General features: G+C 41.0%; 4 protein-coding genes across 6 annotated transcripts; 3 read left to right on the forward strand and 1 right to left on the reverse strand.

The window, feature by feature from the left end:
- Positions 1-1,320: 1,320 nt before the first annotated feature.
- Positions 1,321-17,856, reverse strand: LOC118776005. Of its 2 annotated transcripts, none has more exons than XM_036526020.1 (6): positions 17,129-17,856; positions 16,606-16,736; positions 15,669-15,795; positions 8,291-8,391; positions 3,148-3,319; positions 1,321-1,569 (listed from the first exon to the last, which is right to left on the reverse strand). In XM_036526020.1, exons 1-6 carry the CDS (start codon positions 17,481-17,483, stop codon positions 1,349-1,351), a joined length of 1,107 nt encoding a protein of 368 aa, XP_036381913.1. In that variant the 5' UTR covers positions 17,484-17,856; the 3' UTR covers positions 1,321-1,348. The 2 variants fall into 2 exon arrangements, with proteins under 2 accessions (XP_036381913.1, XP_036381915.1); XM_036526022.1 differs by having other exon boundaries at positions 16,606-16,728; positions 17,129-17,204.
- A 5,283-nt stretch (positions 17,857-23,139) lies between these two features.
- On the forward strand, positions 23,140-25,528 carry LOC118777187. 2 transcript variants are annotated; one of them, XM_036527951.1, is made up of 5 exons: positions 23,140-23,253; positions 23,746-23,882; positions 24,075-24,168; positions 24,311-24,640; positions 25,002-25,528. In XM_036527951.1, exons 1-5 carry the CDS (start codon positions 23,233-23,235, stop codon positions 25,287-25,289), a joined length of 870 nt encoding a protein of 289 aa, XP_036383844.1. In that variant the 5' UTR covers positions 23,140-23,232; the 3' UTR covers positions 25,290-25,528. The 2 variants fall into 2 exon arrangements, with proteins under 2 accessions (XP_036383844.1, XP_036383845.1); XM_036527952.1 differs by having other exon boundaries at positions 23,759-23,882.
- A 7,123-nt stretch (positions 25,529-32,651) lies between these two features.
- LOC118777188 (histone H1-like) lies at positions 32,652-34,133 on the forward strand. Its single transcript, XM_036527953.1, has one exon. It carries the CDS (start codon positions 32,697-32,699, stop codon positions 33,270-33,272), a length of 576 nt encoding a protein of 191 aa, XP_036383846.1. The 5' UTR covers positions 32,652-32,696; the 3' UTR covers positions 33,273-34,133.
- Positions 34,134-42,056: 7,923 nt separating this feature from the next.
- On the forward strand, positions 42,057-54,808 carry tspan36 (tetraspanin 36). The gene is made up of 7 exons (XM_036527222.1): positions 42,057-42,215; positions 49,237-49,428; positions 49,965-50,039; positions 52,443-52,538; positions 52,687-52,836; positions 53,225-53,308; positions 53,438-54,808. Exons 1-7 carry the CDS (start codon positions 42,156-42,158, stop codon positions 53,510-53,512), a joined length of 732 nt encoding a protein of 243 aa, XP_036383115.1. The 5' UTR covers positions 42,057-42,155; the 3' UTR covers positions 53,513-54,808.
- Positions 54,809-71,508: the final 16,700 nt, after the last annotated feature.

The raw sequence follows: 71,508 nt of genomic DNA on the forward strand, positions 1-71,508 counted from the left end.
GACACAGGATAGTAATTTTACTTAATTTTAGCCACACGTGTTAGTTTTTTTAATTTGACTTAATTGGGATGATAGATCATTTCTGTACATACAATGACCTCATCTGAATCCATGCCATGTTTGATGTTTTTAGTGGGAATTGGAATCTTATTGGGAATCAGTAGCAACAACAGCAGACTGAAAGAGAGCTTAAGTTTAAATCAATGGTACTTTTGCCTTTGAGCTGAGAGAGGGTGTGACCGATTTCATCATTTGTCTATCACTGTTGAATCGTTTTTAAATATATTGGATCACGTTGATTTAGGAATCCCATCTGTTGTTCAATGGTTGCGACACTAGTTTTATGACTTTTTCTGTTTGAGTGACATTGTCAGATTTTATTCTATGGGGTCTACAAATGCCACAACTAAATGCAGTTTACTAATGTAGGTTCAGGAAAAAAGAAGGGTAAGTTATGGAAAATGTCATGCCCTAAATGCTCCACTCAACTTCTTAAGTCTACGACGTTTTTCCAGAGCTGTGTGCCTGTAGCTTCACCACTGCATTCACAATACCAGCCCTTTCAGACAGTTTATGCCAAACTGTTGGTCAGGCTTCCTGGAAGTACTGCCTTCTGGGTCCAGCATGGCCCACACCCTGCCAAGTCTGCAGCGGAACTCACCAGGCCCTGGGGCTGTCACTTTAAACTACACAGAAGAATCAGTGCAAAAACAGAATTGGCTTCAAAAGCAGTGGAGGCTGGGAGTCAATCTGCGCCCCCTTGTGGCAGAAGCCTGTACATGTGATACACAGTCACACAACACCAGTGTCTAGCCACACGCAGAGGCTTTCAGTTTCAGTTATTTGAAAGAATCAGAGAGAACCTCATTGTGACAGATCACTGATTTCTCTTGATGCAAGTATAAATACTCATTACACATGTTCTCCTTCCATTACAAGCAGAAAAAATAGCAGTAGAAATTATCTGAGAAAGTCAAGCACTTCAAGTGTATGAAAAATGCCTGAAGACTAATTCCTGTTATACCTGCTCATAATGTTGTACCCCTGCAGTTTTTTTTTTTTTTTTTTAAAAGGCAGAATTTGAAAACAGCCCCCTTTTACTCTGTAGGTGGATATACAGAGCCCAAAATAAGGTCAACAGCCCTTACAAAACTTATCACCAGGCATTTCCCTAGATTTTATTTCTTATAAAGCCAAACAAGGTGGAACAGCAACAGAGGCACATTAAAAATGGTGAATTTACATAAGAAACAATGGTATAAGTATTCATTTTATTTTAGCAAGACACTATTTAAGTCCAAACTGACGGACCTTCAGGGCATGCGTCTCCTTTCATAAGAGTGCACGGTCAGACTCCACCCATTGCAGGCAGCGATGGTAGCTCGTATGAGCTTGTGGCAGGGAGTGGGCTGTCTTGGTGCAGGAGCTGGGTGAACAGGGAGCTCTTCTTCTGACAGACGATGAGGTGGTTCAGGAAGTCAACTCTGCGTAACAATGTCTTCGAGCACCAGAGGCAGTGGAAGTGGGCCCCTCTGCGGCACTCCAGATTGCAGCGGCAGATGATGTAATCTGATGAGACGAAGGAAAGGAACACACAACATAAAGATCATCCTAATGGCTGTATTTGCATTACATTACATTACTGGCATTAGCAGATGCTCTTATCCAAAGCGACTTACATCAGTTTCAGGTTTTTACAATGTTATCCATTTATACAGCTGGATATTTACTGAAGCAATTGCGGACGAAGTACCCTGCCCAAGGGTACAGCAGCAGTGCCCAGTGGGGAATCAAACTGGCAACCTTTCAGTTACAAGTTCTGCTCCTTAACCAGTGTGCTACACTGCTGCCCCACTGTAAGTATGATGGAGCCATGACTGTCCAGTTCCATTTTACTAACTAAATAATAGAGAAATGTTCTGAACAAACTATTGTATGGAAATGAATAAGCAAAAGATTTTGATTCAATGAATTATGAATGACAACCTTTGTGTAATGACACAATGCATGTTAGCATTAGGTAAAAATCAATGCAGTGGTCAAACTACTGTTCATTATTGTAGACACTCCTGTCAAAAACATTTTAATTTCACATTATGTAAGTAGCAAAGGCTAAAAAAACAAAAAATATGTTTTAGCCTTTTGAAACCAAATAAATCAGAGATGGGCATGTCCAAAGACATTCATTCTTCTATGACCTGACCACAAGATACTGTTCTAACTGTAATTTTATAACAAGCCCTCAGAAAAAGCTCCTTGCAAAACTACCATAAATACTACATTCATGCAGGTGACCTTAAACGGTGGTGTTTGAGAGTAGCGGGTTTCATTAATTTAATAATAATGGGAAAGTGGTAAATTAAACTGTGACCTAGAGCCACGTCCAAACTTGCAGAGCCCAACAACCTTTCATCTACACTCTTATCCAGAGTGACTTACATTAATTGCAGGTTTTTACAATGTTCTCTGTTTATACAGCTTAATATTTTTACTGAGGCAACTGTGGGTTAAGTACCTTGCCCAAGGGTACAGCGGCAGTACCCCAGTGAGGAATCAAACCAGCAACCTTTCAATTGCGAGTCCTGCTCCTTAACCACTATGCTACACTGCCACCTCAGCTACAGTTTTCATAGTGTTTTCACAGCGCATAAAGATAAACACCCAGTAAGTATTCGGGGGCCAATATATAGTTCCAGAAGCTTTGAATGGCTGTACAGAAGTATTGTTATAAGTACAAGTATTGATGTACATTTGTTTTTGTAGGATTTCATTTAAAAGTATTTTTTAAGATGTGAATGTGTGTGGTCCTACTGTTTTCTGTTACCAAAAAAATTCCCCTGAGCAATTATATTCGTTTTGAAGAACAACAAAACTGTTCAGTAGTTGTATTTTTCATTTTATACAATCCCTTTTGTTCATATTTTTCAAGGCTGTGAATAAAACTGGCAGGCACTGTAAAAGGCGTATTTTCATAAATTATGCACACCCGCCATATTGTATTTCTCCACCATGAAAAGCAGTAGTGAAGCCTTTTCTAATGTTAACACTAAAATAAATAAAACTATACATCAAATAAATGGAATGACTGACAGAGCTAAGGCATAATCTTAAAAGAACCTCAGTGTACCAAACAAATGTAAAACAAACCTCCATGGTGCACTCCAGACTTCAAGTGGGTCTCTATGTGTCGCCTCACATGGTACATGGTCTTGGGTTTATACACATAGTCTTTGCAGAAGGGGCAGTGGACCAGCCTGCAGCAGCTCCTGCACTGCTGAAGGGTAGGAATGACTCCCTTCCTCACTATGGTGATGTGTCTCTGAAACAGTGTTAAAGGGTTTCTGGTCACACAGTAGGTTTTTGCAACATTTTTATTTTGTTGAGGGCTCTACTCTGGCAGTATCACAGGTTCGCAGACAAAAAAAACTGTACACAAGTTGTGCCAGACTGTATGTGTACTCATACAAATTTCATGTCTATATCTTAACATGAAAAGACAAACTAAATAGCACAGTCAACTTCACTACAGCTGCATATCACACAGCTGCCACTTCTATTTGAATGCAGATTTATTAAAATGGAACCAGGTCTACAATGATCAATCAGTCCAGAACAAGCACATACACTGCACCTACTGGTGCATCTCTGCCACACACCTCTCTCTGGTTCATTACTGTTGTAAATGACATTTTGTGCTTTCTTCATACTAAAAAAAAGAGTCTTTGTGGAACTAAATACTTAAATAAAGCAATATATGTTACTAAATCTGATTTTGGGTCAATGACAAATAAAGCTTCTAAAAAGGTATTTTTCAAAATGGATGTAATGCATATTTTTGAGTCTGGAACAATGTGTTTAAACAAGTCTCATTTGTTAAATAACATTTCAGAGTGTTTAAATTCATTTTTTGACTGTATTTTTACCTTCACCACCCAAAAAATGTCAGGTGGTGCAACCAAATATTTGTGAAAATATATATATTTTCATATTATTTATATAAGTGAAATCTTTGGCAAGTATCCCTTAGGGTGTCTGCAGTGCCTAACACATTATTATTTTGTGGTTGTGTTTTACAATTATTTACAATAATTTAAGAGTATTGCATTCTAGTGGGTAGTGGCCAGGTACTTAGTACACTTTAGCATCCGATTTTACATTTAAAGACAGAAAAATAATTATACAAATATACAAATGAATGCATTCAATACAACAGCTATTCATATCATAGTTATCCACCATTTGTTCACTTTAACCTATTATTTATTGGTTTAGATGAACACTTTTCCTGGTTGCACTACCTGACGATTATCAGTTGTGCCACCTGACAACATTAGTAATGACAGGAAATATGCTGAATAATTGCATTTTTATTTCATATTACAAAAAAGTGTTTTAGTCAACAGTCTCTACTGAAGTAAAAGTAGTAAATTGATCAAAAACAGGATACATCACATGAGATCACATTCGGTACATAGCAGCTGGAATAGGCTACAGTGCAACAGATTGATTAGATACACTGTAATGGATTGTGACTGAATAACAACGAAGTTTTCATGTTTTAGTTTGATACGTTTAAAAAGAAACATCAGCTTAAGTCCATGAAAAATGTAATTTCAAATATCCAAATGCAAATCATCAAAAGTATTCCAAGATTTTAAAACATTAAATGCATAGCAACTGGAATGCAACACTATATAATAACTTCATGCTAAATAAAAATGGATTATGATTTAACAACAATGAAGTCATGTTTGACAAAACATTTCAAAACATTTTGAAATGTTTGTTCAACACCGGTAGAGGGCTAATATCCCATTTCAGGTGTGCGTACTACAGCAGTCCCAGTCTGCATGAGTTAGCTGTGTGTGCCGTGACTTAAGATCCTCTGGCTCTGAGATCACTTTGAGCACATCAGTTGTGTGGTAAAAAATGATGTCAGCAGGATGGGGCCAAATGAACTTATTTTTTCTTCCCAACTGTTGCATGCAGCTTGCCTCAGTCTCATCACCAATTACCTGAAGAACTTGTTCCATGAACGGCCGACCTTCATATTTCACTAAGATGAACTTCCCATTCAGATCATTGTCATCTTGGGCACTGGCCTGGGTACTGGCTGTTTGCGAGTTGACCATTGTGGTATTGTGGCATTGGCACATATCCGGTCTGTTGCAGTGGCAGGAGATCTCCCTGTGCATGATTTTCCCTGGCTCAGTGGAGATGACCTGGTGCATCACCAAAGTTCCCTTTACAAGGGGCACAACCTCAGGGACCGCATCATCAAATCCTCTGATGTCCTCCTCACTCACCCAGAAGAACTTGATATCAGATTTTCTCTGTTAGGAGGCTGTAAAAATCTTCTGGGGTCTGGACATCTGCACCCCTTTGGGCAGCAGAATCAACAGTGCGCTTGACTGCACCACCAACTCCATCGGGGGTGCCTTTTCTGTGGGACTTCTCAGAGAAGTTCCAGGGCACCTGCTGGAAGCCTGAGAGGAAGGGGATGATGCTGAGCAAATAGAAATTCTTTTTATTACGGTACTGAGTGACTGGACCGTCACTCATCGTATGTAAAGTTGTGGGAGACGGATTGCAATTGTCCATCACATCCCTTAGCACTGGTTCCAAATGGGCCCACACAGCTCTCTCATCATGCCGAAGGGATACAGAGATGGTGGTGTAGGACTTTGAGCCAGCTGCTGTATAAGCCACACATGTGGACTGTGGCCTGCTTCCGACTCCCTCCGAATTGAAAAGATTGCACCTCACTATTAAGTTTGCAGGAGACGTTCTCTGAAAAATCCACATGGAGGACAACTTCATCTTCTCTTAGGCTTTCTTTTAAAGCCCTGCACTCTTTGGCTTGGTGCAACCAATTGTAGTGGTGTTTGGCTAGGCTGTCGAGCTTCTGATGGAAAAGGTTCAACAGTTCAGCACATCTTCCAGTTTGTGATTCTTTGACAAAATTCATGTAGGTCTTATGCCCCTCTGACACAGGTTTTCTTATCCATTGATGCCAAGTCACAGTCTCTTCCACCTGGGGTGCTGCAACTTCTACTTCATTGTAGCAGCATTTTGCATAGACTCGATACATGCATGACTTGTTGTCTGGACTGCACGCAACTGAGGACAACAGCTGAGAAATGCTAGCAGTAGCTAGAAGACCTTTCTGCTGCAGTTTTTCAGTCAAGAATTTGACATTCTCATGGTCCAAGCATGCACAACTGTTCCTGTCTGACACTTTTGGCTGCATTACAAAGAAAAGACAATATCAAACATATTGTCTGTAAGACAGCCTGTGGGACTTTTGCATTTCAGAATTATACTGCAGATGGAGTTCAGTCAAGTGTTTAACTAACACACGCCTTTTTTTCTTTTCATTTTTTGTGACTGTATCCTTTCTCCCTGGCAGTAAGCGACTGTTCTCATCTCGACAGAGGAAGTCAACAACTCTCTCTTTTCTCTGGATGGCCAATTTTTTTTTGCAATCCTTGATCTGTTCCCTTCAGTTGTAGATTTTGCCTTTCGCTTCTCAAACTTTTTTTCCTTAATCTTTCTATGTGCTTTCGTAATTTTTCAGATTCTCTTTTGGCAGCTTCCATTTCTCTTTTCACTTTGTGCATTTTTCTGCGCAACTTTGCTTCATCTCTTTGCCATTTCATGTTACCGCTTGCTACTCTCTGTGGTGTTGAGGATGCCCTGGGTTGCTGTACATCTACACTGACAATATTCTCTCTATCAGTGTTGGGAGGGTTAGGCTGAAGCTCTGCTGGGAGTTCAGTGGGAGTCGTATCCATTGACTCAGGTGTGAAATTCAAGATTTCCTCCACAGCCAGCCCTTTTCCTTTCCCTGTGCTTTCTCTGGTCTTGCTTCCACTGCTGCCTCACTTTTTCCTTTTCTGTTCTGGAGAGCTGGCTGATGGGGGGTTTCACTATTTTTCCCTCTCTCTTCCTCCTCTGATAACTATAAAACATGAGAACAAATAAACTGGCATTTTCCCATTTAAAAATCTGAAAGGTCTGACAATACTGTATAAAAGTAATAACTGCAAAATAAACTGTTATCCAGACTTGCATTATAGTTTACCAAGATGTATTACCTCTCCTTTCTTTTTGCAAGATATGCTTCTCTTGCAGCCGGATCATTTTTAATGCGCTCCCTGTGTCGTGCTGATTTTTCTTTACTTGATAGTGGCATCTAAAATCATTAAAAATTATAATCATGAAAAAGGTTTGAAAGTGTATAACATCTTTAACTTAAAACTAATAAACGTTTTCGAAAATTTTTGTAAACGTTTTTGTAATAGACAACCTTACAGCTTTAAATAATATTATTTATTTCATCTAGTGACATTACTTGTAGTTGCGCCACCTGACTTTTAAAACTAATTTCAAATTAAACAGGCTTCTACTTGGACGGCTGTATTAGCTTTTGCCATTGCTATCAAATTCATACATATATTTTTAAATAGAATAAAGAGTTTTATGATAAAATAAAATTTTCCTAGTTTTACATTGGTTAATTGTACCATTTGACATGGAAAGTGTACCAGCCTACCTGCGAGTTGGAAGCTATTTTTATCAATATTTGAGAGAGATCTACAAACCTTTTCACTCAGCCATAAAGGGCACTTGGGGTCCTCTTGATGATGCAATATCCTGTTTACTGTTATTACCTCTTCACTTCATAATAAAAAGTCCCATGTTTACAGATGTGCCACCCTGACATCTGAGAACATACAAATTGCTGGACAAAAGTTTTTCAATTATCGCAACAGCTTTAAAATATTGGTATTTGTAAAATTTGGTTTATTTGAAATGTTTCAAACCTAAAATCATGCCATAGTATTTTATTTTGAATTTATTATCATTAATAAAATACAATTTTTAATAGTTTGCTTGGTCTGTTCATTTGCACGGACAGTTGCGCCACCTGGCATTTTGTGGGTTTGAGATGCCAAAACATAAAAGAATATATATTATTTGAATGTACTGAAAATGTATTCAAACTAAATAGAATAAACTGATACATGTCATGAATTGATTAAATTATTTCAAAAGGAAGTAATGGCCTCGGACACAAAAATATGCATGTCATGTCATTGACCCTTTTGCATACTGTTGTTTCAGTGTGTTCTACTTGGATTATATGCATCATTTTGGAATGGTTTATGAACAAAAATTGCTCAGGGAATTCTGCATTGTACTGTGCTCTGTAACAACAATTGTCTCATGCAATCATCAGCAGTCAACCACGATACATACAGACAACCTTCTTAAAATCATTTTTTACCTCAATAAGTCTGGATGACAGTGGATGGGTGCTCAAAATTCTGCTCTCCTCCACCGGGCTATAGTGGCACTTTCCCTTACGCTTCCTGAGCTCAAGGGATTCTGGAAATAAAAATTCAGATATGAAGTAAAAAATGTTGTTTTTTAAAAAATGTAAAAAAAAAAAAAATAATAATAATAAAAAACTGTAAAAACAGTTCTCCCAGTGTTTCCAACTTTACATGACCACAACAGCAGTTCAACATGTAAAAATGTTAGTCAGTAAAAATCAACCTTCACAAACAGTAAAATCCTCAGTTATATATTTGCTGTCCAAGTCCAATGGGAGGGTATACCTTTTAACACATCCAAAAATATCTTAATCAGCACGTTTTTTCACACAATGTGTCACAGTTGTTCAGAAACCTACAACTGACAGCACCTGGCAATCTGACACGAGAATTTTTTTAAAAAAGCATTCAACTACAGCAAAATGACTCTGGAAACAATTTCTTCCTTTTCCCTGTCTTTCTACTGGTGTGTTGTGACCGCCTGTGCACAAGTGACATGCAGAACTGTCAGCAGTGCACTCTCAACCTTATCAAACTTCAGTAGCTAGTGGGAATCCCATGTGAAATAATCATGAACTGCATAACCCATTCCTATTCTCCTGAAACCTGGCATGCAAGGAAGGCTGTTTGGCAAGAAATTTTACATTTGTATCTAAAATAAGATTTTTTTTATTAAAGTACAAATATTTATGATTTTTGAGTCTACCCATGCTACTGTAAAGACAGCAGAAATGCTTTGATCCAGAAATGCTACAGACACAATCACTGTGTCATTTTCAACCTTGCTGTGTGTTCTGAAACATGGGTGGCATTTTCATAATAAGATAGCAAAGAGGTAATCAAAGGTGCAGTCTGTCCTTTAAGCAGAGAAAGGGTGTGACAGATTTCATCTGCTGTCTATCACTTTTGAATCATCTTTTTTCAGTTTGACTTGGGAATCTTAAATTTTCCTGTAAAATTACAGTAAAATACTGGCAGCAGGGTTTCCAGCTGTTTACCGTAATTTTTAGTGTCTACACTGTATTTTGAATTAAAGTTTCTTACCGTTGTTTTAAAAAAACAGTAAAATACTGTGAATTTCAGTATGTTTACTGTAATTTTTAGTGTCTACGCTGTATTCTGAATTAGTTTCTTACCATTGTAATAAAATACATTTTTCCCATGACAGGTGACCACTGGATATATATAATCTATGAAATTACTTAACTGACATATAAATCAGGTTTTTAAAAATAGGCTAAATTGAATCAAAACTAGAACAGGATTCAATAATGTTCACATGGTATGTATTCAAGTACATTATTTATTAAATAAAATGACAATGCAATCACAACCTCAGAGCACTCAGAGTTGTCTGAACAATCTGGCAATCAATCTTCTTACATTCTCATTCTCAAAAGTTAACTTGCAGTTTAACAAATGTTCAGGCACATAAGTAGACTTTTTTTTGTGAGATGTCATTAAAATCCAACCAAAATGTTCCTTCAAAAACCAAAATCCAAAAGTCTTTTAAAGAACAATTTTTTAAATACAAAATCCAGTATCTGCACATATACTACCAGTGAGTGCATTAGTGCAAGTGTGTAAGAATTTGCTTGTCTAAATGAAGTCCATGAGATTCCTTAGGAGCGTGGAGACATGAGGATTGACTGTGAGAGATTTCTCGTTGACGATTCTACCCATCTTCTTTGGGACCACCTTGCCCCTGCTAGTCTCTGAACCCCTCTCCGGGTTTATTCCAACGAAGCGCCTGAAAACACATTAGTATACAACAGCAATTAGTTGGTGACTTTTAGAGTGATTCAGGAAATGAGGCATGCAAAAGAACAAAAAGAAAGATTGAAGAAACAAGGTGTCTTACCTCTGAATGAACTCCAAAGTACAAGAGGCCTCCTCCTGGTACTGTAAGTTGAACACATAGTACATTGCAAACAAAGCTGCAAGCCCAGTCAAGAATCTAGGTTGGCTGACCTCACAAATGACATGACCCTCAAGACTAATCATGAATGTCCAGCTCTGTTCCACCTGAGATTTGTACAAAAAACATTGTTTTAAGTAACAAGGAAACACCATGTCATTAATGCAAAGCATCAGCACTCCTTTTGGATTTAGCCTGCTAAACAGTGAGTGTGAGTGAGAGTGTGACAGTGAGTGAGTGAGAGTGAGTGGGTGTAAGTGAGTGTGACAGTGAGTGAGTGGGTGTAAGTGAGTGTGACAGTGAGTGAGTGGGTGTAAGTGAGAGTGTGACAGTGAGTGAGTGGGTGTAAGTGAGAGTGTGACAGTGAGTGAGTGAAATGTCCAGATACATGAGGTATTTTGCATCTAAAAAGATGAAATGTTTTCTACAATCACTTAATTTTACTGAAATATTACATTATTTAATGGATTACATTGCTTTGTTGAATAAAACAAATACAGTAATATGCAAAACTGTTAGGCAGTGATGAATATTCAATTCAAACACAGGTGTTATTGTAAACATACCAACAAGTATCAGGCAAGGACGTGCAGGGAGTGTGAGGGTCCTCTTTCCTGAAGAAAACAGTAAGATTCATATCCTTAGTATAACACTGAGACTAAAAATAAATTATAACAAAAAAAAAAAACAAAAAAAAAGTAAACTCACATCTGCGTGAAACATGAGCCCATTGGTATCCTCTCGAAAGTGTGCCATATGCAGCTGTACAACACGGAATGCTTCCTCTACATCTTCAGTTTGAGAGAGGACAGACTTTACATTTGCTTCGTTAGATTTGGTTTTGAAGTGTTCTGTAATGGCTCCTCCACATTCCTCCATGGAAAGCTCCAAAGCTCGCAACACATTAACGTCAGTTAGCAACTGAAAATGGCAGGAGATGGACTTCTGATTGGAAAGGTAACGCCTCTGGCTCCTCAAGTCTTCGACTGAAGGTGGTGGTGTTGCACTTAAATGCTGACACAGAAGACAGAATGTAGTCTTCATTAGATTTTTCACTTCAGCTCTCTCTACTGCACCCATACCCTCCTGACTACAAATCTCCAGTATTCTTCGATGTTTGGCCTCCACTGCTTCTTCTGTTTCTTCAGGTGGGAGCTGAGGCTGAAATCTCACACGACCATTAGTGTCGGTTGGTCCCATCTTGCGTCCAGTGTTTGAGGCTGAGGCTCTACGGCGTATGTAGTTACTGTCACGGTTCAGATTCTCAACACGTGTCTTGACTTGCTTAGGTAGTGATGTATAACCTCCAGCCATTAGTGAACCATCAGGAAAAATGTCTGCAAAACTATTAGGATACTGCTGAGTAATAATTCTACACACAGTGAGACACTCGTGTAGGGCACAGGTCAAACTTGCGCATCTCGTCTACAAGAATTCTGATCATCTGATGCCGTTCTGGAGGTTTACGTCTCTTCCCAGCTGAAATTGCTGTTTGGATTTCTGGTGGCATTCTCTCCCATGGGACTTGAAATCTTTTGGGCCATGTCGGTGAAATGTGTATTGGACCTCTAGTGTTTGGGCTGCTGTTGTCTGTCCCTGAAGGTAATGATGTGAAGGGTGAGCTAGACTGTTCAGATCCACTGGACAGAGAAGAATCTGAATGCAGTGATGGACTGGAACATGCTGTTGGGCTGGAGAGTGGTGAATGGCTTGAAGCTACGCTCAAATTCAAAGTGACAGTCTCTGTCTCTACAAGGCAACAGAATGAACAAATTAGTCAAAAATTTCACTAACTTTTTGCATTTTTTTGCAATTACTCCACAAACTAAAAATTGTCAAATTAGACTTTGGTCATTAATAAAGTTACAATTATAACTGGAAAACTGTAACTGGAACAATAGACCTCTTGCAGTTAGGCCAATGCCCACTGTCCAACCCAGTGGTTCTCAATCCTGGTCCTGGATTACCACTGTCCTGCCTGTCCTGTGTTTCAAAAAGATAGTTAATGTGCTAATTAGTTACATAATTTGTGGTGCAAGCAGGGGAATCTCTAAAATGTGCAAGGCAGTGCTACTCCAGAACAGAACTGAAAACCACTGATCCACCCTAATGATATACTTAAGGTCTACGTTACCCAATTTGAAAGCTTCCAGTAGTTTCCTGAGTTGAATTGCTGGCAGGATTTCACAAATGTCTTCTTGTCATACACATCGTAGGTCTTCTTTACTTTCCACTCCACAGTTCTGGACTACAGAGATAAGCTGTACACAGGTCTCTTCAGATACATTGGGCAGAGTCTTAAGAATGATGGCCTTTATGTCTTCAATCAAGATGGACATCTTTGTACAAAGACAGGAAGGAATGGTGAATAATTAGTAATGGCATGCCCCGTACCATGTACTCAGGCAAGGGGTAGTAATCGAACATATTCTCGTGGTTAACGCAATACATTTTCTCTAGTGGTTTAAGGATATAAGCACCCATGTCAGCATGATGCTTCTGTAATAAAATGCACTGCCAAACTGCTTTTTTAAGTTTTCCAACTACAAGGCCTTCTTTGTGATCACCAATCAAAATACACATGTTCTTTTTGTATTTCGTGCCCTTCACTGTAACTTCATGGGCTATCTCCGTGTTAAAAGACTCCAAGTTGAGATGTGAAACTGCCTGTCTAATCTCATCATTATAGTCCCCTAAAAAGAACTCTGTGCATTTCTCCATAACAAAATCTGCTGGAAAAATGTTTCCAGCATAAAAAAATACCTGCAACAACTGATGTCTCTCTTTGCCAGGGTTCTACAAAGATTCTTGAAGTTGTGCAATTTCCTGGCATTCTGCTTAAAATACGTATGTTTAATCTTACTGTCCACAGACGTATGAGAGGCCCAAAGTGGACAACCAAAGTAGAACAAGTTGCAGTTGGTCAATCTATGGTGTGGTACAATGTTTGCAAGAGTAGCGTGTACAGTGGATGGAAGCAGAAATTTGGCCTGCAGTTTTAAATAAAACTGCGCTAGACATCTCAAGAACAGAGTTTCATCCATAATTTCTGGGCAGACCTCTTCAGCACTTTCATCAACAGAAGGAGCACCTATCTGCATATCAGACTGCTCAGGCACAAAGGAGCAGTGAGGATTTACAATGGAGTCCACAAGATTTTGTTCACTAGAATCTTCTGCTTCCTAGACATATAAGAAGTAAAGGTAGGCACAATTGCAAACTTTTTGTCACACTGTCTAAATGGACAAGACACTTCTCTTCCCTCTCTAATGTGTGCTTTTAAATTAGCAAAAAGGCTATTAACATTTTAACACCTGATATCACATAAGTCAACATGGCATGTCAAGTCTAATATGGCAAATGGCCTAGACTTGACAGGAGACTTTCATTTATGTCGATATGTGAGAGTTTTAAATGCTGAAAATTTTTAAAGGCTCTTTTACAATCAGCAAAACCACACTTAAAAGCTGCATTGGCGACATGTCTGTGAATTTGCATGTGCCGAACATGTGCGTCAATCGTACTAGCTTAATGTCCACAAACCTCGCAGATCATTTTAAAATTGGGACATGTTATGCATTCAACCTAAAACACCAAGAAGACTTTATAAACGTAACACACCGTTTTCACACTATTATCAGTTCGTGTTACTATTCGCAGCAATAAATCGTGTGGATTAGCAATAGCAAACATTAGCTAAGTGAGGGAGCTAGTTAGCAGCGGTGTACAGAGACATCATTGTCTGTATCTGTATCTGTTCAACCAACAAAATTATCTGTCTCTGTATTTGTATTCGGACAGTAGACCGGAAGTGGACGTGGTTTAAGTCACGTTATATCGGGAAAATGTTGCATTTTTTTGTCGTTTTTTCAATATTTCGAATGGATTTTCTTTAAAGTGGAGGAAATTAACACATACAGTTAAAAACTACAGGTTCCAAGCTTCATTTTGATGTATAGGTTGCGGCGGTAATCCAGCTGCTGCACCACGCTTTTGTTTCGCTATAGCTCGCACACCTGACTCCGTGGGGGCGACTACAGAATATTGAGATCGCTTTTCAATAATGTGTAGTAAATGAAACGACTAGTTAGTGAAATCAGTGAAAGTGAAAGTCCTATGTTGCAATCAGAATGGCCATTTTTATCTTGTGGCCATCCACAATGATATGAATCGATCTGAAGAGACATAATGGCTGACGCACATGTAAATCACGGCTTTTTTTCTTCCTGAATAATAACGGGCAACTTCGGGTAGAAAAAATATGTTTCCGTCACATTATTTGTGCTTTTCCAAACAACTCATCCCTACTAGTTAGCCAGTACCTAGCTAGCTAAAAGCTCTAAGATTAACTTATTCTGCAGTTTTAAACTAGATATTTTATCTATCAATGATCAATTACTCCCACAAAAGGCAAAACAAAACCAAAAGAAAACAAAACCGACGTATCGCAGCATCCTTTTTGACTATGGTAAAATAAATGATGACCAGGGGCTTCCAAGTAGTGAGGCATGCTAGAGTGGCGCTGAAATCGCTTTGACAAAATACAGTATTATACTGTATTTTTAAATCGTGACGATTCAGTTTGTTATAAAATGAAGATTAGCATTAGCTTGCAAACTAGCCAGACAGTCAACTTACACAATCAAACATTAGCTATTAGTCTACACGTTTACTGTCTTAGCTAACGTTTTTTTCTATTTATCAATGACACTTTCGAAAGGTAAGAAAACACAACGTATTTCATTAAGGTACCTTCTTAATGGTGACTCATGGGAGAACAAATGCTGACAAGCAGCTTTCAATGACTAAGTTGACGTTATATCTGTTAGTTCGCATTACAAAACAAGGGTCAGCATTAGCAAACCACCGTGCTCTCACATTAAGATCTAGCTAAGACTAACTTAATCGTGTAGTACCAGTTTTCTTAGCTAGACATCTAATCTGTTAATCAATCCAAGCTTCCACACATAGCAAAACAACAATTTATTTTACTGATGCAGTTAACCTTGTCAATGGTGGACCATGAGAAAGTAACCGCAAAGAGGCTTTCGACGTCAGGGACGTCTGACCGGGGGCGGGGCTGAAGACGGCTTTGGAAAATACTGTTCAGTATCGTAAAATGCTTTACTGGTGCCCTACGTCGCCAACATCCCTTCCTTAAACCGTTGTTATTCACAGTATTACCGTATTTAACAAAAAAACAGTATCTTACTGTTGGAATTTGGCTGTTTTGTTACAGTAATTTTTGTGTTGCTCATCAATGGGTACCATAACATTGGTCAAGCACTGCCTTCTGACTGCAGTTTGGTCCAAGTCAAACCAAGCTTATAGTGCAATCCATTTGGGGCTGGATGTGCAGCTTTAAAGCTACACTGCAGAATCGGCAAACGGAGATCGACAATTTAACAAACCTGGCTGCAAAAGTGATGAAGGCTGGGAGTCTATCTGCGCCCTCTGGTGGCTGAAGTCTGTACATGCGGTACACAGCGCCCCCGACGACACAGGTGTCTTTCCACATGCAGAGCAGTACACATATGTCTGCCGAAAATCAGAGAGAACCTGACTGTAACAGATGACTGCTTCCTCTTACCAAAGGTTAAAATTTTAAATTCCCAGTTGGTCTCCTCACTCAACAAGCATAATGAATAACAGTAATTCGTTTCTGAGGTACTTATCAGAAACACCTCATTTGAAGAATGCCTGAAGAGACTCAAAATTAGAGCAACACACTTGACACACACACTTGACACCACAGTGTACAAAAAACCCTTTGGTTTTGCAACTGAATGCCGTTTAAAATTAAACCTTTGGCTAAATCTTAGGCTACAATTCAATTTAACTGCATAACTGCAAAGCCTTTAATTTTGAATTCTGAATTCAAGCAAGTGCTTGCACAACATACATCAGCGGGTGATGCATTTAACCAAAAATGTAAATTGTAACACTTGTTTTAGTGCATTACTCAAAAGGATACATATGGCTATTAGACTACAGATCCCTAATGTACGAATTATGCCTAAAGGCTTAAAGAAGCTATTCTATCGGGAAAAAAATCACATCGGAAACACAACTGGAAAGGTCAATTTACTATTGTGCAAACAGCTTCCCTACAATATGCTACAGCTTTTGGAGATGTTGTAGCTGATTCGCTGTAACTAGGAAACGTTTCGTTACATTCAGAGTTAATATGTTCAGTGTTTTGTGGAATATCACAGCTGTGTCCAATAAAGGGTTCAAATGCATTGGCACCACAGATCTGGGAACATGAACCCTCTTTAAGCGTTTTTCACATCAAGAATGCTCCACTAATAAATGATGATTTTTGGCAAAATGATCCTCCTCCTTTACCTCCACATCAGCCATCTCCTGTTTCACCTGGACGGCCGGATCCTCCGTTCCCTCTCTATCTCGCCACACATCACTGTTCCAACGCTGGTCCAACTCGTGCTCCATCGTGGCACTGTCATCGTCCTGCTTTTCTAAGTCCGATCAGAGCACATTGTTTAGCATACTTTTGGTAAATTTATCATTCTTAGTCACCAACTGTCAAGAGCAGAAGTACTTCTTCATCTAGTGAAAACTATAACCATTCATTTTTATTATGTTGATATGTCACTAGTACATACTGCATGTGCTACATTTACATGGCATTAGCTACTTTGGCAACACAATTAGATACCAGAGGTATAATGGTCACCAACTGACCTATACTATATTTTCGCCGGTTTATACTAATAATCTAGTTCCGTATTTTGAATAGTGATTGAATATTTGGACTGAATCTAGTCAGTCAGCTCGCTAAGCTAGCCTCCCAATGCTGCAGCAACAAGTCTTGTTTAAAGCTAGCTAGCTACAAGGCAAAGCCCATTACCTGGTAACGTTACTCCTGTCACAGTTTTCGTTTCGTTTTCATTACTGTCGGAAACAAACTGCCCAAACACATCAATGGTGCCGATGCAAAGGTGCTCATCCCAGGTCTCAGGATCTCTCTTCTTACTCCCACCGGTGACTCGGAACTCCTCATCCGCTTCTTCTGATACTGTACTTTCCTGCATTTTGACTTGCAGTGCGTTTTCTTTCTCAAGGTGCATAGACTGAAATTCGGCTAATCTGATTTCGAACAGTTTTGTTATTTCACAGACTGCATTTCTCACCAAAATTTCCATGATCGAGGCAAGTTGGCTCTGAAAAGCGGACACGGAATCCTGTGAGTGAACCGTTGACATTGCTCCTGCATAAACTAGCTAACGCAGGTAGCTATCTTATCAACTGGTTACCGTAGATAGGCAAACGAGGTAAAACTTCCGAAATGTAATTTGTTTGATTTTATAGGTTAACCACTAGCTAATCAGCAACAAATACGTGAATATGAACAGATCAAAGCTAACGTTAGTTCTGCAGTATCTTCAACGGCACTCAAACAAGCTAGCCTTGTGTCTTGAATGGAATCGACGCAGAATCACCGATCTTGTAGCTTATCCTTTTCACTCAGCCTTCGGTAATAAACTTATTATTAAGCTCCTTGTTATCATTTTATGCTCGAGAACTTGTACAGAATATGCTCAGAAGTCATCAAAAAATAAACACGCGTCTGAGGGCATCGGCAGACCAGGAAATAAATCTACTTCCGGTGCTCACCGGAAAGTAGAATTATATTTCAAAATATTTAGAGTACATATTTATATATAGAGAACATATTTCAAAATATATAGAGAACATATAAGAGAACGTATGATCTGTTTTAAGTAACCATTTGTGGTTTGAAACAATAACAGATACTAATAATATGTTTTGAAAATGTTAACTTTAACACAAAACAGCTTAAGGTGCTAAAATTAATATACTGTAATATGCAGGTATATGTGAAAATAACATTACATTACATTTCGTCATTTAGCAGACGCTCTTACCCAGAGCGACTTCCAAATAAGTGCATCACTATGCTTAAAGTAGTATTACAAGAGGTCAGTAAGAGTTAAGTGCTAAACTAGTGTAGAGTGTTTTTAATAGAAAATAGGGATAGATAGGATGGATAGAGAGGAAGGTAGACTAGATATACATCTTGAAAATATGAGTTTTCAGCTTTCTCTTCAAGGCACCCAGGGAGTCTGTTATACGAATCTCAGCAGGAAGCTCATTCCACCAGTGTGGAGCAAGTACTGAGAAGAGGCGGGTCTAAGAGATGCTGCCCTTGTATTTCGGGACACAGAGGTGACCCAGGGTAGCAGAGCGCAGCTCTCTTACTGGCTTGTAGGCCTTGATCATGTCCTGTATGTATCAGGGGGCTGATCCATTAAGTCCCTTAAAGGTTAGTAACAAGAACTGAACTTGAACATGATCCTTGCTGCAACCAGTAGCCAGTGGAGGGACTCAAAGAGAGGTGTCACATGGGCCCGCTTGGGGAGGTTGAATGTCAGTTGGGCTGCTGCGTTCTGTATAAGCTGCAGTGGTCAGATGGCATATGCGGGGAGGCCAGCAAGCACCAAGCTGTAGTAGTCCAGACATGACAGGATAAGAGCATGGATCACAACTTGAGCTGTGTATTTGGAGAGGTATGGTCTGATCTTCCTAATGTTGAATAAAAGGAATCTGCAGATCCTGGTTGTGGCTGCAATGTGCTCTTTGAAAGATAGATTGCTGTCCAAGGTTACGCCTAGGTTTTTAGAAGCTGTGGTTGCCGTTACCTTTGCATTGTCAATGCAAATTGAGAGGAGAATCCTAAATCCTTAGAGGAGACATGTATGCTGGGACATAGACCATCTCAGTCTTGTCAATGTTCAGTTTGAGCTGTTGCTTGTTCATCCAGCCCAAAATATCAGAGAGAGATGCTGATATTTGAGGAGTGATGTCCATCTCGGGAGGGAGGAAATGAACAGTCGTGTATCATCTACATATGAATGATATGACAGGCTATGTGCTGTTATGACCTCTCCAAGTGTTCTGGTGTAGAGCTCCAGCACTGATCCCTGTGGAATACCTGTCTTCAGGAACCGGGGAGAGGAGGTGGAGCCTTGCCAGGAGACCTGGTAGGAGCGATCTCTGAGGTAGGAGGAGAACCATTCCAGGGCCGTTCCAGTGATTCCCAGAGCCGACAGCTCAGACAGGAGGATCTGGTGGTTCACCACGTCAAAGGCAGCTGATAGATCTAGACAGATAAGGACAGAAGAGAGAGAGTCAACTTTTGCAACTTGAAGTAAATTAGTTACAGCAATTAGGGCATTACATAATAACTCGAGTGGACAATAGCATTAAAAAAGATGTGTAGACCACCCTAACGAGCATCAGTAAGTGTGGAGCTGATGTGCAAAACGTGACACTGAGTTTGTGCAACAGAACGGTCAATGCAGAGGTCCTGTGCTGGAGTGGTGTGCATTCACATGATTATTCAGCTAGCTAGCAAAATGCAACTGACCCCTAGACAGCCAACAGCTTCTGTTATGCTTGATAAGATATAACTGTAGGAGTAACAAAATACTGCTTTTGGAGGGTGCCAGTTCTAGGAAAAAAGGACTGATGTGTGCACCAATTTAAATTAATGGTTAATTATTTCTGTACAGAGGCAATGCAAAGGCTTGATATCCATTATTTCAGCCCTTTGTGTCAGAAGGCTAAGTATTTCTGTCTGGTCCTGAGTCCTCCTGAAGTGTCAAATGATGTGAGTGGACGTAATTGTGAAGGAAAAGGTATGTGTGATTTGACTGTGTTTTGTTTATACAGTAAGGAACATTAACCATATGATTTGCTGATACTTCTTAATTTTTCTTTTACGTTGCAGACAATGGGGCCTGGTGTCTGGGTGTCTCAGAAAGGCTCACATGTGTGTCTGCAGACCATTCAGGCTACAGGCAGCCATTTGGTCTACACATTAGCATCGCAGTCACCACTGTTTTGTGATAAAGTGCTTAGGTTTGTCGGTCTCTTTATTCTTGAACTGTAGATGGGCCATCACGGTTGTAAAATTTTACAGGACCAATCAAGATGACTTACTCTGTCAATTGTTTGTATTTCCCTGCCTTCTGGTACCCAGTATACTTGTACATCATGATGATAAATTATTTTCCTTACTACACTCGATCTTGCAAGTTGGAGTTGTGCATGCGCATGTATAGTTGTGAACTGTATGGCTGAAACAGACACATAGCATTCATTTTTCAAAGGGGAGAGGGGTCATAGAAGTGCTTGCAAAAACTAGTTTTCTCACAACACATGAAAGTCAGTGGTTGGGTGTTTTATTAGTTATTTTATTATTTGTCTTAATGCTTGTTGACACTTAAATGCACTTGTCTGGGTATTTCTGTTGTACTAAATATACTCACTTTTGACAATAACATGGGGTGCAAGATGTGGCTACAGAAAATTTCAGAAGCTGACGTTTTTGACGCTTGATGTCCCTGCGTAGACTTTCAACAGGAAAGAGAAGCATTGAGCATGAGAAAAACAAAGGAGATCAACATCCGGTGTTTCCACACGCTCCAGCACGATAGAGGGCGCTAAAATACCATAATTTACACAAATTCACTTCGCCGTTGAAAACAAGGGAAGAAGACCAACAACAAACAAGCAGCAATGTCAGGCTCTGTATTGGCGTTTCAGAACCAACTCGCTTCTATTATGGAGGTCTTGGTTCGGAACACAGTGTGCGAGATTACTCGGCTGTACGAGGACAGCTTCGTCAACTTGCAGTCCATCATAGCCCAACATGAGGAAGAAAACGCCACCTTAAAAATCAAACTGCAGCAATCAGAGACAGTACTGGCGTTACAGTCACAGGGAGAGTCCGGGATGGACGGTGCAGGTAATGACTGATTGCCTATCTTTTGTAACGTTACAGGCTGAATGACATAGATGCGCAGATATTTTGTCTGTGAGTTATGTGTATAAGAAGTGATTGGAATAAGACTGAATTTTTGGTATTACCGGGACAAACTAACGCACAGAGTTGAAATATTTCTGGACAGAGAGGCTAGAGAGAGGCTAGATTGTTTAACTCCACTAGTGTCTACCCCTGTCACAGTGTCAGGCAGCGCATGTCGTGTGTTACACAGGGTCTGCGTGTTATTTTTGCACTCTGCACAAGCATATATATATCCTAATCCCACCTTGACCAGGACTTTGAAGTTTTACATTTATTCATTTGGCAGACACTTTTATCCAAAGTGATTTACATAGGGTAAGAGTACAGCAGCAGTGTCCCAGCGGGGATTGAACCGGCAACCTTTCGGTTACAAGTCCTGCTCCTTAACCACTATGCTACCTGCCACCTCTTTTATAGAGGGTAACTCACTTTGCCATGAATGAAATGCAGAAACAGGAGACCACTCTGTCCTTTCAGAACCCCAGCAGAATGTGGCTCATTCAGATCCCCTCATCAAACAAGAGGATCCAGAGGTAGATGTGAAGGTTAGTGCCCTGCCTTACAGCTGTAGAATAAGTATGTTAGAAGTCTAATGCTCATACCTTCCCTCTAAAACACAGAGTGGCAAATAAAGCGATTTCAGTTCATTCAACTCAGCTCTGGGTGCTTATCCCTATTATTGGCTCAGTCTGTTGGTGGCTCCTCATTCTGTGTTACCGATTCTTTTTCACTTGTTCATCCTTTAGTCCCTCATTCTGTGAACACCTCTCCCCTCCAGATAGACTCGTTCTGTGCTGTTTGCCTGAAGGCCGCGGAATTGGCCCCCCCGTTTTGTGATGCGTGCAGGAACACCGTGGCGCTGCCCCCTCAGTCACCCAAAGGTAGCCCCGGCTCGGCGCAGTCGCACCAGGCCAGCTCAAGTGTGTGTCCTGCACTGTAATGTCATTGTGCATTCCACCCACATTCGTCTGTGGGAAACTGCTGTGGATACTGAGTACTGAATGCTTCTGGCTCTCTGTGTATATTTTGATTTGAGGAACACTTTTTTTCCAGACGCCATTTACATTACATCATACTATATACAATTAGCAGACACTCTCATTCTGAGAGACTTCCATCACAATCGAAAATTAGTGTAACCATTCAGTTTAAAGGAGCAAGTGTCAGACCAGGCTCACAACACTCCCAGACCAGTGAGTTTGAGCTTAACATTATTCAAGCCCGACCACAAGTTAACTTGTGCACTCTGACAAAAGCCAACAGTCCCTAGAACACACATTGTAATATGTCATAATACTGCACATAAAATTAGCAAGAAGTAAATGCAAGAAGTAGCAGGTGTCAGTGGGTGGGGATAGAAGTGGAACCGAGATGCAGTCTGAAGATGGCCAGTGATTCTGCTGTCCTAACCCCCATGGGGAGTTCATTCCGCCCCTGAGGGACAAATACAGACAGGGATCATTTACAGCAATGCCAAGGAAAATATGAATATTGCTACCTGGGTAGTGGGGAATTGCATTTGAATCTGCAAGGTTAAAACTGAATTACACTGCACACCTTTTATGTCATCTAACATCTGTTGAAAATACAGGATGTCAAGCCTGCAGAATGTCAGTTGCATTTGAAGATAATGGGTATATTTCATAACTTTTGCCTTAGAAAAGGCAAAATAATTGTTTTTATATTCTATATTGTTTTCGTGTAGTTGGGGAAAAAATGGACTTTTCCAAAGACTCAGACCTGAACCTATTTGACATGGACTCACAGGCATTCCCGGGCCAGTTTGACTGCAAGCCTGATTTATGCTACAGTGTAAAAGATGCCGCTGCTGGTAAGTTTTATTTTTACTGTGGTCCAACTACTACAGCTTTTTTACTCCTGAGTGATTGCCTATGATTTGTTTTACAGTGGGGATTAAAGAAAGTCATATTCACATGTCATATCTTCACTGATTTCATTTTGAATTCTCAACATAATATCTGCCTTCTTCAGAGCACCCTTCGATAGTCAGCTCTTGCCCAGAGGCACCAGCAGCGCCCTTGGTCAGTCAGAATGGGTCCTCCTGGACAGAGAAACGGTCCTCAGCCAAAAGACCCCGGCCTTATCCCGAAGTGGACAACATGGCCTCTGAGGCCAAAGAGGTGAATTTTATTTACCTCACTGCAAAGTGAGTGACTTTCATAGTCCCCTTTGAAAGGAGGAACCAGGTCTATTGACAAAGCTGGATATCCACAGTGTCCCATTACACCATGTGTGTCGCTGCCTGCAACCAGTAACACCCTAATCTCAATTGTGTCACGTCGTGCATTGCTACACGGTGACTAGTCAGCGGTTTCTCTAACTCTCACTTTCTAACAGGTGTTTTAGATTCTGTGATTTAGTTATTGTGATGTATGGTAGACTGTGTACATGACTTTCCTTAGTTTCTAGGCTGTCTAGTCAGGTTAGTACAAGTTAAGTTGTGGTAGGCCTTGAATGGTGGTATGCTCACACTCACAGGTTTGGGAGTGTTGTTAGCCTGGTCTGACACTGTTGCTCATTTACCATGGATGGATACACTTCTGTTCTTTTATACTGGAAGTCACTCTGAATAAGAGCATCTACTAAATGAATGTAATTAAATGTAACTCCAGCTGGTTCGCGCAGTTCTGTCCAGGAGGCCCGATGGGGATCGGGTTGTAGAGGAGTACCAGGCCAAGGGAACGTTGACTGACCCCACCAGGAGACACCTGATCAACATGCTTGTGGCCCACATGACTGAGACACAGGGGTAATCATAGGGTTCGCCTTATCTCTCTGACACATGTACTGCTACTCATCTAAACAGGCAACATACAAAACACCCTGTTAGGCTTTTATATAAGCTTATTTCACTTGCTTCAGGAAGCATTCATGGATATATATTAATGAAATGATTTGCGTAAACTGTTTGGTCTTTGGGTTGCGTCGATTTGTTTTTTAGGAGAATTCCGCCCAAAAATGTGCGAGAACTCTATGCTTTGGGGATAATCACGCTCTTCCCCTCCCTGAAGGACCCCTTCTCGAAGAAAGGCTATGTAAGTCAGGCGTGTGAGCGAGTCGCTCTCGTGTTCACCTCTGCTTTTACAGTAACTGTGACCGACAGACTTTCAGGTTCGGTCAAAATCGGAAGCCGTCCTTCGGGGGAAAGCCTCTTAAATGCGATGCCTGTGTTTGCAGGAGCACTTCTACGATGGCAAAAACGGGACGGGGTACCTGGCCTGGCGCCTGAAGACGGTGCAGCGCAAGACCTTCCACAGGAGCGGCGGGGAGCAGAAGGCGGCAGTGAGCAGGGGCCCGAACTTCGAGAGGCAGACCCACTCCGGGGAGCAGCTGCAGGAGGACCTGTGCGAGGCAGCCATCTTGTATCTGGCCCAGTGCACTGACCAGGAGCAGGTGTTCCTGAAGATGAGGGAGACCTTTCAGTACCGGCAGCAGCTCGTCCACGACCCGCAGAAGGCCGGCACTGTCCTCTCCACCTTCCCCAGGTTGCTGGACACCAAGGGGCTGGTGAGTTTGTCTGAGACTTAACCCAAGCCAGTGTGACATTCCATATTTACCGTGCCTGGGTCCTTCAGTGTAGCTGATGTTCCTCAGCGCATCTCCTCCTATGTCTGTAGCATGCATGGACATCTTAATTCTGTACATGTTAGTTTATGAATACTGCTCTTACAGTGTGTTACGGAGTGTGTTGTCTGTCAGTTGTAAGAAGGGTTTCACCAAACTGTACTATTACACCAGGGAATTGAGTGAACCATGGATATTTTATTGTAATTACGTGTCTGAAACAGTAGGTGGCAGCAATGTGCAGTATCATGCATTAGATTCATTTATGCTTTAAGTCCAAAGAGACATTCTGTTCCTGGTACAGGTGAATCAGGACTTCACGCTACTGTTTGGACTGGAGACCTCCTGTAAACTGCTGGAGAACTGGGACAGCAGCTTCAAGGCCAAGGTCATTAAAGAGGCCAAGTCCCTCACGCAGTCAGCGGACCTGTGCAACCTGCTGAGGTGTGCTGAGCGCGAGCCCAGCAGTGACCAGGATTTACCCGAAGTGCTGGGTACGTTTATGCCCCGTGACAACCACATGGTTTTTAACAGGCGCTTTGAGAGAAGTATCTATGGTTTTATAAGTAATATAATTGGAGCTAATAGTTAGTTCTAAGATGTGTCTCTCTCAGCAGGTTGGGATAGTGATATGGCCTCCATTCTGCTGTTGGTTCATCTTTTGCCTCCACCTCCCGGAGGCAGGAAATGTGCCAAGATCAGTGCTCGTGAAGCGGTCGACCGTGTTGTGCAGTTTCAGAGGGTGGTATGGAACAGAGCTTGCCACTGACATTGAGATTTGTAGTCGCAATGAGAATATTGTGCAGTAGCATTAGCCTACATTTGCCAGGCTTCCTTTGCTGGTAATCACTGTTGAATTGAAGGTTAAGGGTGATGGTTAATGTTGCCCGTTGCCCTTCCCCAGTCCAGCTCCAGACCAGAGTGGCGTCCGGGCGGACCTGAGGGCCAGCGGCAGCCGTATCTGGTGGCGGCGGGCTGCAGGCGGGACCGGATCCAGAGCTTCTACATTGCCCTGGACGGCCACCTGCTCCCCTGCCAGGCGGGCTGCTCCCTCGGGGCCTTCGATGAGCTGTTCAAGGCGCACTTCGTGTTCGGCCTGTCCTACGACGAAGCCCTGAGCAGCGTCTACACCTTCCTTCAGACCACCGTCTACAACATCGACGTGGGCAGCGTCAAGGAGAGCCCGAGAGTCAAGGAGCTGAGGGCCAGGCTGCTCAACAACTGCTGATGCTTGCCAGGCCCGGCCCTCCCTTCCTTCCCATAGGCCAAGGCTCCCTTCTGTCTGATCGCACCATACGGCGGCCTCAGTCGTGGCACACGTGAGCAGGCCACGTCACAGCACAGCGATAAGGAGTGCAGCTCATGACCCAGAGGTTGCCGGTTTGATCCTCATGTGGGGCACTGCCCTTTGAGCAAAGCTCCCAACCCAAAACGGCTGCAATATCAATATCAGCCCGCAGGGATGGATGATGATTTGTAAGCTGTGCAAGTTGCTCTGGTTAAATTTGTCAGCTAAGCAAATACTGTAAGTAACATCACAAGCACAGACAAAGGTCCACAGCTCGCCCTCGGCAATGATGCCTTTGCCCCCCCATTGGAGGGGTCTCCCTCTTTCTTGGGCTCCAGTTACACATTCCTAACGGTGATGGGGACAGTGGTGTGACTGAACGTAAGGATGGAGTTTTGATTCCTCGGCACAGCCACCCCAGCGAGAAAAGAATGTAAATAAAAAAGGCACATGGACACAGCACAAAGTCACAAGTCTCAGGTGAAATTTTTGAAAACACAAGCAGTTCCCTATTTTCATCTTTTCCAAAGATGGGTAGGTACAAGATCATTGAACAGATTTCAGCCAAAAGGTTACCCAGTAAATGTTTTATAACTGAAGCGGCAGAAAGCTTTGACTCAACACTAACTAGATAATGAGCTCATGCATAAATTCAACACACATGTATGTAGCTATAGTATTTTTGTGTGAACCTTTACTAATATTTATATTTGACAAAGACTAGTGACAAAGAAACAGATGCAGTTTTGATTGTATTGGATTGTATATTTGATTGTTGTTTGAAGGTCAAAGATGATCTACGCCCCAAGTTTCAAGCAATGGTTTTCCAGAGATCATAAACAAAAGGAAGTCACACCCTGCATTTATCCGAATGACATATGGAGGAAAAACTAGGCAGTTGCACTAGCCATACTATTTAACATTTAAAAATAACCATATATTTTTTGTTCATTTCGAGTGGTTTTTGTTTGTTTTTGTTTTTCCTGGAAATACTGCCATCATTAAGCATCTGGTCAAATCAAAGTGAGAAAAACACCCACCCACACATTAAATATCTACAGCTGATAAAGTTTCAGGACTGAACTGCAGCAAATGTAATTATCAGGAATATCCCACCTATACCAAGAGCCATTGTTTTTTCCCTCTGGCAATTCATGGACCATCAAATTCTGAAGAATTTGAAAGATGAATTGTAACCCTCAGCATCTTAGAAATGCAAGCCATTCCATTATGATCCATCAGGCTGTATGTTAAAGGCTGAGATGATGTCACTGAACGTGAGGACCATTTCTATTTTCTGTTTATGCAAACATGGCATGCAGGTACATGCACAGTTCTTTTGCTTTGATCATTTGCCTTATCACTGGTGAGTATGGCTGGGTAATGTCCCAGACAATGCATTATATGTTTTACACTTCAGTAACATTTGCGATAGCAAACTTCAGTTTTGCTTTCAGTGACTGAAAAATTGTGCCTGAAATGGGTGTGGAAATGGACATGGTCATGCCTTAATCTGTCTGTTTTACTGTATGATGCCTTTCTGAAAACTTTCTTTTCAAAGCATTTACATCTTTAAATAAAACCACAAACTGTATGCCACAATTTTATTCATAAATGTTAGAATTGTATATGACAAGTCCAGTGCAGACAACTTCAGACCTCTCATCTGGTAGCATTGATACAGTGTCGCTTAAAGTATAATGACCCTTTATCTGAGATAAGATGCTTTTGATCTTATTTAAGGAATGGGCAATAACCCATAAATCTGAATGAGTTTCCTCAAAGAAGGCATACCACATAAGCTGAAGATGTTTTTCTTCCATCTTCTGATTTTTTGTATGAAAATGAAATATGTGTGGCAATTTTAAGGGTCAAGACATTTCATTTACCAATTTATGAAGTTATTTGTAAAAGTTTCAGGAGTACTTATGGACCAGCTTAAATCACCACAGTTCATTGTTTGTTCAGCTTTCACTGAAATGTGTTCTTGTAAGTTTTGGTAAGGTGGGAAATTTCAAATGCAATACCTGTTTAGGGGTGAGTTTCAGAACACTTACAACATGTAGACAGTTTTACAGTCTGTTTTTTTTATGGGAACAAATGAACTTGGTAGAAGCAGCAAATAGCATTGGTGAAATAGAATCCTTTCTATTTTTGATTTAATGTACGTTTTGTAACTGGAGAATTCAAGGGGGTTTGTGATTGTGTCACATACAAAAATTCTGCTTGAGCATAATTTGCCATGTAATTGACCCCAAAAAAGGAATTTTGACTCAACTGTCTTACACTGGTTTCCCACAGTGTGCAATCAGGAGGTTGTGGGTCATGTAATTCAAAATAATGTTAGCTGGTAAGATGTGAACAGCCCACACAAGAGAAATTATTAATAAAATGTTGCTTTTCTATACTGTGGTAATTTTATCTGTCATTTATTTATAGCAAGCCACTTACCAAAATAATATCTGATTGCATAATATCACACCAAGCTCAGTTAGTTTACCGGCTTTGATTCACATAACTCACTCACCTCACCAGTCTCTGCCTTAATAAAGCTAGCCCTTCTGTAAGTTCATGATCTACCTGCATGCATGAAATATGTTACTGTTTAATTCAGTTACTTGGAATAAACACCATATCAGACAGTAGTGGATGCATAAGACAGTAAGACCTATTATACTCGTGTGTGAGAAAGCATCTATTACTACACACAGTGTTGGGTTTCTGAATATTGTAAAATTACAAGACAACAGTGGGTATGTTTGTAGCTTTTGATATGTCGTATAGTAACACAGGAGCCATGATACAGATTCAACAGATGAATGTACCAAGATATTTTTAAAAGATGATTGCAAACAGCAAGTGGTATGGTTCAGGATGTTGGCATCTAACTAAAACACCCAGAAAACGCAGCCAATAGGCCAGCATACATGCCTTTTTGAGATGGTTGCAATGTCAGTCCATAGTGGCCCTTATTGTGTGAGGATTTTTTGACATAACCCATAAAGAGTCTAAGGACGTTAATTTCAGCTGAAATCTTAAAATCCATGTCCATCTGGAGCAAGTTTAAGATTCACCGTTTTGTTTAGATTTTTTTAACTTGTCGATATGCAGGACCATGTGTGGCACTAAATATCTGGCAAGAGAAAATTCCCAATTAATTTTAAAATAGGTTGCACATATGCAAATACTCACTGTAACTTGTTACCTCTAAAATGATGAAATCCTTTCAGTTTTTGTTTAAATTTAACTTCAGTTCTGTAGTTCAAGAAAGTGCTTTTTACCGTAATGCTGAAAATGATCATAAAAGGCATGCCACATACCTATATTTATATTGTATTTATTATAACAGGTCGGGTCAGATGTGTATGTTTTGTTCCACGTCACTGCTTTTAAAGGATATAAGATATACATGGACATTCAACAGAAGTATAGGCTAGACTACTAATGGACTTTTTAGAACGTAATTTATCGTAGTGCTGCAAGAAGAATAGAATACATTCTATCATTAAGAATGTTTTGCTGCTTAAGAGAGAGTGTATTAATTGCCAAAATGCGTAAGAACGGCCAGGTTGTACATTGCACGTTTTTAGTGCAGATAAGCGCAGCAAACGAATATTATGTTTCGTCACGCCCTCACTCTCAACGGAAATTCCGAACTCATATCATCCACCTACGATTGGCTAAGAGCTAGCCTTAGCAGAATCTGTGCTCTCTAACAATTGGCTGTGAGCATGTTCGGAGTATTATCCAATGAACAATGTCGAGAATTGTACAAATTGACCTCAACACATTCATTGAAAAACCGCGCTAAAAGAACGATCGAAGGAGGCAAGGGCGCAGTAAAGCATCGTGGTTAAATACCATTCAGTTTTCTTTTGGTTGTTTTTGCAAACGATTTGTAAAATGGTGATTGTTAAAGTTTGGAAATAGTGTGGCCCCGGGGGATTTGATCACAGGTGCTCTCGAATCTGGTCGTTTTAACACTGGCAGGTGGCTACATTTATGACAAGAAAACGCACAGCACCATTGTTACTTACTGTCCCAAATTCTGGCCGCGTATGCTCTAAGATAAGAAAACAAACAAAAAAAATTACAAAAAAAAAAAAAAAACGATTTCTGAGGAACTGAATGTTTTCTCTGTTATAAAATGTAATGCATATAAGAAACGCGCCTATATGTTGTAACAGGTCAATGTTGTTCACTTTCACCCAACTTTTTAAAAAGTAATTGATCTCAATAATTACACTTCGTTCCAATCTGATTTTAAGCCACTCGTGGCCAAAATAACCAATACCACTACAAACAAGTAAGCAAGGTTTAAAATAAAATTTAACGCACTTAATAATATCAAATCAAAATACACCCATGTACAAATTGTTAGTGCTGCACCTCTTACTCAGCTACTAAATACTCATGTCTTAAAAGTAAAATACTGAAAACTGGAATGTGTTAGTCTAGTCAATCTATTTAGACTACACCGGCAATTCCTGTTATACGTGCGATATTTATGTATTTGTGTTTTATGTCTTATTTATATTCGTGTATTATATATGTTTACTTCATTGTTATTCAGTAGATGGTGCAGTAATTATTTTGCATTTGGAGACTTTTTTCATAAACCGATACTGCTTTGTCATTGTAATTGATATCACATGCGTCCGAAATATTTTTAAAGCGGTCAACAAAGTAGAACAGATGCTTGCCATGTAAGAAACGTGTTCTTGAGCGGACACCGATTTCTCATTCATTTAATGTCTATTGAGATCCTTTTATCTAGTGTGATGCAGATGAGGTGACTTGGCCACATTTCGGGCGGGAGGAAGATTTCTGGAATGCTGACAATGTAAATGCAAAACGAGGGAAATATCTAAGGACGAAAAGGCGCTGTATTTCTGTCAAAACCCAGTAAAAGCGCGGTTCGCCCTTGATTGTATTGTATTTGTCATTAAAAATTGCCCTTAGATAGTATTAGATTGAATTTAAATATGCATCTGCAATAGAGGCAAAGATATACCATGAAATACTCTGTGAAAGGTTTCGTGACATGAATGAAGCTTTTTCTTGTGATTGTAGCAGACCTGTTTATATTCGTGAGCCCAGTGTGGCTGCGTAGTTTATTTTATTTGGCACGTTTTTTAAATAAAAAGGTTTAGCAAATGTTTTATACTGCTGAATTCTAAGAGAAGTCTTGCACGCCTTTTAACATATTGTGCTATTTCAGACATGTGTTTATTTGTTTCTTCTTGTTTCTACATTTTGCTCATTCCGTGATTATGTATACTGGGAATTCTTCCTTTTTTCGATATAACGTGACGACTTAAATCAGTTGGAGGACGTCAAATTGTCATAATTTCATAGTAGCCTACATCTTTAACTGAAACATAGATATTAATGTCTAATGGGCTGTAATATGCGTCCACCCCTGGGTCGACGGGGAAGTCCAGTATTGACACGCTATTTGTAATAAAGGCATACATTTAATTAAGTCTTTCACATCTTGAAATCTTTTCACTGAACATTGTAATGAAACTGTCTGGTAAAGTAAAGTAATAGTTATGTACTTTCCAGCCGGACTGGTACACGTAACTGTTTTTAACGGTTCTTATGGGACATGGGAATGTGAGCGGATTTATTTGCCCTATATTATTATTATTATTATTATTATTATTATTAACAACGACAAGAATGATGATAATAATAATAATAATAATAATAATAATAATAATAATAATAATAATAACAATCTTTTAAGATTCTCATTCACATATATAATATATATGCACGTTACAGTCAATGAAACATTATTGATTGTATTGTGGTAGAATGCACTTTATGAGCTGATAAAATTGAATGCGTTTGAACAACTGCTTAACTTTCAAGTTGAGGGCAGCAAACTTTCACATAAACGTCCAAGTCTATGTTGTGTGTCCCTTCCTCTGCTTATTTAAAATGGTAAAGTAATCTGCTTTTTATTGGCATGGCTCCATAGTATTCCCGCCGGAATAAATGGTCATAATTGATTAGAATTATTCACAATGCACCACAACTGTATAACTATATTATTGCTATAAAATGTATAGTAATAATAATTGTTAATATTGCTATTTAATGGACCATCTTCAATACTTTTTTATTATGTGTCCACATAAATACACATTATGCGCTGCTCATCTGGAGGCAGAAACGTGTTTGTGTGTGTTTTTGGGTCTTTCGAAAATGCATTAAATTGGTAACTAAACATAGCACAAATGCTAAAGCTAGTGAAAATCCTTCAGATTGATTTCTCTTTTAATGTTCACGATTATTATTCTGTCTATGCTGCGGTTTAAATCGAATAATTTTACAAATGTTTAGAAAGGTACAACTCGCGACGGTCAATTAACCCCGTAGATGGGTTGATTTTTTATATTGTTAACAAAGTCTGAATTTAGAAAGGATGAGAAAAATTGTCCACCGGGAAGCCCAGTATTTTCTCTGTGTTTGGATGTGTTGACAAAATGATTTTAGTACAGTTTTCGAGTTAAATTTCACATTTTTATTCAAGGTAGAAAACACAACTATGCGGAGAAGGGAAAGTGCGCCTTCCACTACGCTTGAGTCTACAGGGTTCTCATCCACCCTATATAAGCTGTCATGCGTGACTACACAGACCACTTTTCAGGGATTTGTGAGACATTGTCAGGAACTGCTTTGGCATCATTAAAAACGACCATGTCTGCTGTGGCTCCAGCAGTACCATTGCCTCCAGCGGCAAAGACTCCCAAAAAGAGGTCTTCCAAGCCTAAGAAAACTGGTCCAACCGTGTCTGACCTGATCTTGAAGGCTGTGTCCGCATCTAAGGCGCGCAGCGGCGTTTCTCTTGTGGCCTTGAAGAAAGCCCTGGCAGCTGGTGGCTATGATGTTGTAAAAAACAACTCTCGTATCAAATTGGCACTGAGACGTTTGGTGACCAAGGGAGACCTGGTTCAGGTCAAGGGAACTGGTGCTTCTGGTTCCTTCAAAATCAGTAAGAAGCAAGCTGTAGCGAAGAAGAAGAAAGCCGTCAAAAAGAAGAAACCAGCGGCCAAAGCCAAGAAGCCCGCGGCCAAAAAGCGCAGGAGGTCGGCAGCGAAGAAACCGTCGGGAGCCAAGAAGACCCCGAAGAAGGCTAAGAAGCCAGCGGCAGCAAAGAAAGCCAAGTCACCAAAGAAAGCCAAGAAGCCGAAAGCGAAGAAGGCGAGGAGCCCCAGGAAAGCCAAGGCTGCTAAACGCAGAACATCCAAGGCTAAAGCCCCTGCCAAGGTGTGAGTGGACTGCGACATTTCTGGACAATTTAACCCCAAAGGCTCTTCTAAGAGCCACCCCATGTTTTCAGTGCAAGAGTGCAAAAGTTTCCTTTATCCAAAAGTTGAGTTACTGCTCATTGTTAAGTTGCTTTTGAGACTGCGAGTTCATGTTTTTCGACATTATGACAATCAAAGGGCTACTTAATTAGACAGCCAAAATGTTACTTTGCTAAATTTATTTGCTTTGTATTTTATTAAATGCAAACGTGTGGAATGGTATATGTATGAAATTCTCTACACTGGTTTCAGCTGACCATCGTGTGAATGTTTTCTGTCGGGGTTCATAAGTTCTATCTTGCAGTTGTGAACATGATGTTCGTCACTTATGTGTTCATTAAATTACCAGTGTTTACGTTTTGCAATATGTCGTTAATTATTAAAACAACTCAGAGAATAATGTAAAATATGAGAAAATCATGAAATCATTTACTTTGTTTGATTGACAATGTTCAAAGATGAAGCCGTAAAATATCAGATACGAAGCACAGGGCTATATAAAATTGCTTTCACGCGCTGACGTCGTGAAGCACCTTTCCACCAAGAGTAGGCTAATTTTTTCCACAAGCAATATCCTCAGCAAAGACGGCTGGGTAGAGAGAAGATAAGGGCTATTTCATATTCTGTGCGTTACGTAACATGAGCGCACTTATCCCGCCTCACAAATACTGCGGTAAAAGAGCACATTAAAACGTTCTCATTTCGAAACGATTGAACCCTCAGTATTTATTTCCTGTCTGTCAAGGTGTGTGCATGAAAGCGAGAGATAGAGGCCACAGTAATATAAAAAATAGCCTTTGCAATAGAGCCATTTTGTAATCAAATGCAGACTCACAGACACACAGTCTTAAAACGGCGAAAAAAGAAAAACTTTAGTTGGAACTAATGGTGAACCACAGGTTTCACGTTGTGAACTCCATTAAGCCTTCTCTGTTTTTTATTGTAAAAAAAAAAAATCAATCTTTCCAGGAGAGGGCGAATGGGCTTCAAATTTTGTATTTAGACTTTTTAGTAATAGTGTTATATTTTGGAGCAACACTATTCAGCGTATCTTTTCGAATGGTCGCAGGGGAGGGTTGTGATTGATGATTATTTATTATATTTTTGTAATGTTATACGTCTTAGTATGTGACTACGTAATTTTGGTCCATACGCGGAGTTTGCCCCCCGTAAATTAGGTCCAGTAAGAATATTTCTTTTATATATATAAAAGAATAAAATAAAATGATTGCAAGAAATAATTCTGAATTCTATTATGTTTGTTTTTGTAATAAATTTATTTTTGAGCACTCATGTCATGTGACATGGCACGTTGTGACGTGCGACGTTAGATGCGAATTCCCTCTCTTTTGTACATTCAGTGATTCAGCTAGGAAACTGGTTATTTAATATCTATATTTTACAAGCCTACTGTAACAACAGGCGACACTGTTGCTGAGCATTTTGTAAATGTGTGCGTGTGTGCGCGCTATGAGTTGGATATGAGTGAGTATGCATATTTCATAGTTTTCAGTTTAACACGAAATTAGTTCATGTGTACACTAAATGTTTTAAAAGGGTAGGCCTACATGAAAAAATGAAAGCCTAACAGTATAATATAAACAAATTGATATTTCACTTTTAACAGACTTTAATTTTATGGTTGCCAGTGCGCTTCAGTTGTGCGCGCTCATGTGTGAAAGACAAATACCCTGCGTAAGCCTATGTGTGATATAATACAAAGTGGTCAGAAACTGTTACTGTATGTATATGCGTAACACCCCACGCAATAATTGGACTGTGTACTGACTCCCCCCGCGCAAATGTCAAACTCCGCGTATACAATCCCAGCAATGCCTTAATTATTTACAAGCGTATCATGTCCGCTGTGCTGCTTTGGTAGTGGTGCGCACTTTATGAAGTTATTCCAATAATGGCCACTTAAATGTGAAACTGGTGTGTGCAAGTTTTTCAACAAGTATAACAATGAATTTAAACTAACGTAGAATGGAACTTCACCTCCCGCGTATCTATAGTTAATTTAGGAAGTGTGAAAGTGCCATTCACGTAACAGATGTAATGACGTCGACAGGTTGGTGGGTGTTGGATGCAGGGACGGAGAGCGCTTCTTCCGCTTTTTGGCTGCTGTCAGGCGTTGTACTGTTTCTACGAACGTCGGAGCGCAGCAGGACCTCGGCCAGTGGCAAGCTAGCACACAGAGACGCACAACTGTAAATGGCCTATACAGACTTAGCTATTCAATGTTATGTCTCTCCAAAACCCACCAAACAGCTCATCCTCCCAGCCATGGATGGCAGGAGGATTCATTTTTATATGACAATATGTTGTGGCATTTCAATCAGCCTAATACACATACACCCCAGTTTGTCCACACCTGCCAACACGCCATAATTTGCCATCATTTCTTAAAAACTGGAATAATAAACTGCTTTTTATTCTCTGCAGATGAACTGTGCTGTGCATCATTGATTCTGAAAGTCTGCAACTCAATTAGCAACCACACTCTCCAGTGCTGAAGCTGAATGTCCCAAAATGTCCACCAGGTGGTGCAATTGTAATAGGTCCTGTACCTCAAGACAATTACTACAGAGGCCCGCTGAAGACTAATGGAAACCCAGAGGTGTGCTCATTAGGACAAATCAACATTTTAGTATTACTCTGGACAGACATATTGCACCTACCTGTTCAGTCTCAGTGCACCCCCCTAAGACAAAGCAACAAATGCACAACACAGAGGAATAAGAGTAATTTTTGAAATGAGTTCATATTTTCTTCCCGTCTTTATTGAATAGCAGACAAACGGAGACAACTACCAATAACTGCAAAACCTCATTCATTCTCTCATGACTCTGCATGAGTTTCTGTAACAGAATCAATCTAAGATTGATATAGGCAGATGAAAGGACAGAGAAAAAGGCAAAGATTATCAATGGGCATTTTCTTCTGTTAAACAGGTTCAAATAAGGGATAATATCAGTCTCAGAAACTTGAAATTCAGTGATAGACATTGATCTCATTTTCACTCTGAGGGGACGGACTGAAAAACATGAGCATGTATGCATGTCAGCTCTTTTGCACATTTTAAATAGCCAAAGGGCTTAAACATTAAAAGTAGCTCCAGTGAGGCTGTGTGTGTCAGTGTAAGTTAATTTTTCTTTTGTGGAATTATGCCTCTGATACCAATGCACATACACATTTGTCTATAAACCACAGGTTTGCCCAGATTGAGGTATTCCAGTGTTTTCAGATGTAGTTCACTGATAACTAATCACTGTTCATGTGTTCCATATGAAACTTGTAGGACTGGTTTACTCATGAAAACCTGTTGAAAGGTAAGAATGCACAAGCAGAATTTAATGCACAGAAGCACCTCAAAGAAAGGCCCATTTCCAACTGACCTGCAAAGCAAAAACTATTTGTTTTATAGTCTTTCTATGGATCCCTACTTCTTATCTGCTGTGAATGGAGGCAATGGACTCGCTGGCCCTAGCTATGGACTCACTGACTGAATACCCGACTGTCTGAGTGCCCTAACAATATCTCACCACTAGAGTGTCATAAACTGTGTTTGTATGGCACTTCTTATGCATTAAAATAATAAAATATTAACAGCAACATTTAGCAAAAGAGATATCTGTGATTGTTATAAAAAAATTAAAAAAAACAATAATGAAAAAGAGCATTGACTTTGACTGTGACTTTCATCAGTATGGGGTCTTAAACGATCAAACAATCTCTGATTCCACTAGAAAAGCCAGGAGCTGCTCTATGCATTTGCAACTCAGCCTGAGAAGAAATACTTTCTAACGTTAACTGTAGTATAGTACAATTACTACAACTATAAATTCAACCTGTGCCCTCAAGTACTGTCATCCAAGCTTAGTATGAAATGACTTCCCTGGCTCCCCTAATTTGTACCCTTTAAGATTTCAAATGCTTCAATTAACATTGCTGCTGTCTACTCCTGGTGGCCTGCAGCAAATTCAGATGAAGACACGAGTACTTTAATGCAAATATCCTGGTTGTTGTAAGAGGTGCCACTAACAGTGGTTTCCTGCAGATTTACACTTCCTTTTAAGTTGAGAGCTAGCCTTCCCTTTCTTTCTGTCCCTTTCTGACCAATGCCTGTCTGTTTTGTATTTGTCCCTGTCCCTTTAATTTTGCAAAGTGCCTCTAATGTCAATTATGTCACAACTTATGACCTTCATACATTTCCAATTACATTATTGTCATTTAGCTCTTATCCAGAGCGATTTACACAGCTTACAATTTTATCCATTTATACAGCTGGAGAGTTACTGAGTCAATTATGGGTTAAGTACCTTGCCCAAGGGTACAACAGCTGTGCCCCTGCAGGGAATTGAACCAACAATCTTTTGATTACAAACCCTGCTCCTTACCACTACACCACACTGCTGTTTCAAGGTGTTATCTTTTATGTCCTTTGCACTCATATTGTACTAATGTCTTTCCAGCTTTCCAGCTGCGTAGTCTTTGGGACTATCTAAGGGTGATCAATTAAGGAAATATTGATATGGCATCATACAATGGTACACAATCTTCCAGTAAGCTCAGAAGGAATGGCTCCATGTCTTCTATTAGGATGGAGACTGTCCCAATTAAAGATGTCAGGGTGTTGCTAGAAAACCATGCAGCCATCAATGGAACCTATATGCTGGAGCCTGTCGCAATTTTGAAGCTATTTAACAAGGGAGAAGGACATTCAAAGCCTCTTTTGTACACAAGCAGAGGATCAGACAGGATCAATTTCTTTTCAAAGCTCTGGAGCTTGTGGCAGAGTGACCAAAAGTCTGCTTCAAGGTCCCACTTTTTCAAGTAATTCATGCCAGCACTGACAACTAAAGCTACTATATTTATGTTCTTGGATACTCCAAATGGTAGCTGATCTGCAGTGTTGAGTACCCAGACAACTGGATAACATTATGAATGAGTTTTCTTGTCATTAACAGATGTAGCATCTATAGTGATATAGTAGCATTGTCAATTCACTGTACCTTATCAGGTTCTTGGTAAAGGCAGGCAGAACCATTGAGAGCCCCAAACTGGTTAAAGGGTGAATTTTCAAAGGGTGGAACAGGATGCCTTGACAAAAATCCAACATTAGCTCCGAGGGGCTCAGTCAGCAAGGTGTTCATTTTGAGTGCAACTGAGCCCTACAGCCCAGGTTTGATCGTTGCCATGACATCAGTTGGCAATGTCCCAGAGCCCACAGTGGCAGAACAAACCATCTGCATTCTGCTGGGTTAGGGGTGGGTATGGTAGCAGGATATCCTTGTCATATTACTCCCAGATATTTTTGGAGGATTCACACTCCTCCAAATTGCTTGAATGACATAAGTGGAATAACGCCTCTCCTCCATTCGGCACCCACTTCACTGTGGTGCACAGTGGGACTTGTATTTTGAAAAACAGCTGTTAGCTTTGTGAGAGTATATCAGGGGACTGCACTTGTTTTGCTTCAGTGCTCCCGTATGACTGCAGACGTTATCGCAGTAAGACGAGTAATGTTTTGCCAATTCCACAATAGGTTTGCAAAATGGGTGGTAAAGCATACAAACCAAACTTTCCTACACTGCTAGGTAGACATTTACTGTACAGATACATTTATAAGGCTACTGATTTATGACAATACCAATTAGTACATCACAATTAAATATTCATTACCGATAGCTACATGATCGTGCTTGCCAAAACTACAGTACCCAAACATATCATAGGGGTACAATGTAGTTCATTCCCTGGTAAAGGTGAGGGTAATGGCACTAACTACTGCAGCTCCTTCACCCCTCATCCCCATGAGCTCTGATGCTATCAATGGATTGCATTTATATATACATTCTCTGGATCTGGATTCTGGATCTTAAAATGCATTATGGTGAACGAGTAGCGAATCCCATCGGTCACCACCCCTGTGGGTGATTCACAGGAGCCATTTTTCGCCGGAATGTGATTTGCATGTGATAAGATGGAAATTTGATTGGAAATTTGGGAGGACACCAGACATCCCCCTACTCTTCACGATAAGCGCCATGGGATTTTCAAAGAACAAAGTGTGTCAGCACCTTGGTTCAAAATCTCGCATGGAAAACATCATCTTCTACAGCTTAATGTGTCCATCACTGCACTGGAGCATTGATTTTGTTTTGGTGCAACAGGAAAGTTGCCTCCTATTGGTCTACCAGAACCAATCTTTTATTTTATTCTTGGAAGGTCGCATCCAAAACGCTACCCAAGGCCAGCTCCACTTAGCTTTAACCATCAGGTGGGAGAAGACTGCAGTGTGGCAAGACTGCTGGCAAAAAGTGAAGTCATGCCATGTCACGTGGTATGATCACTCACTGATGGATTAAGGATTTAAGAGGTACATTTGGAATTTGCCCTCAATATCATGAGGCAGCAGGGACCACAGAAAAGAAAAATCCATTGAGAAAAAGCTTTGTATTTTGACGATATGTGTACATATTTATCTTAAAACCAAAATGAAAGGAGGAAACTTCTTAACTTCTTATCTATCAAAAATGCAGAAAGACTTGTGCATTTCTTTTTCTCCTCAAGGATGGATTATTCTAATGCCTCACAGTCTGACTGCCCAGACTGAATTCCTGAATTCTGTTGCACAGATCTTTAATAACACAAAAAAGATCCAATATCGCATGTTATTGCCAGTCTTCACTGGCTGTGGATAAAATACTTCATATGTCTGCTCCTTACCTATAAAGCTCTCATGTAACATCATCCCAGAACCATACTAATCATGGTACTACCACAGTACTATCACACTGGTAAGGTATTATTGAATGTGAGCAAATAAAGCCTCCCTTTTCTTATGTCTTTCCTTTTTCCCTGCTTTGCTAGACACCATTTTAGCCCCCCATCAGCTTTGACGACTACTTTACTGTGGTACATCTGTGTTACTCTGATACACCTAGTTGACTGTGATACATCCACTGTGCTGTGATACATGTACTTTACCGTGATACACCCACTTTACTGCAATACATTTACTCTATTGTGATATATCCATTTTACAGAGATACACCTACTTTACTGTGATACATCCACTTTATTGTGGTATTTCTACTTTACTGTGATACATCTACATTAGTGTGTCTCCATGGGAGGAAACTTAACCCTTGATGTTGCACACAGGTTTTCCTCTGCTTCAAATGTTGACGCCTGTTAATCCTGTAAATTATGTGCATTTATAGCAGTGCAGCTTCTTCTCTGGTTTGCTGCATTTTATCATCTGCCAAAATAGATAGTCAATTTGTTTATTTCTGTTTGCCACTAGGGAACTGAGGGGAAATTCTCTCCTTTTTTTTCTCAGTCATATTTTGGGGATTTGGACTTTTGAACCCAGTCAAGAGCATACTGTTGCTATGACAACTTACTATATATATAACTAAAGGTATAGGATACCACTCTGTCTCAGCTGAAATACAAATATTTATTCCATCTCAATTATTACCATCACAGTCTTTGCTCAAGCACTTAATAGGCAAGGTGCTGTGTCAGGCCTTAATTGAATGTGCCAGGCTTGTTTAACTGGAACAATTAACAATATTAGGACTTTGGTCTCTAATCTTTGCCATTCTATTTGCAAAGTGGACACACACAAGCAGCACATGCAAATAAACTGTAATTTTCCAATCCATGTGAGATCAACAGTGCTGCAGCAACTGACATTCACTGACATTCACATGTCCTGTGGTTGGCTATGCAATTTTTGCTATACAAGTCAAGTGTTTATCAGTTGTCAAACCTTTTGGTTGGGAAGAATGATCACTATTATCACTATTTACCAGAAGCAGACTAATCTTTAAAAACCAGTGGAGATGAGTGTTTGCATTATTGTTAGTCATGTTATAGCCTACATTTCTCTAAAAAGTAGGTTCATACATATGTGTCCCCGTCATACATCAATCGTTTTTAAGATACCTAGATATCTTTGAATAAATGAAAACGAACAAATGAGTAAATGGTTAATTATTTGTATAATTTCATCATTATAACCATTTTACTGTTAATGTAAACATTGTGTAAATTTTATGACAGAGAAGGTGTTTTATGATAATAAGAATATATTATTGAACATATTATTATTGCTGCTAAGGTGTCGCTGCTGTTCTTTTAAGGCGTTTATACTATTTAGTTGTTCATACGGAATGCACCCTGTGATAACGTCAAGTTTGCTGAGCATAAATATGTGAAATACTATTTGATTGATTGACTGCTTGATTTGGCAAAACACTTGCTACGAAAGCAAATGAACACCAAGTATGAGAGGGGAAGCAGTTATAGCCTACCTGTAGGTGTAGTGTGCATGGGGTCGTTGTTTAACCAAGGCCCGTGTTTTGGTGTTTTTGGTTCCTTTTTTCTCAGGCTTTGGAGTGTAGGCGTATTGTATGGATTTTTCCATTGTCCTCCTTTCTACACTGACTAATTTTCCAACTGGTTACCGCTGGTGGCACGTTTTAGAACTGGTCTTGCAAATGATCGAAACCAGGTCATGACACATGAGATCATTTGTATCCCTTGATTACATCTCAATTAGCCTAGTATCAGACATCAAACTCTGTTCAAAACAATTACTTTCATAAACTGTAACAGTTGGTTAACTGGCGGCATTAGGACCACTACCCTTGAATTCATTTAGATTTTCCGTACTCTCACAAGCATGTGACTGTGTGACTCAAAGACTAACCCAGTCATATGGTCGATGATCTAACACGATATCTGACAGGGAGTTCAAGCGCGGAAGCAACAAAAGAATTAGTTTAGCCTTGTGACAACAGCAGCGAAATTAAATCTCAGCACCTTCAACAAAATGGACTGTGGAATTATAACGTCGAAAACGGTTCTATTGCTTCTGAGTTTGATTTTCTGGGTAAGGTTTTGTTTTGTTTTTCTTTCTTTCTTTTTTTCAAATGTCTTCTTGCGAGTGTTGAACGAGGAAGACTCAGATCACTGCTACCTTTAAGAAACTGAAAAGAGGCCACGATGAGGTGTTAGCTAGGTGGTTAGTCATGTCCGGAAAAGATGTGTTTTGACAAATGGGGTTCGTTAGACTTTAGCACGATTAGTTAGCTAGGCTGTCCTTCTCAAAAAGCTGTTCGTGTCCGGTTTCTGTAATGTAGGCTAGATAGTTATTTATGAAACACCAATAACCCTAAACAAGTCACTCATGCAATACTGAAGCCTGTAAAGTAGCTAACATGTTTACTTTAAGTACTTTTTGTCACTGGATGTTACTTTCTAGCTAAATAGCTCCATATCATAACGTAGCCTATCAAATTCCAGGTATATCAAAATGACTTGTCAGGAAACTATAATCGTCGAGTTTAATGCAAATAGCCTACGCATCAGTGTACTGTAAGCCTACACCTGCGCTTCAACATCCGGAGACATTGGCAGGTTTTCTCGCTACATCCCCACCAGCTAACAAAATGGCTAGCCAGTAAGCTATATTTTGAGCTGCGCCACATTGCCAAGTTGTGAAGAGGGCTACTTATCTATTAGCAGCTAGTTACCTATACGTTCAACAAAGTGCTTGTGAAATACAAGCACGCCATGTGTGTGCACAAATAACTTGACTTCGCGGAAGTTTTCCGCACCCGACACGTTTTTGTGTATTTATGTTAAAGGTCTTTAAAATTCAGGTCGATTCCTTATTGTTTGAATCAACTGTATAATTAGCTACTTGGTATAGTGCAACTTGGCTATTTTGTTTGTGTTTCTAAACAGACTGCGTTAAGTAACGTTGGTTAAGTTAAATATTTTTCTTAACCCACTGTGCAAATCGCAACGGGACAACATCTACTTTGGTTCAGTGGGCGCTAGGACCGACCACATTTTCTGCTTGTGTTAAAACATTTCCTGAGCAAACCACGTTAGCTTCTAATGAGTGTGTTTAGCTAATAAATTAGACATGAACTAGTTCGACACCGCCCGCCCAGCGAACAGAGGACGCTCACTGAGGCGAGACAAGTACTGTATGTAACTGAGCTTTCATCCAACAAAGCGGACACCAAAATCACATGCTGTGCAGTAACCACCGTTGGAAAAAGGGGAGGAAATTCCCCTATTTGTGGGGAAAAAAAATCTTATCAACGGAAAAACGGAGATTTCAGATGGGTATAAATCTGGGGGATACCTGTTAAATGGAAGCTGTAGTGGATATGAGTCAACAGTAACTAGGAATCGCCCTGTTTATAGTGAACGGAGGTCAGACTACTTGATGCCGCACAAATGAGGAAGAAGGCCGCTTTTTCCTGCTATACTTAGCAAAAACGTCTTGACTGTGTTTACAAGATCCAGTAAAGGAACACTCTGTACCACTCTGAGCAAGTACCACAGACACTCCGACTCATGTCGTGTTCATAGCGCAGAAGCTTAGCATACGTGCATCAAGAAGTGTTCAGTTGGACGGAAGAGGGGAGGGGGCGTGCGTTTTTGCTAAAAATTATATGATGATGATAGAATGATAAAATTTGTAATAATTTGTTGTATACTAATATACGTTTCGTGGTAGTTAGCTGGTTTTGTTTTTCCTCTTTCTGTTTAAGGGGACATGGTATTGGAGGGTACTTTCAGAAAGGTTGTATGAGCTGCTGTGGAACCGCACATTAGTGACCCTCACACAGAACCGTACGAAAGACTGTGTGCCATGCCATACAGAGCTCTCTCCTATTAGAGACCTTAGCAAGTCATTCCGGGTGATATTGTAGCAGTCGCTGAGGAAATACCCCCTGTGTGTGACCTCTTTTGATCAGGCCAAACTCAACTGGGTATGACAGTATGAGCTTGTGAATACCATCCGACACAGAACTTCCCTTGTAGACCATGCAGCATTTGTGGAGCAAGGGAAAAAAGGAGTCATGACTGATAAGTAAAGGTGTCCATGGTACTCTCCATGGCCGAAGAGGTAGTGGTAGCGCCTTTCACTGTGCGGTTGTTTTATCTGACTTCCCATTGAAAATAAACGGAATAAAATAATGCCTAATGCCTGAAGTTTAAAATCATAGTTTATATGTAACACTGAATTTCTAACACCAGTCAAGAAATACCTCTCAGGCCAAGCCAGAATCATGTTAATGTCCTCATTTGAGTGATTGATAATCACACTTGAGGAGGTAGATATCAGATTACAGGTTAATGTATGGTGTAAGTAATATAAATAATTACGTGAATTATTTCGCTTATGTGTACATGTCAGTCGCACTAAAGGTTAGTTCATCAAGAGCAATATCAATAACAGATTTTGTCTCTGACACCCATTTTAGGTAGGTAGATGTTTAATTTCCAGAAAGTGGATTTTAAACTGAAATGGAGGCCGTGCCATATTTGTTGTTGGAGTCAGTTTGATGTGTTTCTGTAGTTGTCTGCTGGAAGAAGGCCATTTGTATGGTTGTGTAGCTTAGATTAGACATGAATAAAAACGCTAGTTCTGTGACCCTGGAGCCTGTACCAGAAAATCAGCCTTGGGACACAGGTCCTTTACTGAGTTTTATCTAATATCCCAGACTATGCTTGTGAGCCAGCTCTAACTAGCAGAAAATCTGATTTGCAGTGTCTCTCTTCCTCCTTGACAGATGCTTGGATCAAGACATGTAGTTTAACAGTATTCTTTGTGGCAGGTACTTATTCAATAAGAAGTGAACAAGCAGAATTCTTTTTTTCCAGATTCTTTGAGAAAGCATGGCTTTGCTTTTGTTATGTGGTTTTGAAGTGGGTTTAAAGTGCCTAAGGCCTTTTACAAAATATGAATTGTGTTCAGACATTTTGGTGTAATTACTTAGTTATGATCATGGTCATTCTTTCTCATTATGTCACTACAATATACCATTTCTCTGTTTTCTGTCTGGTTAGTGTTCTGTTAGCCCAAATGCAAACCCATAACACCAGTCACCTAGCTGGCTACCTTTAATCAGGATTTACAGCATTTGTAACAGGATTGGTACTATTGTTATGAAACAAAGCTTACAAGTTTTTTTATTATTATTTATTGTACACCTCATAAGCAGTTGATTTAAAATAATTGCATCTGTTGGGGCTAGAAATAACACCAAGTCAATGGATGAGGTTTAGAGAAACATTTACTGCAAGAGGTAGAATGACTGTTTTTCTGTTATATCCTTAAAATAGCCAGGCATACTCAAGATATAGTTTTTAGAAGATTGGAAAAAATGCCTTTAGAATTTTTTTTACTGTTTGTAGTTGTGCATTCACAGATTAAAAATCATTCAAAACCCATCTTCCGTAAGTCATTTGATAGGTAGTTATTGTCTTTCCAGCTTAGGGCCATAACTGCCATGTTATGCTTGGTTTTATTTGCTATTAGAGTTGTAGAGTTGAGCAGGTGTTTTAGAAATTTCTAATGAGTTTTGAAAATGTTGTTTACTTTGCCATGCCTCTATTTAACAGCACAAAAAGCCATACCAATGTTCGTTACATTATGTACCACAGCCTCTGCCGCTTTCAGCGCTTGCTCCAGTTGCTTCAGCACTGTTTATAATGCAAGGACATATTTGCAGGGTCTAGAAGTAATGTGCAGTTTGCTGACTTGCTTAAGTGTGTGAAGTGCACGCTTCAGAAAAACATGTAGTATTGTTTTGATGCTGTTTGTGTAGCTCCAGTGGAATGCTGCATTATTTTTTACTGTCTGGAAGATTTTTTTTTTCTCTCAAATCACTGCCATTATTTTTGGGCTTGGGTCCTCTTCAAATGAACTGAGGGTGGGTTTACCCTCAGAGCTGACATGTGCTGGTGTGAAAGCAGTCCGCTCTGTGTACGGGAACTGACACAACTGTCTGTGATGTAGATTTTGAATCTGTTTTTTCCCACTTTTTTCATTAGCCTACAGCTGCTGCGTGGGTGTAGGCTAATCATGGTTTTAATGCACTTTGTATCACTTTCTGATGTTGTATCACTTTGGTGATGGGTGCATATGGCATAAGCTGGCTGAGCATGTGATGGAGCGCCCAAAAACAGTGTGTTCAATACATTTGCTCATGTTGCCCAGTTTCTTCAAATTCAGAGCAAAAAGTGGACAGTGAATACAACAGCACTAAAGTATGTACTGCAATTTTTGTATCCAGTAGAGTAATACTGTCGAGTAATGTGGATTATTGCATTGTTATTTCTTTAGAACCCCGGTGTTCATTAAAAATTGGCAGTGTGAAATGACTGAACCATCAGTTGTTTGCAAACCGCAAACTTCAACAAGTATACCAGGTGTGAAAGTGACATAATTGATCCTTGGATCAGTATTTCAATGAATGATTTAAAAAAAAAAAAAAATTCCCCCATTCTCCTTTGTATTCATTAAAAAGAACCAAATTACCTTGCATAGAATAACTGGTAATTAACTGATGATATTTAGATTTTTCCCTAAAGGTTTGAGTAAATACAGATCTCTTCTGTGGAGTTTTGTTTAAGTGATTGGGTACAAGAATGTGGGATAGATTCCTCAAATACCAAATGAATAGAATTTCACATCCCTATTGACTTACATTGATTTTTTTTTTTTCCAATATTTCCACAGATCGGTCTGTCTGCACCATACCCCAGTCACTTCCTCACCTCCTCTGACTTATTACGCAGTGTCATAATCATGCCACGAGGCAGAGCCAAGCCCTCCAGCTGCATCACATTCACACACACACATGATCGCATCTGCTGACAAATGCACTGCAGTATGCTTCTTCATTGTCACCCCTGCTTCAGCGTTTGACAGTTGTTTTTCTGATGCGTCTATTCATGGCTAACAATAGAATTTTGGTGTCGAAAGCAGGGATAAAAGCTCTGGACGGTGGCATATTAAGCACGCCTGCTGCACAAAACTGACCTTTCACCCCCTGTAGATATTGTGGTAATTATTATTGTTGACATCATGGCATTGTAATTATTTCAGACTTTGTTTGATCGGTTTGTTGCATGACCGAGAACATGTCTTTACTGACACAGTCTGAAGGGGGATACATAATGTAGTTTAAATTCAAAAATGAATTGTTAGACTTGTGTGACAGACCATAGTGTTATGATGCAGTAAAAACCTCTCTTTTCCTTGTGGAAAATGTGAAAAATGGATGTCAGAATGTCAGGAAAATACACTGTAGATTAACTGGGTCAACATGTGTCCGTTTATGACTTAAGATATGGTCTGAATGTTTACATGTAAACATTGAATGGTAGTGCCTAGAATGTCAGTGACAGGTGGACACAAACTACAGATTTTGAAAATGCTCCACCTTTTCTGTGAGGAAAAACAATTTCACTGTAGCTCCAGGTAATACTTACAAATATATAATGTAAAACAACTTTTTTTTGTATTTTGCTGTGGATACCCGATGTGGTAGATGCATATCATGAACTGAACTGAATTACGTTCAGAGTTGACTTCGCGAATTTAAAAGTGCTGTAACGTCTGTCCACAAAACCAAACCAAAAAAACAACATAAACTGAAAGCAGAACCTGTTTCCAAGAAGTGCAAGACACAGAAATGCATGAGTGCAAGAATGGAGAGCAACAGGTTCAGAGAATTCTAACGAATGAAGTTTTAATTTCACCTTTTCACTGGCCCCTGCTTTACTGAACTTGATGATATTCTCCATGAGACAGTACTCCATCGAGATAAACTACGAGTTGGCAGTAATAGTAATGAAACTTTGACTAGGGCACAACCCCAAGTACAAACAGTCTTCAGTATGTTCAACAGCTTGGTGTGTGGTTTCTGACATTGCAGACTGACTTGGATTGTAAGCAGCGTTTGTTCTGGGAAACAGCCTAGTCAGTGCTGGTAGCATTCAGTGCAGTGCAGTAAGCTAAGTGTTACTATCAACTCATTAATAGCCAACAGCCTGACATGTTCGGATAAGATAAAGGGATGTCGTTTAAATGAAGCACAGAAGCGTATTGTGCACCGTGCTGTTGGTAACACACAGTAGAAAGATGGATATGGGATGGGTTGAGAAGTGATGAGAAGATTGTTCCTGGTCCTGTATTAATGGGAAGATCAATCATGCTGCACTGTTACAAGAAATGTTTCTGTACATTAGTAAATATTTGTGAATGCAGTCCAGTGCAGGGAGACATTTGCAGTCTGTCAAAATTGCGAGTGTTCGGCTCCGAGATTTGATTTTGTAGTTATTGAATGGCGTCTGCAGGGGAAAGAGCTGCGGGAAAGAGACTGGCATGGAAATGCACAGGCCCACTGGCTCCAGCCACAGGCCATAGCAGCGTCCCACATCGTCTGCTCTTTTGGGTTCTTTTTTTTTCCCCTTTTTGTATCTGAATCACGAGACTCAAGTTCCAAGAAAGATTAAGGGGAAGCTCCCCCCCTCCACCGGCGAAGGTCCCGTGACAGCCGTCTGATTGTGGCAGAGCCGGGTCATGTGCTGTGGGAATGGGTGCCGGGGGAACCCTGGGAGAATGGCCATGGGCCAATGAGCTCACAGGTGAGCTCGCAGCCTGACACGCGCATACCGAGATAACTGAGATGTCATCTCTGAATATGCAAAACATCTACAGACATCAGTTGTGAGTTATTTCAGCATACCAGCTCAAGTAACCACTGAAGATCTTCTGAAAAAACCAAACTATATGACTGCTTGGTGGGCTTGCTTTGTGTTTCCAGGAAGCGGTCTGGTTGTCTGATGTGATAGATTAGTCATGGGCTTTTCCCAGTATGGGGAGTGTGATGATGCCCCATTGCACAGATTTCTGGTCATTTTTACTACTTTCATATTGTTTTTTTTTTTTTTTTTTTTAATGTTGTCTTCCATTGTGTACTGCTGTGGGATGTATCCAAGGGTAGACTGGGGTTCATGTGATACAACCCACATTAATGCAAATGCCTGTCCATTCACTCACACTGCTACTGTACATTGTCTGATAATCTCTTGTCCAGGCTGCAGGGGCCGCTCTCGCCTATGTGGGCTCCTATGTGCTGAGGAGCTACAGCAGCTTTGACAACTTCCTGGAGGACAAGTACACGCTCATTCCTGCTGCCATCATCATCGCCGTCGCCGTGGTGATGTTCGTCATCGGGATCGTGGGCTGCTGTGCCACCCTGAGAGAGTCCAAAATCGGCCTGGGCTTTGTGAGTGTGGGGGGTGGGGGAGGGGGGTCAGGGGGGCTTTGGGTTGTGTGTGTGTGAGGATCCCTGATGACTACAGGGCAGTTTAGTGGGGGCTGGTGATTTTAAGGACATTTTTTGAGGAAAATTTCTTTACTCTAAGCATATACAAGAGGAAATGATGGGTTGTAAATCTGATTTTGAAAACTGGCGAGATCTTTGAAAATAACAGTCTGAGTGCATGAGAGGAAGGCACAGTCTGCTGACAGTGTATTCTGAAGCAGCTCATTTCCCGGCTGTTGAGTACATGCTAGACTGCAGAGACTGTTATTGAAGCTATAGCTCAAACGCCCACATGGCCTGACACTGAGTAACCAAAACAGCAGGAAATGTCTTCACAGGGGGCATCACAACTTTGTTGGAAAGGAGGAGATGACCGTGACAGATGTGTCCGGCAGTGTTTACACGCCAGTTGCTATGAACCTTTCTAAACTCGGCCCTTCTACATGGCTTCTCACTCGCCCTGTCTTTTCCTGTGTCCTCTCCCCCCCCCCCCGTAGTTCCTCCTCATCATCCTGATTATCTTGGCAGCAGAGATCACCGCCTTCGTGTTTGGGTTTATCTACAGAGGCAAGGTGAGTGAGGTCCGCTGTAATCTCTCAGAAGGGACAGGCCAGCAACGTAGCGGAATGCAACGATGTTTTGCTTAGCACACACCAGCCCAGATTCAGTTTAACTGCTATGGTGCCCGGCTCTTACTGTCAAGTGATAACTTCAAGCAAGTCTAAGCTAAGGATGTACATGACACACTTTTTTGTCTGCGGATTAGTTGATAAGCGAGTAGGGTGGTTGTCGATTAAGTATTTTTGATGCAGGATGAAATATGTTCACAGTAACAAGCTTTTTTTTACCTTTTGACAGGATTTTGCTGATAGAAAGCGCTTAAATCACTTAAAAATTGATCAATAAACACAGATTGTGAGGTAGACAAAAATAAAAAATAATAAAAAGCAAGCAAATGAAGTCCGCTTGATAATTTTTTTCCCCCTAACTATCATGTTAGGTTTCTTTGCACACTTCTCAGATTAACACAAGATGCTTCGTCATGCGTTGTCACAAAGGAAGCCTAACTAGTTTTCAAAGGCTAATGAATAAGAAACTTAATGAATCCGGTGTTTCCACAAAATGATGAACAGGCCTATTTAAAAACATACAGCTTTCCTGTATGAAAATCTTCATAATTAACGTAACATGCATACGGCCATTTTGCAACATTAGCTAATATTAATCTTAGCCTGCTAGCTAACCGAGTTTGCTGACTGCCAAGTCGGCTAGCTCCAAACAGCGCATAGCTGTATACTATTTGTACTTGTAGACGACTTGCTGAATGGGATTTGGATGCTTGGAGAATCAGATGTTCTGTGAAAAGGATAATGACATTTCTTCAAAGCAAAGTTGATTAACATAATCTAGCTAGCTAGCCAAGAGCGTGAACTTGGTTGCTTTTGGCTAACAGCTAGCCTTTTGTCTAGCTCAGTGTGGTGGCTAGTAAGAGGGCAATCGGGGAACTTGCGTAGCTACATATGTAAGATAATCTGACATTGCTGCTGCCATCTAGCATGTGAACAAAAGAAATGCATACATAACTTTAACTGTTTATTTAGCCCTGGTTGCTTAAAAACATAAAGTACTCTACATTTATATTGCAAGCTAGTTGCTTTAAGCATCTCCAGTATCTGCATTTAGCAAGCTAGGGTCTACCTAAAAGAATTTTTGCCATCTTGCATAAGTAGGATTACTCTGAATGTGAACAGCCATGCTACATTCTTCTCCCATGAATGTATTGGCTGGATTATACCCATTTTAAAAGTACATTGCATTAAACAATCTACCATGGCAATGCTATATTGATGTAATTAAATGAATAAACTTCACATTATTACATTTAACTGAGACATTTAATCTGAATTGAATTGTTTTTTTTTTCTTCAACGCTCTCATTTCTAAGCAGTCACACACAATTGCATGTAGAACGTGTTGTTTCATGCAGTAGGCTACTCCTGCATAAGTTAGCCTCTCTTCAACTGAAAAATTTGGAATGGAAAAGATGCTTACTTATATTTGTTAGTCAAGTTTAAAGTTGAGACTTAGTTAGATTTTGTTTGGGCAATATTTAATGCAACATGTAGCAGTTATTTAGATATGTACAGTCATGGGCAAAATGTAGATGAGATGCAACTTTTACATGTTGTGTAACCGTATTGATTGATGGTTCTGTGTCAGAAGGTAATGTTAAAGAGTTAATGATACAGGATTATAAATGTTTCTATTAAAACAAATGGGCTCAGTACAGCACAATGTCAGACAGTTGTCTTTAGGCACCCTTAATATCCTGAATGCTGTGCAGTTCTCAACATGAAGTTATTCATGAATGTCGCTGGATGAGAGGAAAACCAGTAAAACAGCACAAATTTAACTTTCAATGGAAGTAAAGCTCCTGTTTGGATAGTGTGGATCCAACACTGTTACTGTGAGGAAAGCAGAGAAGCAACCCACTTGGGTCTCTAATGAACTAGCGTTGGTGAAAGGCAATCTGACCACAAAGAAATTTGTTCTTAACTCTGTAGTAGCAGACGCTCTTATCCAGAGTGACAACTTTAACATGTTAACCCAGCACTGCCTCAGTAAATATCCTGCTGTATAAATGGTTAAGTACCCAGGAGTGCAGCTGTAGTCCCACAGCAGGGAATGGAACCATCAACCTTTCGGTTACGAGCCCTTATCCTTACCACCATGCCACACCCCTGCCAATATGAGGAAGTGTTCATTTTAGTCTGCTGTTTTAGTGACCGCCAGTATCGTTTTGTGTAAATAGTCGCCTAGATATGACTTGCTTAACTTACATTTTTCCAAGTTAAGTGCAAGCCACTCATGGTTGTATAGAGGTGGGTTGCACATTAAATTTAAGGTGGAGAGGAGCAAAGTGTGAAATTGGTGTAACCCGTTCCCCCCCTCTCTCTGCATGGGTGTGCTAACAGATTAAGGGTGACCTGGAGGGGACCATGAGCGATGTGTTCCAGAAGTACGACGGTAAGAACTCCGAGACCCGGGCGGTGGACTACCTGCAGACTCAGGTGAGCGAGTTTGTCTGGCGCGTGCTTTGAGGCGGGGGGGGGGGTGGTCGCTGTCCTCCCAAAAACACGATCGGCAAAATGTGAGAATCCGTACAAGGCAGATGTTGTGACTGACGTTCCTCCCCGTTTCCTCCCTTTCACGCCACAGCTGCAGTGCTGCGGGGTGAAGAACTACACCGACTGGACCACGAGGCCCTGGTTCAGCAGCCACAACAACACGCTTCCCGTTTCCTGCTGCAAACCAAACGTGACAGGTTGCACGGGTGCATTGGAGCAGCCGAATCTGCTCAACACCCAGGTGTGACAAAAAGTGACCGCGACCGCAACTGAATTGGAAACCTGTTTGCAGACAGTCTGCTTTACTACACAGCTGTGATCACCTGTAAAAATGAATATCAGTCTCCCGTGCTGCTGCCACCTAGTGACTGGATTGCAGAATACACTATAAACATTATTAGATATCTAAACTGTGGCACCTCAGTAGGCTCCGGTTAGAAATATTGATTCAGTTGTAATTATATTGCTGCTCTGTACATTTCAAAGCATTGGTTCTCAGAGCAGTGATGAACTTTTGCTGTCTCAGCCATGGTCTGATGAGTCAGTTCTGTCTTCCCTGACCTTGTGTCCATCACTGACATTGGGCGCCTGTCTTGCCCAATCGTGTTTGTCTGTGTGTGTTTGTCCAGGGCTGTGAGGCCAAGCTTGAGCAGCTGCTACAGGATGTTCTGAGCTACGCCATGCTGGTCATCCTGGGATTCGCCATTATCAAGGTACCACTCCCCTGGACGCACACAACATTTAAGATTGGAACATAGGGGGGGGTCTGTCCTGTGGCTCAATACAAGCAGCTTTATGGCAGTCAGGCCTAAACGTCACTGTCCACTTTTGGCTTTTTTCAGCTGTTCGGGATGCTCAGCGTGTGTGTGATCACCTGCCGAGGGAACAGAAACGAGTACCAGCCGCTCTACGCCTGATTCCAAAGGGACGTTCTCGAAGCACATTGCCCAGCTCCCACACACTCCCCACGCCGCTCACTCCCCGATGCGGCAGGGCCCGGGTCATGTGACTTCAGACAGCCGTAGACTGCCACAAATGTATCTGTATAGTCAGATTTTCTCTTTATTTTCATGAGTGTTGTCTTATGTTTTTAACGCTGAAAAACTACTTTGTTCAGTAGAAACTTGCCCACCCAAATGTTTTTGACATTTCTATTGAACAGGGCCTGAATGAAGTGTATATTTTTTAAAACAATGATATAATAAGACTGTAAGAGGCAGCATACAGACTTGGAAGAAAAGCACGTTTGGTTTGAGCTAACGGTTTTTTTCAAACCTATTCCTAGGTTATATGGTGTAGGTGATGATATGACCCTATTTCTTTTGAAGGATGCAGTGTCAAACTTAGCTCTGCCTACTCTGCCACCTACTGCTGACCTAGGGTCAGCTTATTGTAACCTGTTCCTAACTCCAAGCACCGTGAAAGCTGAAACTGGTCCAGAGTAAGTGTAAGGGGACAGAACCTATACAAAGCTATTTTCTGTATAAATCTATTCAGTGCTGCTTTTAGCTGTGGACTTGTTTGCAAGCTTACAGACCTGAGTTGCTGAATTGCTAGAATCTGTCTTTTAACTGAGTTTAAGCTCATTTCCACCACATTAGTTACTTAGCAAGAGTAGAAATTCAAAGTTTGATAGGTATGTCTATGTCGAAATGGGAGTGTTACGCCTCCTATATTTTCTCATCATGGGCCTGTTTTGCAGCTGAAAGCAGCAACAAACTTCTTTTTAATTTTAGTCATTGCAGGTGTCTAATAAAATACAGATTTTTCTTGTGTAATTTTAACTCTGCTGTAATGATGTCTAAATTAAAGTTGGTGTTTTGAAAGCTGACCTGAGGAACACTTTTTTTAAAGAAAAGGAACAGAAAGTCTCAAACGGTAAAAGAACAATTTTACTCCCATCCTTATGACCTATAAAAATTTTTTATGGAAAGTTCCAAACTGCCTCTACGAACCATCCTAATGTCATTTTTGAAAGGAGAAACCGAAAGAATGGCAGAAGTGCCAGACACTGATGGTTTCATAGTTTTCAAAATTTCTTATGTCAAGTAAAAATGGAAGCAGCTGAAGAGGAATCCTACATATCTGGTCAGGCTTCATAGTGTACTTATTCCAGAAAATACAAGTGGAGAGATTTCTAAGAAATCATGTGGGCGTTGACCTCTGCTTATCTCTCTAACTGGGAACCCAGGGACTCATTTTTTTTTTTTTTTAATTTTTTTTTTTAAAGATAACGCCACCACTGACTGTTACTGCAGATGATGATGACGACCTACCTAAAATATCAGTCCAAAACTGGATGTACATGGTTGCAGACCTGTGCAAGTTGTGAATAAAAATAGTGAAGTTTTCTTTTTGCATTGCCCTCTGGTAGGTCTGTAATGAATAAAGTCCTGAAATGTGTAAAGGTATTAAATACATTGAGTTGTATCGCTATCTATCGCTTTGAAGTGGGGGTATAACATTGAGCCCCTATGCTGTCATTTTGTCTGAACAGTCAGGCTGTATTACAAGACGATTATGTCAGTTATGTATTCACTGAAGCATCATAGCGTTCATGAGCCAGGAGGAATGGGTGTGGTTAAACTTGAATTGTTTCAGAAAGCTTGCACATTGACAGCCTTCAAGCTGAATGAACAGGACCCTTCATTTATGCAACAGTAACAGCCTTTAAATCAAACCAAGACAGTCACAGCTATGAAAACTGGAATGTGCCATACTTAATTTTATTGATTTTACAAAGTAATATTCTCAAACAACCACGATTGAAGTCTGGTTTCTATAGAAATGTTCTTGACTAATTCAATTTAAGTTTGTTATATTAAAGTTTATAGAACTGTTACTCAGGATTTAGAAATCAAAATGAAGTCTTCTTGATATGTTGTCATTATTATTGATTTACTTACATAATGATTTTTTTTTCTGTGTACAAGTTAACCAGTGTCTTATCAATTTGTTCATGGGGTTAGGGCCTGTTGATCTGGAACTGATTCCACTTTTAGTTCAGTCATTGGCAAGGTTCAAATGAGGTAGTAGCAATTTGTCTTTTGTAGAGATGAGTCATATTTTAAAGGCAGAAATCTTAATGCCGTTCATGATTGTTATTTGCGGTTTCAGAGTGTTAATTGGCCAATGAGATTCTTCCCCTGAAACGCCTTGTAAACTCTCTGTATTAATTCCGTATATGAAGAAATAAATATGGTTATGAAGGACGGCCATGTTGGGTGTTGCATTTTATCACATTGTGTAGTATTATGCCTCAGTTTACCTGAATTGTTTACATTCTTGTGAATGGTTTTATAGTTCCACAGTTGGCATCAGCAAAGAAGCGTCATTGTCTGTTAGCATCTCTGCTATGAAGTAGTACTTTCATATCCCTGGTGCTCTTGTTGCTCACTCAACTGCAGTAGTTAAAGTAACCACGAGAGGGCAACCATTACACAACAGAATGTTACACAACAGAATCAGCCAACCCTGATCCTTGAGTACCCCAGTGTGTACTGGTCTTTGTTCCAACTGACTGCCTAATTAATTAGATTTAATTGAGCTATTAATTTAATGCTGATCCAGATTTGACATCAGCTGACAGTTTATCTGCTGTAATTCCATTGTGAAAACACGGGTGCTCCCCCTCCCCTCCCTGCAGCACAAAGCAGGCTTAAAGCCGATCCATAAAACTTGATCAGAATTCAATTAAGAGCACCTTTAGTATGGAAACATAAATGAGTACTCATACCAGTTGAGATGCCTCAACAGCTTACGTGCAAAGAAAAAACGACTACACCAGAAAGGTCCCTGCACTGGCAACAGCTTCTCAAACCAGTATAAAGGGCAAAATAAATACCACAGCTTCACTGTACAAGAACAGACAACCAGGCAATCCTGAACAGCCAATTAATACAGCTCACGTACTCTCATCATCTCCCCTGTCCCATCCAAGGGCAGAAATGACATTTAAATTTTATTCATGGTTCCATTTTTAACAGTGTTACCTCTCTGTCATTGCATGCAGAGGACAAGACTACTTTTTTCACCACTCTGCATTCTAGCTGTAACTTTGCACTGCAGAGGTAACATGGACGCATCTTTATTCTGACAGAGTTCACTTGTGACCAGTGTGTGTGGCCCTCATCCTCCGAATCCTGTGCCCTGAGGTGAATGGGGGGGGCAGATCAATTTACAGAGGGAGACAGAGGAAAACGTGATGCTGCTATACCCTTGGAGTCCAAAAGGCAGCCGGATCCAGCGTCGGGCCTAGCCGGTACCTCCCACACCCCCTTACATCACTACTGCGGAGCACAGTCCTGACCCCCCCCCCCCCCCTCCCGCCTTCGCCCAGCTCTCCGAAAAAGGTCCCGCTGAGAGCTGAGTCAGTGGTTCCTCCAAGCGAGGTTTCAAACAGGCTCTTTATTTCCCTTGCCGTCCGCGGTGCACGGACTGACCGGGCTGGGTAACCTGACCCGCCGGACACACCTCCGCCGCCGCGGGACTGCAGCCAAGCGGCCTCTCAGAGGTGATGGAAGGACACGCGGCTCAGTATCTCAGGACTGGCATCTCCCCGCACGGCCCCTCTCCGTTCATCTGTTAATGGACCGCTTTAATGAACCTGACATTCCTCTCTTTCCTAATCTCCCAAGGATGAAAAACTGCGTCTGCAGATATCAGGCTTATAATTATCCTTATTGTGAGACTGTGTCTTGTCCTGTGAATGACTTTATGACTCCACCTCATTGTGCCTGCAGGTGTCCCCTTGTGACATTTCTGTGTCTCTATTCAGTGGTTGTCTGGGGCAGCGGATAGGTGACTTTGCTTAATGAATGTGATATTTGAAATCCTGGGTGTGATGTCACTGTTTAAATGGGTTTGCAGACTGTGCAGGATGTAACATTTTAAGAAATCTATATCAGTTTGGAAGATATCTCCCGAGAAAATGAATGTTGTAACAACGCAATGTCCTTGACTGATGAGGTTAGTCAGATGTTCACCCACGGCTCTTGATGTTGAGTGGGCCAGCCCAGCTCAATTGCCTGCAGCAACCCAAAACTGGACTGGACCCCCTGCATGGGCTCTCTGCTTGGTAATGACCTGCTTTCACTCCCCGGGTGTCCTGTCTGAATTATTAATTATTAACAAGCTGAGGTTGACTTATCTCCTTGAATATCCTAGATAGCTTGTTTCTTAAAGAATTAAAGGCTCTTTGCATGTGTGTTTGTGTGTAACAGTGTGCACACATATGTGTGTGCGCCCTTGTGTGTGTGTGTGTGTGTGTGTGTGTGAGTGTGTGTGTGTGTGTGTGTGTGAGTGAGTGAGTGAGTGAGTGTGTTTGTGTGTCTGTGTATGTGCATTCCTGTGTGCATGTGCTTCTGTGTGTGTGCTTGTGCCTGTATGTATTTGTATGTGCCTGTGTGTGTCTGTATTGCGATGAGCTGCTCTGGCCAGAGTGCACTGTCAGCTCTCCATTTGTTATTGTGTTCGCCCAGCACATCTTGTCAAGCCTGCATTGTCTATAGAAGACGACAGGCAGCAGGGGAAAGAGGGACTCTGCTGCCTGTCACTTCCGTTACCATTTCCACCCGACTCAGTACCTGCACAGACATACAGATAAAAAAAGGATCCCTCCTACAGAAAAGCTGATAAAAAGATATTTGATACAGAGCAGACTTTATTTCTTTATTTATTTGTTATTTTATTGCTGAATTTTCTAATTACTTGTTGATTTTTTTGGTTCTGGTGCATGGCTGTTTGCACTACAGCTGCAGGCTTTTTGGTTACTTGTCTCATGGAGACAGTGTTGTCAGCTGGTTTGTTGTCTGTGTGTTACCCATTGCTTTATTTATGAGCTTAGTCTGCCTTTGTGTGCTACTGTGATCATAGTTGGTATGACATGGACCAGGTGAAAAATTTTTATATAGGTACACATTATTCAAAGCAGACAAAGCATGCTTTTGCTGCTGTGTTGTTTTTAACGTATGACCATATAGGTCTTTTTAGACCTTCAATGCATACGCAGTTATTTTGGGTGGTTATGAACAGCACTAAGTGTGGTTATACTTGTATGTTTGTGACTGAAAGGAAACAATGTTCTCATTTGCACTGTGGTGTTACTGTACCTGCACCTACTTTTATCAGAGATTTTGTTTGATTGTTGCTTTGGCATCATTTCACCGTGATGTATATCATTTGCAATGGATCACTTTTCTACATATTCTGCAAGGTTAGGAACATTGTGGGGGACAATTCCATGTGCCCACACCAAAAGTAAAGGCAATGTGTCTGAAAGCTGAATGAGCTATTATTATTCCATTCTGTTTTTATAAAGTTTTGAAAGTTTGAAAGATTCTGTCAGCTGTTTCAACATAATTTATTATAAGGTCTTTTTTTGCAAAACACCTCTTTTTTCAGATGTTTTTCTTTTTCTCTGTCAGAATATTTTTGGTTTTATAGACATTTCAACCAAATGTCCTTCAATTTTTACACAAAAAACTGAAAACTGTACTGTTACATCACCCTTTCTCTTGTGTCATGGTCCTTTTCAAGACCCTTGGGCAGCATGGTGGCTCAGTGGTTAGCACTGTTGCCTCACAGCAAGAAGGTCCTGCGTTTGAATCCTGGCCGTCCCAGGTCCTTTCTGTCTGGAGTTTGCAAGTTCTCCCTGTTTTTGCGTGGTTTTCTGCCAGGTGCTCCGGTTTCCTCCTACGATCAGAAAGACATGCATGTTAGGGTTAATACTCCTGTCAGTGCCCTTGACCAAGGCACTGACAAAAGAACTGGAGTTGGTCCCCAGGCGCCACACTGCAGCTGCCCACTGCTTCGGATGGGTCAAATGCAGAAGACAACTTTCCCCACGGGGATCAATAAAGTGTACTGTTTAACACTTTATTCTGTGTTGCGCCTTTCAGCCTGTGGGAATTGCTGACTCCCCCTGGTGGTTGGTTGACAATATGACAGACAATTGGTGGTTGCTTGCCACTTGGCTTCTTATTTTTACCTAGCAATAGTGTGCCAGCCTCACAACCCAAAAGCCAACCAAGCTGTTGCTGCATTATGTCAAAAGCTTTTATGTTACCCAGCACGCCTCTGATGTTATAGCGGACATATGTTGTATTGTGTCCCAGTTCAGTCTCTCTCTCTGTCCATTCAGCATTCATCACCCAAAACTGCTGTCACCTCAGTCTGCTATTTCTGAGGAAACAGAGGGAGGGATGGGAAAGGGGGTCAGGGGAGTCTGGGACATGGATGGTATTTTGGGAAAGAAGGAATGAAGAAACAGATGTTACCAGTTCTGCAGTCTGTTTAAACCACGGTGCCAGGTCCATTGTGTGTGGAGGTCATAGTACAGGACGTTTCTTTTATACCCATGCACTTGACCACTTCATCTGACTAATCAATGCCTTAACTAAACCAATTGAATAATTTCCTCCAGTTCTGAGTAGTTTAAAGGCAGCTTCTGGAACTTAATGGACTTAATAGAGTTCTTTCAGGACAAGGTCAGGGGACTCCTGGTTTAGGTAACTGATACAAGACACATGCTGGGAAAGAAATCTTCTGAAACAGTCAATCTCAAAAAATAGAATACACGCATCTTTCTGAATCTGTAAAAAGTGCACATTTCACATTTTTTCTAGAAGTGGAAAGGTGGCCACAAATATGCTACGCCTCCCTTATTTCCCTTTCTGACTCGTTCTTTCACTCTCTCTCTTTCTCTCTTTCAAAAACAAAGCTGAAACCTGTTCTTTAGAGAAAAAGATTGTATGGCTTGTCAAAATAATCAGTAACCCCTGGCCCCCAAAACAGTATCAGCCTGCCAGTCAAGGCCCGGCTCCTCTCGACCGTGACTCGAGGGGGGCATGAGCGTTGTTCTGGAGAAGCAATTGCTCCTGTCTTTCCCTCTTTGTCACGGAGTGGTAAGAACAGGTGCAGACGACATCCTCTAATCCCCCTTTCTCCCGCTGCTGGAAATAGCTACGAATCTCCCTGGCTGTCTCTGCTGTTATCGGTTTTAATTAGAGGAGACTCTGCACACAGAGAAGACAAGCTGTGTTACTTTGATAGCAGGGGATGCTGTAATAGCCCTGTCTGCTGCATTAAGAGGTTACCTGTACATCACAAACTGCACATTGTGATAGTTTGAATCTCCAGAGAGATACTGGTCCCCCTTTAATATTGCTGCCTACACGAAAATGCCACACTAGTGATTGATAACATTTTTTTTCACACGCCACATACACCAGGTCAGAGGAAATTCACAGTAAACTGAGTGCTCCCTCATCTCTCTCTCTCTCTCTTTCTCTCTCTGTCTCAGACTCTCTCCCTTTCGCTCTCTTTATTATATCACATAGGCACCTGAGGGTACGCTTGTTGCCTAACATATGACTTACCCAACATGGCAGTCCAGCACCCTGCCGGTGATCATACCTTGGCTCTCTGGAGCCCAAGCTGCTTCAAGGACGAGGAAACCATTTACATCAAGGGCACCTCGTGCCAGCCTCCCTCCGTCCTCGTAAAAGAGATGAATCAGGGTCTATTTCAGGCCCTCGGTGGTGGTGAATCCCCCAGAGGTGGACACCACGACAGAGTTTATTTGCTCCACGTTCGGACCCAGATGTTTCCATGCGGCCCTCCCACTCTGTCTCTTGCCTGTGTGTGAAATTTTCTAAGTAGATTTGTGAACTTCCATATGAAGTTCCATGTACCATGTCTGACTAAATTGCCTCCAGCATACTGGCTTAACATTTTTCGCTGAAAATGGCCCTCTTTCTCCCACCCAGGTGATGTCACTCACTACACAGGAGCTATATGTACAGGTTATTTTTTAATACATGTATTTATCTATCTATCTATCTATCTATCTATCTATCTATCTATCTGTCTATCTATCTATTTATTTATTTATTTATTTATACCTAGAGTCATCCCTGTTGAACAGATTCAAACAGGACAGTAGCTTATGATGTATGGTTGTTGATGAGATTCATATCTATTTTATGAGACATTATTCAAGACAAAAGAAATACTTCTTGCATCATTCATCTCTGCTCTGAGCGCTGCAGGTTTCATTTGAAATGAGAGATTGTAGCAGTATATTAGATCCTATCTGATTGGTTCATATGAACAGTTGCCTGATAGGGAGAGGCGCCTGCCAGTCTGGGTTCTGATCAATTGTTTCCGTTCTACATTTCTGGGAGAAGCCTATTTTTGCAAGAACAAAAACAGACAGGCAATTATACTGTGAACTGCATTCCTCCCACCCAGTGGCCTCTGCACCTCATTCTGACCCAGGAAACATGATTAAGTCCTGCTGTTATATGAGAAATATCAGGTGATGTCACTTCCTGCAGTGCTAGGATATGCCATTCGCTGCACTTTTTTGACCTGTGCGACACTGTTTGCTTCACCATGATTTCATTATTCCAGCCCTGGACACAGAATGGGGGAATTTGTGTCTTTTTTTCATGAAGCGCTGTAGCGTCCACCTCGAACAGACGTGCTCCCTGTGCGGCTTACCGCACACCACTCCTAGATTGACTGGAGAGGCGGCTTTTTGATTTACGATCTGCTGTACTCAGCCTGTGGTTTTTGGTGACTTATCTGTCACGGGGTTGGAGTTTTTAAAGAGAAAAAGGAGACCTTTCCCTCTGATCTGGAGAGCTTGACACATCTGAGGAGAAGTCAGTGGGAGATGTTAGACATTTCAGGAGATAAGATGTGTGCGACTGGATAACCACCCCTCCCAACCATACACACACACACACACACATACACACACACACTTCCCCTTCTCAAGATTCCACCAGTTGCAGAGTCTACACAGAATTGAGAGTAGAGTAATTGTCATAGAGTACCAGCAAGCCAAGAGTTCCAATAAGCAAACATGCCACTTGCTTTCTGTCCCCCTCAGATCTTCATCAATACCTACAATTTTTTCCTGTTTATTACCTTCTCTTCCAGCAATTTTCTTGCTTGTACTATAAAACTGGGTGTTTTTTTTTCTAGTAAGCCCTTTTGTGTGAGCAGAACACACTCCCTGACTCCCTGACTGGGATACTGAAACTGGAATAATTTATTCACACAACATTCAGCAATCTGCACAGTTCACTCCTGCCCCCTGCGCTGTTTGCTTGTGTTGTCTGCATTTCCGTAGCAACAGAGTGGCACACTGTTCCTAACCGGTGGGCACGGTGGTCTTCGGCTGGCTGAAGATTTTGTCTGCGGTGCATCTCTCTTTCTCAAAAGCCTACACGCGTTTTCATTTTTCCTGCGTGCCGGCTCTGTCCCCCACTGCCGTTTATTTTATTAGTTCTTCCGGGGTGGCTTTTCTTTCCATAGGATCAATGTTATCATTTCAATTCTGTCTGTGTCTTTGAGCAAAGCCTGCTGGTTCGTCTGCGCTCACACGTTACCGCGTGTCCAAGCCCATACCCGGTGGGGCCGCCCGCCTGATCGCTGTCCGTACCGCGGTCTGCGCGTGGCAAGTTCTGTCCATCCGGCTGGCCTCAGGGTCATCCAGGCAGGAGGTAGGAGTGGCGGTAATTGGACTCCTGGGAAGAGAGCCCGCGGTGATGGGGGAAAGATAGAGGGAGCGGGTAGGGGAGCAGCAGGGGAGATGGAGAGAGGTCTGTGGGGAAGCCAATTACTGGCCTGCTCTCCCGTTTCCTCCTCCACGACCTCTCTAATTAGCCTCCCTCTCTTTAACTCTCATTGACTCGAATTCAATTAGGTTGCATTACTTTGCTTTGAAATGGCTTTGCTAGAGGGACAAACATTACATCTGCATTGCCACAGCATTAGGGACACACAAGCCATATCCTTGAATAAAATATAAACAATACCAGTACCTGCGATCGCAGTTTCTAACCCAGGATATGAACCTTCAACCCTCTGACTGGAAGTCGAGGTTGTTAACCCTGAATCAAAACACTACAGCCTGTTGACAATTGAACCCGAGGATGTGCAGGTCTATAATCTCTGTTTGTTCAGACCATTGTTCCAGAAGAGAATGCAGCAATCTGTGGGTGGGGAAGGAAAGTGTGCTGACTTACTCAGAAGCGTGCATTAAAGCCTTTTTTTGGCAAAGTTCTTTTCTTCCTCTGATTAAGTTATTCCCTGAGCAAATCACCACACTTTCCAGACTTAGTTCACCTCCTCCTCCTGTCCCTGCATACTCATCATGCCGTGTTCCTGGGAACAGGGTGTCAGAACCTTAATTGGGTAGACTTGACCTTGTCAGAGAAAGACACTCTAGCGGAATACAAATATAGCCACTTTTCTGATATCGCAATGCGATAATGAGATTAGAGAGGGTGTGCTCTGCTCTCAGTGATGTGAGGTTTGTTCCAATAAACAGAGAGGGCTGGAGACGTCCTGCAGTGAAGAAGTAAGAGGAAGGACACAGCAGGCAAAGACCATTGATCACAGCGGATTGACCGGCTTCCTGATTCGTCAGCGGTGTCCTGTTCGACATTGCCATTGGCTGTTGAGGAGTCAGGGGGGTTGTGCTAATGGAGCAGTCAGTTCAGAACGGGCAGACACAGAATTTTCAGTCAAAAGTGTATTGAACCTAACGGCTTGTTACTGTACACTCTTTGATATCAACCCTACGGAGAGGAGCAGTGGAGCCACAGAGAGACAGCAGAGGCATTAGAGGTTTAGGCAGAGAAACCTGGAAAAATGTTGGATTTAATAAAGAGCTGCTCAAGGACTGTGGAAGACATTTGTGCACAGAAGTGCACCTACATGCTTGTCCTCCACTCAGTGAATTAAATGCAGTTACAAGAATTCATCTGAAAGTGAAGTGTGGGATTCGTTTGAACTGAATTGTGTGGCAGCTGTCTGGGAGCAAGCAGACGATATTGTAGGAGAAAGCTGAGTGATCATTTGAGCAGATTGCAATATGTCACTCTCCACACGATAAACTCTAATCCCTGGCCACCTATCACCCAGTTTTCACACAGGGTCTAGCCTAGTGGCCCTTACTGTGCATTTTGCATGGAGGTAGAAGGTAGTGATGCATTTTGCTCTGTCCGCCTTGGCTGTGAAACTGCAAGATAACGGGTCACAGCAAGGAAAGCTGTAAGATGTGTAAAATAAACTTTTTCATATGATTTCATGAGAACCAGGATCTGTTTGCTGAACAATCAAAAGCATACACATTTACTATTACAATGTAACATGCATCAGTAATCCAAGCATGAAATAACTGTATGCTTTCTAGATAATATAATGTACGTTTCGAAATAAACCATATGACATGCTTAGTTGGATGCAACAAGTTAACACCAAATCCACAGTCCTTAATAGGGTGACTTAAAAATCTCGGCCACATACAACCTAACACATTCTTTGGGGTTTATTTTCTGACAAAACATCCTGAGGTGCTCTATAAAGCGATTTGAGAACAGAGAAGCCGTGGCCAATTGTATTAGTGCTGTAGATTTTCAGTGGGAACCCTCTTATCCTGAGTCCACTTTACTTAATGCCCAATGCATAATGGCTTCATAAATCTGAATGCATTTCATTGCTGAGTGTGCATCCTGAAAGCTGTTGGGTGTTATGGAGAGTGGGCGTATTGTACATAGTAAAGAATGTGAGTGTGAAATGTGCTCAGTGATGAATGTACCACAGGATGTATGACTGTGCCGTCCCCAATCCCGGGGGCTATTGGCAGACTCCGGCATTACTCTTTTGCACCCCTCCCCCTCCCTGCTGGTAATCCCTAGCTCTGTGAGATCTATTCACCTGGCAGCTCTCACCCCACGGATAATCTGTGCCCTCAGAATCTCGTAATGGAGGCTTGTCATCTGTGAAGGGGTGTAGGAACACGGGGGCTGGTCTTGCATATAAATCATAGTCTGATATTTTCTTTTGGTAAAACTGCACTTAGAATGAGTGAATCGCTTCACAGTTTGCAACATCCCTTGAAGCGGTGAGGTTTGTGAGATGGATGAACCCAATTAATGTGCTTTCATCATCCCTGAATATATCTATTTATTTATTTCACTGTTTTCTACCTGCTGGGCAGCCATATTTAGAAGTTGTATAAATGTTGATCATTTTGATTGACATCTCAGAGGTGCCAGTTTACATATTATGGTCCTTAGCATGCTGCCTCACAGTCTAAGCTTTGGAATTCAGTCTCTTAATATTGCCTCTCTGGATGCCTGCCATCAATAACAACACCGTTGTAGAGCTCATGATACTCCTATCACACTGAGCTACCAGCAGGTGTATGTACAAGCATGGAATCAGCACATTTCTTATCACTTACACAACACAGCTTCTGCTCCAGGCCTTAGTGCTCACTCACCTAGACTCATCTGCCTTCTTTCTGTCCTCCCCGCTTGCTTTACCGCTGGTTGTCTTTCTGTCCTTCCCTTCTACAACCCTTTGAAAACTGCACTGAGGTTCATCTCCAGTCTCTTGGTGGAATAAGCTGTCCAAAACTACAGTGATGTCCATACATATCCATTATGCATTCTTTCAACATCGTGACTACATATACAACAGATTAATGTTCCAATTAGGCCATATGTTCCAATCAGGCTTACGACACTATTTATTTGAGTTTCCAAACAGCTTCCCCTTAAACACCATAAACAACACAATACGAAACTGTTATCTGTAGGAATCAACACAGCAGTCCCAAGGTCAATTCAAAATTAGTTTCAGCATAAAGCCTGAAGAGAGATAATAAAAGGAAGCAAGCCTGAGCAGAGTGTTGTAGAAAGAGGGATCCCCCTAAGGTCAGTGTTGGGACCATTGCCTTTTCTCATATATCTACCATCGACCTTGATAACAGCATCAGTTACAAAACTGTTTCATTGACAAACATTACAAACCTCAGAGGAGAGACTTAGATTAGACGCTATTAAAATAATAAAGGGAGATGTTCTATAACCTCCAGAAATGGGCAGATGCTCAGCGAATGAAATTCATCATGACTAAATGCAGTTTTGCATATTGTTAATAAAAATATAAGGCATGAGTACTGTATGGGGATATAAAGTTAGAGAGTGCAGAAAATGAAAAAATGAGGTTTTGTAGAAGATGTAGCAAAGCATTTAAACATGACACCAGAACACTGGGATATATAACCAGAGGTATACAATAAAATTAATTCAAACTGTAAAATGTCTTAGGTAGACCATATTTAGAATAATGTGCTCAGTTTTGGTCACCATACTGTGAAGTCGCTATAGACATCCTACAGAAATTACAGAGAAGGGCAGCAAGAAAGCACTTAATCTCTTTAGTTTTTGAAAAATGAGGTTAAATAAAATATTTATAAACTGGGATTAATAAGTGGTTAACAAAGTGTTCCATGTAAGCTATTTCAAGATGGGTTCTGTCAACAGAGTGACAACATGTGAAAATTAGCAAAAAGTAAAATTAACACTAAAATTGGAAAGCATTTATTCACATAGGGATGGATATGGATAACTGTGAGGAGCCAAGACAGGCAGAAGACTCTGGTCTTACCATTACAATATTCTTTAGTTCTTACATAAGATCCTCACTGCCCAAATTCACAGGAGCACATTGGCAAACAACTTCATTTTATGGCATTCATTTCACATTTATATAATATTTTCTAGATCTCACAGTCCTCACTTCTACTCTGTACTTTTCACACATGTGTATATAGTAGAGCTTCATATCAAATGTATGTCTTGGCTGGTTTTTGCATACGAATTCAGGTTGCATCTTGTTTATTTCCTGACAACACTCCACCCACAGTCATGATTAATGTTGGTCCTGATAACCAGTGAAGTTGCCTGGGGGCAGAGTTGTGGAAGTCAGGTGAGAGGGTGCGCACGCAGAGGTGTTAGTGCGTGCTTCCTTGCTTGACACTGTGAAGGACTCGTACACTGAAGAAAAAAAAACAGACTCGAACCTGTGATTTATCTCTGTGCATTTCCGAAGTCGTAATTATTTAATGAAGATGCAGCAAGAAGCTACGCTGCATCTGATTTGCTCACTCCTGGCCTCTTGAACATGTTGCACTATGGATCGGTTAACTTTATTTGTAATATATTATAACGCAATCTGTTCTTATATTTATAAAGATATATTCTTATACGTGTAAGTGCTATCGTATCCCATGATTTCCCATCTAGTATTCGAATGAGAAACGCTGCAGCGTATTAGCAGGTGTCTGGCGAGAATGGATGATTGAAGGCTTTGGACGTGACGTCATAGAGAGAGGCACCGTAGAGTTTCGATCTGAAGAGGAGGGGTTGAGTAGATAGAAGGACTGAGTGAGAGGGAAAGAAAGAAAGCAAAGGGGAAAGCGCAGTTAACAGGAGCGTAGCCTCTTCCTATCTCCGCTAGCTGGCTCTCGGCATAGCATGGGGCAGCTTTGAGAGAGAGATATCCCCGTGGATAATTTCTCACAAAGCCGACCGAAACTGTTACCGCAGCATCGGGCACGGATCTCCCCCCAGTGCCCGTCCACTTAATTTGATGACAAAATAAAAACTATGATGATGCTACTTTCTGTTTGACAAGTCTACTTCTGCGGTGATTGCACCGATCTGACACACAGTGGACTCCTTCCCCATTGTATTGCTCCACCGCATCCATCTGACAGCGAACCTGAGCACGGCATATGTTATGGTAAGTGTTCCCCGTGTGATATCTGCCTGTGCCTTTTGTAGTTTTTCTCAATGGCTGGGCCGATAGATGAGAAGATTTTTTGTTGTCAGACCTCATTGTGTGGGACCCAGGGCACTTCATCTCCATAAGCGGTATTTTTTTCTTCTGGGCTCTATCACAGTGCAGTAAATTTGAGGGATGTTTTTTTTTATTTATCTCTATTTCATACGCGGGTTTGAATGACTGCGTTTTATATGATACGGGCGTTACAGTGTGGCCGCACACAAAGGGAGATGCAGCATTGATTACTGTATGGCTATTTGGACTGATAAGCTTTCCTTTTTTGAGTGGAACGCAATATAGTACAAATGAACTGTATTACAATATAATTATTTATTTCTATTTCGATCTTTTAACCAGTTTTTTGTAACGTTTTGGGTTAGCCACGACCCACGTATTATAGCTAGCTCTTTTTTGCTAACCAATTTAATATGCAATGGTGCATTTCGAAACGAGATGCAGCCGTGGTACATCTTATATAACAGTAAATTGTAAAATGACTGGTCGTATCTCAAACGCCGTATAGAAATGCATAATTTATGAAGTTACCTTCACAAAGCATACCGTTGACACGTTTGTTTTTGCACTTTGAATAAAATTCAGAAGACAAAGAAACAGCAGTAGCCTGCTCTGTTCGCTAAAAAGGGGTTCTTTTTAAACCGGGGTGTCGTTGGTGGACCTCTCTCCTTTGTAAACACTGTGAAAGTTGACGATCTCAGACAGACGAATGGTTCAGAACAGGACAATGCAGAGCTGCTTCAACCAGGAGTTTGACGTTCCGTGAATCCTAATCCTCCTCCCTCGGAGCTTTCGCGGTCTCCATGCCCCTGTTCTTCATGCATTTACAGAACTAAATTATTAAGCGCCCAAAGCTTCAGTTTAAAGGAAAATATATAAATAAAGTTTTATTCACACTTACTTCACTCGCTGACTCTGAAGTTTTAACGTCTCACAATTATACAGGCTGAAAGGAGAAGCCTTATGTTCAGCCTCCCCGTTGCGGTTGCAAAATTAAGCGAATGCACGGATATTTCTGTTTATGTATGTCTGTCCCATTTATACATGAATAACACCGTGTGCACGGTGACTTCTGTCTCAGTGCTTGCGCATTTTGAACGAATGGACTGGGTGTTGACTTGAGTCGGACATGCTGAAACGTAGGGGTTAGCTGTGGTTTCATTTAGTTGTTGAAAAAGACGTGGACTGATAGGAAAGGAATTTTTTAAAAATGAACAGTCTAAGGGGAGGTTGTGTCACTTTTTTTGTTCCCTTTGAAAGACCTACTCGTGTTTCTCTCCATACCTGTAAATTTATTCTGTATTTTCCTGATCACTGACTATGTATAGTTTGAATATTCCACTATTCTCTCTATATTATTAACAGTTTTGGAAAAACACAGTTGATACAAAGACAATGCTTTAAATCCATTATGACATAAATTACAGTGCATAAACAGTGTCCCCTCAATGGAATTCTTAAACTTTCACAGTCACTACTACTGACATGACAGGTCACAGACACTCAACCTCAGAATGTGTCATGTTCTGGGATTTTTTGTCAGTTTTAATAAGCAGGGCGTTTATAAATAGTTTTGAATGCTCTTATGTAGTCTCATGTTCAGTAGCACTCATTGAGACATTATTTATGCTGCTGTAAGATCACTGTACATCTGTCTGTTGTCTAATACTTCTGTCTGTTGTTGCCCTGAAATTCCACTTCCAACTTACAATGAGAAGTAAGAGGCAGTCTGGGAGAAAATTTCACCAGAATAATAGCTGAGTGTTAAATCCCTGCCTTTTTGAAATGAGAGGCATGAGGATTTGAGCCCTCTGGTCTGAATGCCTGTGCATGGTGCTTTGATGTGACCAACATTAACAGGGGGAGAAGGCTTTCCTCTGTCCTGTGACTTGTCTCACGTCTCAAAAGTAATTTCAGTTTAATGTTATGTTGCTCTCATAGATTAATGTTGTGCATGTTAGTATGATGTATGTTGTCCTCAGGGGTAGTTGGTAGGCACTCTGTCTACTGTAACACTGTTAGTTTTACTTAGTTTTTTGGATCTTCATGCTTTTTCAGCTTGATGAGTTTTTTTCTGTGTTGCTGCCTTCTCTGTGCTTCCTGTGATACACGTTTAATATGTCTTGTCATGAAAACATTCCAAGTCACTCTGTATGAGACCGCCTGTCTAAATAAACAAATACATTTTGACTAAATCTCCAGCTGCCGCCCACAGAGTCCGAAAGCTGTCACTGTCCTCAGTGCAGTTGTGTCTGCTTTGTCTTTTCCTTTTTCCTTGTATGACTGTGTGCACCTCTGTCTGTGTGTTTAGACATGCGTCCCTGTCCTTCCATCTATGTGTGTGTGTGTGTGTGCGCAAGTGTGTGCCTAAGTAGTGCTGGAGGATGGATGAGGTCAGCCTCTTCTAATGCTGCCAACTCTGCAGAGCAAAAAGTCACTAGATTGGCCTCCAGACGTGACTTTTAAAAGACAGAAATCACTATGGCCAAGGCTGGAGGCTGTCCAGAGCTACATTTACCATTTTTCCCTGATTCCCTCACTTTGAGGCACTGTAATATGATGGGCACACACAATCCATGGCAGATTTTTGATTGCTTTGTAAAGGAAGCATAAATTCAAGTGACTTTTATGTAAAAAAAAAACCCCTAGGAGGCAGAAAATGCCTCTAAACCTGATGACGAATTTGCAGTTTGCAACGTTGTACTGTTCACCACTTACAGTGCAGCGTGGTTCGTCACCGGTACAGTAAGGTGTGACATCACTGACCCCCCCCCCCCCTTCCCAGAGTGGGAAGAGCCCCTTCTCACGCCCCCTGCTGTGCATCTGCGGGTGGCATCGCCGTGCTCTTGTGCCGGCACCAGCTGGCAGAGAGTCCCTGGGCACCGGGCTGAGCCAGCCTCCAGACACCACGGGGCATTACTGTCAGAATGTCAAGGAAGGGGTTGTAGCTGTCTGAGGATGTGTCCTGAAAATAAACTAAGGGCAGCGGTGCACCTCCGGCTTTGAGCAGCGAGCGGCGAATATCGTGTTTAAAATCCTGTGATAAGCAGAGATTTGTGGCGTATTTTCAGCTATTTATGCTTCCACTCTTTGACTGATAAGCCGGCGGTGTGTTTATGATATGAGGACACTTCACCCAGCGGATTCACAGAAACGGGCCTGTCACTCTGCCATCCAAGAACCATAACTATAGTCATATTGTTGTTTCAACAGAGGTGGCTGGCAGAGGTCCGCGTTACCGCTG

The sequence above is a fragment of the Megalops cyprinoides genome, chromosome 4 (assembly GCF_013368585.1).
Source record: "Megalops cyprinoides isolate fMegCyp1 chromosome 4, fMegCyp1.pri, whole genome shotgun sequence".
NCBI classification, from domain to species: domain Eukaryota; kingdom Metazoa; phylum Chordata; class Actinopteri; order Elopiformes; family Megalopidae; genus Megalops; species Megalops cyprinoides.

Bases quoted from the DNA above. Each gene is read 5' to 3' on its own strand.
- LOC118776005 (XM_036526020.1), bottom strand. From the start codon at position 17,483: ATGTCAACGGTTCACTCACAGGATTCCGTGTCCGCTTTTCAGAGCCAA. The intron at 16,737-17,128 runs GTAATGGGCTTT...GATCGGACTTAG, and splicing joins GACAGGAGTAACGTTACCAG to AAAAGCAGGACGATGACAGT. The intron at 8,392-15,668 runs GTTTGTTAAATT...TTTTATTTCCAG, and splicing joins TTCATCACTTTTGCAGCCAG to AATCCCTTGAGCTCAGGAAG.
- LOC118777187 (XM_036527951.1), top strand. From the start codon at position 23,233: ATGGCCTCTGAGGCCAAAGAG. The intron at 23,254-23,745 runs GTGAATTTTATT...ATGTAACTCCAG, and splicing joins TGGCCTCTGAGGCCAAAGAG to CTGGTTCGCGCAGTTCTGTC. The intron at 23,883-24,074 runs GTAATCATAGGG...TTTGTTTTTTAG, and splicing joins CACATGACTGAGACACAGGG to GAGAATTCCGCCCAAAAATG.
- LOC118777188 (XM_036527953.1), top strand. From the start codon at position 32,697: ATGTCTGCTGTGGCTCCAGCAGTACCATTGCCTCCAGCGGCAAAGACT.
- tspan36 (XM_036527222.1), top strand. From the start codon at position 42,156: ATGGACTGTGGAATTATAACGTCGAAAACGGTTCTATTGCTTCTGAGT. The intron at 52,539-52,686 runs GTGAGCGAGTTT...TTCACGCCACAG, and splicing joins TGGACTACCTGCAGACTCAG to CTGCAGTGCTGCGGGGTGAA. The intron at 53,309-53,437 runs GTACCACTCCCC...GGCTTTTTTCAG, and splicing joins TGGGATTCGCCATTATCAAG to CTGTTCGGGATGCTCAGCGT.